The 71,449-nt window shown below is 51.2% G+C and overlaps 1 protein-coding gene across 1 annotated transcript; it reads right to left on the minus strand.

The window, feature by feature from the left end:
- Window positions 1-2,154: 2,154 nt before the first annotated feature.
- On the minus strand, window positions 2,155-57,741 carry LOC122374920 (discoidin domain-containing receptor tyrosine kinase B-like; the record flags this gene model as incomplete). Its single annotated transcript, XM_043353979.1, has 9 exons — window positions 57,528-57,741; window positions 31,031-31,134; window positions 25,503-25,608; window positions 21,836-22,067; window positions 21,192-21,339; window positions 18,587-18,763; window positions 13,578-13,708; window positions 13,160-13,364; window positions 2,155-2,247 (listed from the first exon to the last, which is right to left on the minus strand). Coding segments are annotated over exons 2-9 (1,168 nt in total), but the record flags the coding sequence as incomplete, so codon positions are not given.
- Between the last annotated feature and the right edge of the window lie 13,708 nt (window positions 57,742-71,449).

Raw genomic sequence — 71,449 nt, forward strand, 5'->3', positions numbered from 1 at the left:
AGAGAGAGAGAGAGAGAGAGAGAGAGAGAGAGAGAGAGAGAGAGAGAGAGAGAGAGAGAGAGAGAGAGAGAGAGAGAGAGAGAGAGAGAGAGAGAGAGAGAGAGAGAGAAAGGGGGGCACATGCTTGTCTGCAGGTGTTGTTCCACCGAGTTTTTGGTGTATGAATTCGCTCCAAAGTAAATGGCATGTGTTTGATAATCATTGCGATAAGATAAAGTAGCTTCGGAGGAGCTTCGGATGACCTTCGGAAGATTACTATTATATATCTTGCGCAAAGGGTAATACATTACCACTTCGCCTGTTTTCGTAAACCACTTCTTCGTAACCAACTTTGGTCTGCATCTACTTCTGGTCCTCATCTCTCTATCCGACACTGATCCGCAGTGACCTGTCCCGCTACCCTGTCCTCCTGACCGGCCCTCACGATACGATAGGCCCATGAGAGGGTGGGCGGGCCTCTCTCGGGGGTCGGTGGACGGTCTGGACATGTCCGTCCCTTTGACGGCCGTCTGATCGGGCCGTAGCTGACCCACCACTCAGTGTTGCCGACCCCGCCACTGACAGGGTGACGGGCCGACATCGGACAGGCAGGGCGGCCCGACACACACACGGGCTGACGGATTGACAGGCGGTCCGGGGACATGGGTGCAGCCTCACCGGACAAGGCCCGTCGCGCTGATACGAGGGCGTTGATGTTCGGTCAATCAGAATAGCAGAGTGGTATCGACTTGAAGGAGACAGCTACGGCTAAGTAGTCACAGTCGGTTATGCCTGATCACTATTGTTATGGCTGGGTCAATAAATCATTGTGGCCGGTCAAATCAGATTTCCAGATTTCCAGATGATAAAAGTTCCAATGAATCAACGTCAGGTCAAAACCAATATCACGTTATTATCGCTCATATGCCTAATCGTTGATATATGTTCCGGGAAACTTCAACATAACCACATTAGCAATCGCGATCGGTGTGAAATTACGTCATCAATTACAATAAGACAATTTGGGGCTGTGGATTTCACAATATTCCTAGCAAGGGTTTGTAAGTTCCCTCAAGGAACTCAGTGCAATCTACTATTAGTTGACAACAGGTATCCAATGCGTGCTTACATTAAAATCGTGTATACGCTAATGAATGGTCATGAAATTTCTATGCCACCTGACGCAACAATGTCCGTTCTCGAGGACGTTTCGGTCTTCACGGCTTGTCTACTGAGAACTGAAAGCTTGCAATGCCGTTATATGATTCACCCTAAGGTCAAGTCATGGGTTTGGTCTGGTCTGTTCTGGTTCAGTCCAGTCTGCTGTGGTTATACGCTGTTGTCTGGTCTGGTCGGGTTAGGTCAGGTCAGGTCGGGTCGGGTCGGGTCGGGTCGGGTCGGAAAAGGCCTCGACGAACTAGGCTGGAGTCTCGTCTGGGGTCGGATTGGGTCCAGTCAGGCAGCTCGGGCTGTCGGCTGGGGCCTGGCCGGGTCGAGTGAGGATTGGACTGTTCCTGCACGCCAAGATCTCGTCTCCGACCGTCCCGGCATATATTGGCGGCTCCAAGGCCATTCCATGAGAATGACGGGTATGTCACCCACGTAGAAATTCGTGTGGAATTTCACAGCTATTGTTGCTACGCTTTGACAACCAGTAAAACGTCCCGAAAATGAAATAGCTTGAAAGAAAAGGCAGTAAACCGACGATTCCTTTTCAATTCAGACGAAATCCACCTCAGGAAAGATTCATCTAATGGCTAATCCTGAAGGAATAATATCCACTATCCAGTGATTCTGACTTCAGAAGCGCCGTGGAATATCCCGGCACTTCGCCTTATCCCAGTTCGTGACGGTAGAACACTGGCAGTAACGCTACGAGGTGCTGTGATAGCATATCAGATCGCGTCAGACACCGTGACGTTCGTTCAAACGTCCGTGGTCGGACGTACGACTGCACCGTGACTTTTCGTGATCGACCGTGACTCGTGTCCAAAAACGAATCGTGACGGTGACAGTGACACTGGTCTGAGACAAATGTCTACCAAAAACTGTGACTGTGACTGAATGTGAGTGAGAGTCGAGCAGAGAGCTGTGACAGACTGTGACTGCACGTGTGGTATGATCGGCTGTGACTCGTGACCGTTGTGAAGGCCGTGATTGTGAGTTGTGACTGACCTATGCCGCTGCCCGCTCCTGCACTGTGACCTGCAGCTCCATTGTTCAGCAGCACTGGTCCAGTCTCGTCGGAAAAGTTGCCGATGGCAGGTTCTGCAAATAAACAACAATGATCAGGTTAGGTGGTAATACTATGTATCATGTTGCGTCACATACGATGAAATTAAAATCGCATGAGGTCAAGACAATTGTCGAGTATGTGGCGGCTCAGATTTACCCAAATTCATTTACCTGTCATGCTGCATTTCGCAAATTAGGACTATTTTATCAAGCAAAACCAATCATGCGTAATACCAAAAACATAATATTTCTTTTGGCACCGAAAACCCAAAAGTTATGTTTTTTTAGTCAGCAAAACGTGACTTCCTGGTGAGTTAGAACGTGATATCATTAGCGTTACTGAAGCCGACAGCTACATGACCTTCCCAAAACTCGCTGTCCATTGGTAATCTACACCACCACGGCACCCCGCCTGCGTCCGGCCGTCCGGCCCCGTCCGCGGAGCCCTCATACGACAGCATGTCAGATAACATCTGATAGCTCGACGGCGCTAAGTTCCCTGTTCGAACCACTTCCAACAGCCGAATCTGGCGACGGCCGATCGATCTCGCCTCTATCCTGGATTCCGGGCCGCGGACGAACGGACCGGTCGCCTGGGTCCAGCTGAGCGGTTGGTTGGTCCGGACCGGGACCGGTCCCCTGGCGACAGTGAAGGATGGTCCGCGGACCGCAGCTGCGTCTCTGGGCAGCTGAGCACCGCCGGGACAGGACGCATCCGACCAACGGTGCATAACCATCTCTGACCACCGCTACAGGCTAATGCTGACCAGATGGCAGGATTTGGGGCCGTACGCTGACATGTCACCTCAGCCAGTCCCATTGTATTCGTCTTAGACTAATATCGACAGCACGTGCCAGGGGAGCGAAGCAGGCGACCGGGCGTTCCGTCCCGCCGGTGTGAAGCCCCACGGCCGCCCGCCCCGCACGGCTCCGTTACCGCCAGGTAGTGCGGTGCATTGAGCAAGGAGCACTGTTGCGAAACGCCAGGGTGGAGATTTCAGGGGCGGGCAGGGTTTCGGTCGGATAAAACCAAGGAAGCCGGACATACGAGCCGAAGCCGCCCATTTACAACACCTCTGCAGCGAGACGGCTAGGGGACAACACCTTGGGCCTCGACGTTGCCTTCATGCAAGCCATGACGATTGATAATATTATGCTCATGAAGGTGGAGTATGTGCCAATTGTTTTAGCACACGAGACTCTTCTTGCACTGTAAAAAAATACAAAGTTATTCCGCTTTGAAGACTAGGGTCACCCATAGCTAATAAATTGCAATTACATTTCATAGCATCGCATTGTGATAGCAGGAATCGTTTAGTTCACACCCCGCCGTTACGCACAATGACACCTCGCGCACCGCCTTCAGTGGGCGACAGCTGATGGCACGACGTCAATCAATCGGGCACCCTGCAGGCCAGACGCGGAGACGCGTATCGACCTGCCACCACCGTCAACAAGACGTCGCCGTCGCCGGTCGGGGCTGTTGCCTCCGACTCGGCCCGCTCCGCTCCTCGCTTGTTAGTCCAGGAAATGAGCGGGTGGCCACGGAGAATAGAAATGAGCCGGTCCGAGCGGCGCGCGCCAGGATCGCGGAGTCAGCACGGAGGTGCTCCGGCCAGCAGGATTCTGGGAGGCCCGGAAAAGTTTAATAGCGATATAAAGTGTTTTCAGGGTAGGTGTGATGAATGTGAGAGTTGGAGGCCTGTGGACGCGACTGGACTGGGAAGGAAGGGACTTCATGGTTGGAGAAGAATGAGAAACAAATATTGTGTATTATTTTGATTATCTCTTTGCATCGCATCCTTATTTCCAGCCGTTTTCTTGTAAGATAATCGTCTCGGAGTGGCGCACAGCTCGGTAAGTCGTTCGGCGGATTTAGCGAGGAAATATGGCAGAGGGCATGGCTGTGGCAGGCTGCCCATTTGCCACGGCGACACGCCATAATTTTCCAGTCAGAATTCTTAAGAAGACAGCGAATTCGGCCGAAGGCGCTGTCAGAAAAAGTAGCACTCTTCCACCGAGCTGTGACATTTGATTAAACAAAAGGGGCGTACAACAAGTCGGAATTGGCAGAAACTCCTGTTGGACGATCAACAACAAGCACGATTCCAAGATTTGGCTTTCTGGCGTGCGCACGTCAAACCGCAACTGACGAATCACGCCCAAATCGATACGCTGCTGGCAATAACAGAAGCTCGACAAGCATGCGATTGCTTCGCATGCGGTGCGCCTGCAGCCGCTCATACGAAAACAAAGTGGACAGAATTGAATCGCTTAGCAATGGAGATTTTATACATCTAGCTTTATCGGTTATTTCATCGGCTGCTGCAGAAAAAAATGTATGCAGCATGCATTATTTGATCAGCCCTAATCGAAATCACATTCGTCTATCATTGATAGCGACAACTTTAATCATTGAATTAATTCAGGTTAATAAGTTTCAGTTTGACTTCAAATTTATTGGCTCAAACCAAAGTCCCTGGCCTCCTGTGGAGATAACCGAATGAGCCCGAGCGACAACGCCCGGCTCAGGCCCAGTGGCAGCTTCCGACGGCGTGTTTTCGACCGGCTGTGTGCGACCGATATCGGTTACAGCAAATCACCGTCCAGCTGGGGCATCTCAGTGGGCGGACGACACCCTGACGTGTTTATAGAGGACGCACGACCGAGACGACACCTTCGGGAGACCGGTCCGGCGGGGACTGAGACCGTCGCGCCCCGGGTGGGCTAACATTAGCGAACATTACTCAAGAATATGCAGAAAATGTTGAAATAAACACCGTGTGATGTAGATGGTACACTCGGGGGCAGATTGATGTTCCACAACTCTTTATCCACCGGGTTCCTATGGCTCAGCATTGGCAGCAGCCGCCTGGTACCGGTAGACTGTGCCGCTTCACTTACTTGTCAAGCGGCACAGCCTACCCACACCGTATGCCACCGGTCTGGGTCGGTGGCTGGAAGGCGATGTGGGCCGCCTGTGACGTCAGCGCAGCGGTGAGGGCCGAGCCCGGAGGCATGGCTCGGGTCGGCGCGGCGCGGCGGCTGGGGAGGGCTGGGGAGTGAGGTGGGGTGGGAGCACGGACCATCACGCGGCTGAGCGAGTGTAGTTAGGTAACTTTCGCGTCTCAAGGGGCCAATTATTCTACCTAACAATTGTGCTAAAGCAGTTGTTAAAATGTCCTATCCCCAAGACAGCGCCTATCATCATACTTGTCATGCACATTACGACACACTTAAACGTGGCATTGGGACAGCCGATAGAATTTATATCACACGTGCATCGAGTTGCGGAGCTACATTGTTTTTAACAGATAAGTATTAAGGCCTTGATTGAGCTCATTGGTGTCTATTATTTCGCAAAGCAATCGTCCAGAGAGGTGGGAACTGGGGTTTTTGGATAGCGCGGCGTCCCAACTTTAAAGGGACCCTCCCACCTTAACATTAGTTTTGAGTTGAGATAGCCAAGTTTGCGGCCAGGCTCAGAAACCACCATTTATCCTGGTCGCAACCCCCGCAGCTTTATGGTGTTCAAGAAATTTCTTCCCTTTACTTGCAGGGTGGGACCAGCGTGGTCCCTATCTCTTAACCATTACGGGAATCTGATGACGTCATCAGGCTTTCGAACGTCCGTTAAATGTTTGACTAAAACGTTTTGTAGCACGCGGTGGTATATCCTGCTTTGCGCGCAACAAATGCCGCACTTTCAAATAAAGTCGCTAGGAACAGCGGAGATCCCAAAAAGTAAACAAAAGTAAAAGTCAAATATCTTGAAAACCGGTGAATATTTTTCGATGAAATTTGGTAGATATTCGTTTTTGCTCTTTCTGAACCGAGCGACATCACTTTCATGCCAATTCATTAACTTTTTTGAAGGTGGGAGGGTCCCTTTAAGCAACTTTTACTATTCCTCTAATGTGTGGTCGCAGCCACCAATAGCAAACCGTTCCATCTAGGAACGAAAAAGTCGCGCACCTGGGACGGTTCGAACCGGGTTTCTCCAACCGGTCACCCTACGACGCTAGCGTGTATCCACTGAGCTGCCGAAACCAGCGACCACCCGCCGCGGTCAAACGCGATCAAATGTCACAATGCTGTCATTGGCGGTCAGCGGGTGAAAGTCATTTTGTTTTGTGCAGATGAGAACCATTCTCCGTAGCTCAGTGGATGAACGCTCGAGTCGTGAATTGGCCGGTGGGAGAAGCCCGGTTCGAACCCTTCTGAGTGGCCGACTTTTTGGCTCCTAGTTGGAACGGTTTGCTATTGGGGGCTGCGACCACATACATTATTATTATTATTATTATATTAGGTATTAGAGCAACAGTAATAATCGCTTTAAATTGGGCGTTGGCTGCAGCACTGCTCATAACCCCCAGTTCCCACGTCTCTGGACGATTACCGTGCGAAACAATAGACACCAATCTGCTCAATCAAGGCCTTAATACTAATATGTTATACAAAATATAGCTCCGCACCTCGATGCACGAGTGACATAAGTTCTATCGGCTGTCCCATTGCCACGCTTAAGTGTGTCGTAATGTGCATGACAAGTATGATGATAGGCGCTGTCTTGGGGATAGCACATTTTAACAACTGCTTTAGCACAATTGTTAGGTAGAATAATTGGCGCCTTGAGAGTGAGACACGAAAGTTAACTACACTCGCTTAGCCGCGCGATGTCCGTGCTCCCACCCAACCTCACTCCCCAGCCCTCGCCAGCCGCCGCGCCGCGCCGACCCGAGCCATGCCACCGGGCTCGGCCCTCACCGCTGCGCTGACGTCACAGGCGGCCCACATCACCTTCCAGCCACCGACCCAGACCGGTGTCATACGGGTGGGTAGGCTGTGCCGCTTGACAAGTAAGTGAAGCGGCACAGTCTACCGGTACCAGGCGGCTGCTGCCAATGCTGAGCCATAGGAACCTGGTGGATAAAGAGTTGTGGAACATCAATCTGCCCTCGAGTGTACTAACTACTAAGCGCATATGGTTAGTGGCGTTACTGTGAATCATACGATTGTCATATCGTTTCTGGGTCGACCTAACAGGATCCGTACCATCTCAAAAGACATTATATCTGCTGAATGCTGGTGCAAGCTACTATTGATACTTTCAAATGGACCAAAAGGTGGACACTCAATCCGCATACCTGCCCTGCCCACCTTCGTGCTTCCTCAGACAGGATATCTTGCGACTGGGATCATTCACCCGCCCGACGATCGCGGGGCGTTCCCTGTCCCGTTCTCCGCCACCCACTCGATGGATCGGTCCAATTACGCGTGGGCGGGACCGTGTGGTGACAGGGAACTTTCGAGCGCCGAGAGAGCGGTGTGAGTACGTATCCTGGCTCGTCAACATCATCTCTTGTCGAGTACTACCGGAGCACCGCACATAACAACTCGTCCACTTGAACTCAGCAGCGAGAGCTCTCCAAACGGCACCTGGCGAGTGGCCGGTCGCCGTCAGATCCACCAAATCTGATTAGCTGACCCTCACCGGACGCGCACAACATCCTGCAGCAAAGGGGAGCTGTGTCTGTCCTCCTGCCGTGTGCGTGTCCAAGAGGGCGGGTCCGTCGCCGCCGTCACCGGACCATCAGCGCAGCTCCATCAGCTCGCCGTACATCATTAATGGGTCACCGTCGGCTCACGTTGATAGCGTTCGCAAGTGCTCCGGCGAATCGATGACTCCCTGATGCGGAGGCGGCGTCCCGCGAGTGAAGGAGAGAGGCCTGGATGGGCGCGGAGGAGGCGTGATCTGGTGCAGGGTGGGTGTGGAGAGAGGCACAGTCCAGGTGAGAACGTCCCAGCTGCGGCGCGACGGTGACGGATCACACTGGCGGGCCATGATAGACCGGGATCTCAGGGGATATCTGGACGATCTACACGCAACGCACGGGGGGAGTGCTATTGATTGTGAGTTGTGACGATGACGCGAGTTGTGGACAACTCATGGAGGAAGTCGGCGAAATCGCGTGTTTTTATGCATGATGTTCAGTTTACGGTTTTTGGATTTATTTGACGTCCTGAAGGAAATACATTGAAAAGGAAACCGTGCTATTTTTGGAAGGCAGCAAGTGACTCAGGCCGGAGCTTTGCGCTAGCAAGCGGCCTTTTGTGACAGTCTTAGATACAGGATACGACTCCAGTGGGGATTCTTACCTATCGCGTGAGCTTCTACACAACAACAACGAAAACACCGCTGAGGCTCCTCCGCAAAGGTGCCGCCTCGGCAAGCAGTTGACTCGACATCACAGGCCTTTCTGATGATGCTCCGATGGCACCATCGCTACATCAGGATGCACTGAAGCTGCAAAAGACATCAGGAGGAGCGGCTGCAATCAACGGACGGGTCGAAGCGCCCGACGTTATCGGCGAAGGGTGCGAAGAGCCTCGGGCGTCGGCCGTGAGGCGACAGAATGACGTGGCGAAGAGAGGGCATCGAGCCGGCTTTGTTGGCCATTGACCCTCGCCCTGGCAGGGGGGGGGGGTCGATGCGACCCCCCCCTAAGGTTTTTCGAAGATAGCGTAAAAACGGCGGCGCGCAGCGCCGCCAAATTTGGCACAGCCTATGGGGCAACCTTTTTACATATGACCTGAAAATTTCAGGTCCGGGTGACCTTGGGTCAGGTCACCAGGTCAGAAAAACCGGTACAAGGTCATGGTCAAATTTCAATTTTCTTTTTGCACCTGTCCAACTCACAGTTTTTGACTGATTTCCTTCCAACTTTCAGGATGTGCTAAGTTCACCGAGTTGTATAACATATAGTTCGGTTTTTTTGAGGTCACTGACCTGAGGTCAGTTAGAGGTCATTACGTCGTAATGTTAAGCCTATGGGAAAATACTAAATTCGGAAAATACTGGAGATATCTGCTTCGTTCTATCACTTTTGTGCTTTGAAACCACAGTACTTAACAGCAGGTCACTTGGTGCTTCTTTGTTTGGTGTACTTTCCATGGGTCAGGTCAAACGAGGTCAACTGAGGTCAAATGACGTTTTTGCCAATAACTTGGCACATAATGACGCTAGAGCTTAAAAATTGGTATCATTGTGTTCCTGGTGATCAGCCGAATCGAATGATATGCGATATGATGCAATTTGGTTAACTTGAACTTAATTTATTAACTTAAGTTTGCTTAAAATTTAAGAAAAACTTTAAGTACACTTAAGCAAGCTTAAAAGTATATCATTCGACGCGCCTTGACGTGCTGAGTTCACTGGTGCTTTTCTTTTTGCTCTATCTTAAATAGATCAAAAGTTAGAAGCGAAAAACTTTTGACCTGTTTTTAGCGAAATTTTTACATTTATACCCCCAAAACCCCCCTAAATATTGACCTAGAGCAACCAAATTTGCACAGGGGCGAGAACTCCCGGGGGCCCACCTACCTACCAAATTTGGTGTTTCTAGGTGCCATAGGAGCCAATCGCGAGGGGGGGGGGTCGCATCGACCCCCCCCCCCCTGCCAGGCCGTGTTATGAAAAATGCCCTGCCAGGGCGAGGGTTGATATAGCTCCAGATACCAGCACTGCCGGGGGCGGCTCATCGTTACGCTGCAGGTCGGGAAGTGCGGAGCATGATGCGTAAAATGAGAAGACACCGGGAGCAGGTCGGCCGGAAACCGCGTGGAGTGTGCGACAGGAATCAGAGGTGCTCTCAAGAACCGGTTCCCACGGGATAGATACGATACCACTTATCAGCACCGATATCGGTCATTCTTTCGTTTTGAATTTTCGAGTCGCTTATAAGACTTGCGTTCCCAGGCAGGATTTGTAAATATCTTGTTGGCTCATGATATCGGGAAGGCACATTCCAAACCACAGGTGCTTAAATTAACCGCAGTGAGCGACCACAAATCGTTTCACCAGATCATTAGTTGAGGTGGTACACGTCAGCAGCGCAAACCAGCCAGGTGCCTAGGCCGTTTTTCCTTCCGCTGTTGGATACAAATAGAGGCTTGCTAAAGCACATGTCGGCGAAGGCAGTCAACTACAACAGGGAAAAAGTAAACAGATAACATCTGAAAGTCACGGTAAAAACGCGTCTAATACCGCCATCCGCATGGCGGAATGTCTTTATCCATCATGAGATGACATCAAAGTCGTGCCGACTACATAATGTCACTCGGACACGTAATGCCCACGTGACACATAACGTTCGTGTGACACCATCACGAGTGAGATCATGTCTATCAGCGCACCGAAAGCCTGCAACAGGCTGAATGACAAAGCACATGAGCTGCACATGGATACAGAAAGGCTTCAATGAGTGCAGATGAGGATATGTAATGCAAGCAGTGCACGCTTGGCTTCACTTTGACCGCAATGAGAAGTCGTACAGTTTTCTCCAGTCTAGGGCTCAGGCAGGTCCGTCAGCGTCGCCGTCTCCAGCAGGAGTCCGACAGGCGGCCTGTTTTTCTGCCCTTTCAGTGCAGGACAAAACGTGGCCATCGCTTGCAATCAATTCGTCGCCTCCAGTCGTCTGGAAATTGACTGCGGGACTCGCGCTGGACGACCCGGGTCGAATACCAAATCGAAGCCACCGAACAGTTTTTGCCGCCTGCTCATTGTGTCTGGCCGAGCGGGAATGCGCCGAGCGAAGGACGGAGAAGGAACGGAGCAAAAAGCCAGCTGTCGCCTCCGCTTCGTCAATGTGCACTGTGCACAGGTCGGTGTGCAAACACGGTACGCACAGACACGCAACTGTGCGGCAGACCAAGCGAGCTCCGGATAGACCAGGTGACGTCCAACGGCGACCAGTCGCACCAGGACCCGCTGAATAACGCAGGTCGGAACCGGTCACCGCTTAACCGTCCGGTCGCCGGCACTGAGCCCAGCAGTTTGATGATGTTCGCTGATGTTCGTCCTACCCGTTTTCCTCGCCGTTACTGCAGTCTTCCCCTTGAACCTGGTCTGTTCCCTACACGTGAGCGGTAACTGCGCCGGTATAGATGTTGGCAGTGCGCGGGTGTCACGGTCCGCTGCACCCACCAGCCGCACCTGGACGTCACGCTCACTGCACGCGTGAGGTGGGATCAGAACTGAGCGGACACGTGACGGACAGCGATCGCCTCCACCTCCGCCTCCGCTGGCTGCCGCAGCGCGGTGGCTCCAGCAGCCGTCCCAGCCGGGCGTGGTCGAGCACGGCCCTCTCGGCGCCGCAGGGTGTACGGCAGGCCGGCCGTGACGCTCCAGCGGCCGTGCCGACGCTGTCATCGCTTCATCGGTCGGCTGCAAGCTGAGCCCGGCGGCGGGGCGACACGGCGCCTGCAGCTCGTCAGGAGAGCGGTCGACCGGCCGACCGACACGGCCGGGCCGCTGCAGCCGGCGGAGACACGACGCCCACGGCGGGGGTCGGACGGCAACAGCACAGCAGCCACAGAAGCCAAACAGCCCGCGGCGCGGTGGCCGGCTTCCAGGCAGCAGCACCGGCGGCAGGCATGAGGGAGTTGAAAAGTGGCATGCAAAACTGAGCTCATCGTCGCAGGCTCGTGACCGCGGGGCTTCAAAGAGGTGGTGTTTATTTTCGTGTACGGCTTCATCGGTAGCATCGGAATACTTTCGCTCCTTATGGGTGCGTTGGTGAAGCGGTAGATGTGTGAACTCGGCTAAGCTCTAAGTTACACAAACTACCGTTGGCCATCACATTCCTCACCGTCCGAACCATTCCGTTGCTACACACTGTGCAAAGAATAACAAACCTTTCCCAACGCCACAGGGGCGTGCAATTAGCCTAACTAAGCGCGTTGTCTGAGGATCGTCAGACTCGGTGACAGGCCACCCGCTGGCCGAGAGTCCGCTCAGCGTTATCAGCGCCTCGTGAGCGCGCATTAGTGCAGAAGACACCCCGCAAGTGCCGCACCGGTCAGCGCCGAATGATGACGGCGTCGGCGTATAAATATACTCGCCAACCGGGCCCTGCTCCGCGGGCGGCGCAGGGTCGGAGCTTTTTGCGACGCCATATTTAACCGTCCCAGGGGGTGCTGTGGGGGATTTATTTGAACCGGGACACAATACCCTGCATGATACGTGTGCTGTTTACAAGGGTGGAGTGTGTTGCTCTTCAAATCGGCGCGACATCACGACGCCGGTGGTCTGAGGTGGCCGGCGCTGTACGACACGGTCACTCTCTAAATGCCATAGCATAGCGGAGCTCGGATGGGGTTACGAAATAAGTGCCGGTAAATTCGTTCCAAACAATACTTGCTCGCAACAGCCCAAAGCAGGGGCAACGAGCGCCAAAATTCCTTCTCGACTCAGAGCTCAAAAATATTTTTCAATGTCTCGATGCATGCAGTGCCACTGTGCAACTCATACCAAAGTTACAAACCTGAATCCCAGAATAGTGAAAACTCATCCTCAGTTTGTCTTTCCCGAAGTTTTCAGACTCGCTGCGCGACTAGTTTGATCAATACCAGAAAACACCGCCAAACCACGAACATCCCATTTTCCCGGTTCGTCGGACTCGCTCAGTCCCTGCGCCCCCAGCGCACCGTACATTCTGCCCGCTCTCTCGGTCTGTCTGGGCTCGGTATAGCGGCCTGCCACCCGCTGAGCGGACGCTGCGGGTCCACCGCGGCGGCGCCGCGCGTGCAGACTGTTTGCACACATCGGTCACGGTTGCCGGCGTGCGCGACAGCCCCGGGTGCGTGCGTGCCTCGACTGCGCCGGCTGGTGAGGAGAAGCGGCCAGCCTGGCACCAAGATGGAATCCAACCGCTCTGGTGTGGAAGATACGAACGAGGGAAGGCTGCTTCATAATGCGTTAATGTTTATGGCAAAATAAGTGTTGACATATCGAGAAAGTGGAATTAACTAGTTCAGAGGGATGCCCTGCTTTCCTTACAGGATTGAACACCACACTTTCTTTACCTTTAGTCCAAATTCCTGTCCTTTCTGAATCGCAGACTCATTGCTTTTAGACTTCCGGTTTCGTGACCCCTGAACTGACCTGAGATGAATGAGACCTCGCTGACCAGGATCCACTGCGCTGCAAACAGCAGCTCCACTTTAAGGAAGCGGACCGCCATCGGAGGCAGTTTGACGGACACGTTGCGCGCGCCATCCAGCCCTCCACCCAGTGTGTAGTGGAGCACGGGCTCGGTGTTGTAGTAGCGACCTCCGATAGAGCCGGTCACGATAGCCTGGGAGAACACCTGAGCACGGACCAGGAAACACGAGAGTTAAATGCATGCTCTGGAAAGAATTACGGGAGTTTATAAAAATGCAAGGAAATGAAGATATTTGTTTCGCGTGAAATGCACGGAGATAATTGACAATTCACATTAATGATATCCCGTATCAGTTGACATTTTCCCGATATTTCCACTGCAACCCCAACTGTTAATGAAGCAAGGCATATCACATACCTCAATTTCTTCTCGTCTGTTGTTATTTGTATGTATGATCACTTCGGAGAAATTTCTGACTTCGCTGAACTCGAACGTCATCTCCAGTGAGCCGTCCGTTGAAGTGTTCCGCCATCCGACCCACTCGAATCCTGAAAAGGCAAAAAGGCACCGTCAATCAGCGAAACCCAGCGTCAGCTCTGAGTGCCACTCGGACGGTCCCACTGCGCACAAATCAAATCGGCGCATCAAAGTGAGCATAAATGCAGGCAATATTGGCCACACAACGCTACGAGTCTGGATATTCCCCACCCAAACGACTGGCGCTTCGCCGAAAAGGATGCAACCGACTGGCGCCGAGGAAGCGTCATATCAGATTTTACATCACATCAGCCAGATGTTACTGGTCCCGTATCCGACACCCTGGATGGGATGCTTCCCTTGTCAAAAGCTCTAACTTGGAGCCAGACACCCGGCAGTGTTTTCGCACATCGCGGGACACCTCGGAGCTGTCGGTGTCACAGAGAGCTGTCGCCTATCACTTGTTTCCTCACCTCACCTCACCCCCGTCCAGCCACGTGCGTCTCTCACCCCCGTCCAGCCACCCTGCAGTGGGCCCGACACTCGCCGGGGTCAGTCGACGACCTCCCGCGGCGACCGGCGCCGACCGTGCCAGGTCACCCGTCAGTGCCCCGCGGCGATAGGAGCCAGGCCAGCTCGGTGGTCCTCGAGACCAGCAGACCAGCAGACCACGCGGACCACTGATCTGCACCGCGTTGCGGCGGGGAGCGCCGGCGGCTGACATTGGCAGGCTATTTTCCTGGTGGTATGGGAGCCAGGCGGCGCGGCACGGCGCGTCCCCGAGGGAGTAGGCGCGCGAGGAGACCCAGCTGGGCCAGGGACGCGGCGATCGACCAGCCGCAAACATTGGCTATATGTGGCACGGGGCCACACAGGCGGTATGTACTGGTGACCAGCTTCGGCAATGTCCACAGCAGACGAGAAAGGGTTTCCGCATGAGAGCAAATAGTATACTGGTAAGGATATCGGGATGCGCTGAGAGGAGCGCGGAAATAGACAGAGAAAGAAAGGCCGACGCTGAGCAGAGCTGGAACAGCCTTAGCCCGTGGTGTAAGGGGCTGCCAGCTCGGCGTCCTCGGCCGCTCCGATATCGACGCTCGTCAGTCGATGTGCCATTCTGCGCGGCTCTAAACTGTCGCCGGCCGCGGCCTTTTGAAGGCTGACTCAGCGCGCGTCGTCGTCTTGGACCCAGCTGTCCCCGGCAGCTGTCCACGTCACCGGCGGATCCTATTATCCGCCAGCCGAACGCAGCCGTGCTCGCATAGCCGATCAAAGTAATTAATTCAAAATAGCGAGCCCAATCTGGCCATCACCGCTGGAGCGCTGGTAAACGGTATGACAGCTCGGCAGGCGCTCTGGACGGCGCAAAAACGGCGCGCCGCTCGTCAAAGGCGGCTTATCTGGCGCGGCGTCGACAGTCTGCCTTTGTGCCGTTTGCAGCGGGGGTGAGCGGCGCCCTGGAGTTGGGATGGAGGGCCAGGGGAGCAGCTGCCCCCCCCCCCCCCCGGACACTGAGTCTGCCTCACAGGAGAGAGATGGGAGAGACGAGACTGGCTCGGGAAAGCAGCCGAGTGAATATTGATCTTAGATAAGATAAGAACAGCGGAGGGTGCACGACGCTCAAACATGAAAAAAGTTTGTTGACGGACATGAGATTATTTAAATTGTAAGGAAAGATATTTTGAGGTATGCTAAACGAGTGAGGTCGCTAACTACGAGTATGCAACATGCAAAGAAGACGTGTAACAGCAGTTGATGAGATTGGGTTGTCATTGTGTTGTACTTACCAGCACTTTGTGGAAGTAATGGTTGGAATGAATCTTACATTAAGTAAAACATAATTTAGTAGTACATCATATGAAATGGAATGATACTGAAGTAAAATACCTTCTTGTTAGCGAACGGGAAACAGGAACGGAACGGAAAAGCCAAAATTGTCTAAAAGGGGTGGTTCACTATGAGACGACATTCAGAAGACGGGAATAATGCCGGAAGATGTCCTCTGGGCCAGTGGACATTTCCCAGAAAACGCTGACTGGACCGGCACCGGACACCGAGGCGCGGCCTGGCAGTTTTCTGCACTGTTTGTCCGAACCATTTCTCTGAAATGCAAAATGCTCCAGAGCTCTGGCACTGCCGAGCGATGTGATATGCTGAATGGCCATTTCCTCTAGGAGCCTTTCCGACGCAAATTGAAATTAAATCCTTCTGCTTGTGACGTTCGCCGGAACCGTTACAAACAGCTCTGTGTAAATTAGCTGGCGAGGCGATAAACATGCAGCTGGCTGGCGCTCCGGCGCAGGTAAGCGTTGGTGATGGTGACGGCCGGTGCTATATCGCAGCCGGTCTCGATGCGGATGGCGATAGACCGATTTAGCACGTCGATTCAAGAACGATAGTGTGCTAGCTCCGCTGGTACGCGTTAGGTATACCAATTAAGCGGTACTCTACTGTGCACGGGCCTGTATCCAGAATGAACGGTCTGCTGAGAGTCATTTCTTCGCAAGGTGGAACGTCTTACTGAAATTCCTCCTGCGACTGTCGGCCAGCGGTATAATGGGATAGAAAGTATATTAGAACGGAAAGGGACTGATAAGTGCTGGCTTTTCAGAAGTGGCTTTTCACGCATTGCAGGCTCCAATAAAGATTCAGTACTGAAAAAAACTATTAAAGAAACATCAGGTCACAGTTGTTTTACCAAGCCCATTTATCACCTTTCCTCACAAAATATTCGCAGCTTGTGTCTCCAACTTTGGTCATCACCGCCCTACGCCCCGCGCTCTCGTCCATAAACCATCACCCCTGGAGGCTGAGCCAAGGCTCGCTGCAGCCGCTTGTTTCCTGTCTGGCTCCGACACTCAAAGTCGAGCTTGTGTCACGTGCCCTGGGCGGGGGCGTGTCCAGGCGGAACGGGAACACGGCAGGGGCGGGGGGGGGGGGTCACCAGCGTTTGAGCGCTAGCGTCGCAGGTCCTGTTGGGCACGACCGTCTCGCGGTGCTCATCGGTATAAGCCCCCGCATTCTGCGGTAACGGCGAGAAGGTTAAAAAGGGGAATCAGCCAAGAGTTACGAGAGAGATTTGCTTTCGGTTGCAAATACGCCTGCGCTTTCGGTGAATATCTAAGCGGATATCTGGAGAAGTTGTACAGAGAGGTTAAGTAGACAAGGCAATAGGATTATTTCCGTAAGGAGTTGAAAGAGCTCCCGAACTTGCTACTTACCCAAAATAACAAGGAAATCACAGAATATCATACAGTTATAAACCAAGCGACATAAGATATTGCTGAATAATTCCTGTTTCAAAGTTGGACCACACAACATCACACTTAACGACGCCAGTCACATGCAGACTGTCCACAGTCTCCTCTATTTGCGGCCAGTGTACGACGGCTGTCCCCATTCCTTCAGGTCGGACAAACGCCTCTGTCATCCATCCGTAATTGGCCATCAGTCATAATTGTCCGCGGTCTGGGGCGTTTGCCGCGGGGGTGCACGGGTGTGTGTGTGGGGGGGGGGAGGGGGGGTCACCGCCTCCCCGGTCAGCTGATTGTGTCGTCGGTGCCAATATCGTCCGAGGCGTATCGGGGCCGGCATCCAATCAGAGCGACGCACTCGATTACGCAGACACCGCGAGGCGCGAGTGCCGCGGCGCCTCCTCGGGCATACAGAGGCCGCTCCTCGACACCCTCCACCCTCCTCGACACCCCCTCCCCCGCAATAACGACCCGGCAGCCACCCATCGCTGTGCAATTGTGCATCGCCCCCGGGTCGCAAAAATCCCGACTGGACAGACCGACACTATACCGTACACGTTTACCGTCGCGCCGAACAGCCCTCGGCCAAAACGACACGGTGTGTGTTGGGCTGCTTTACTGCAGCGTCCTGCGTCTGTGTCAGAGGCAGCGAGGAAAAGCAACCAGGTGGGAGGATTTACCGCAGTGCCCACTGTCAGGCCCGCCAGCAAACGTACGATGGAGCTGTCACGGTCGATAGCCCACCGCTGGGCACTTGTGCGCCAATGACATGGCATGACACATATGGGGCATGGGAGTATATGAAATTATTAGGCCGGCCTCAAAAGTGGAGGGGCGGCGTGCATACCGTAGGGAAAGGCCCTAACACTGTAATAGTCCCGCATAACAATGGCCGCAAGGGGCCATTTGTATATATTATGCATGTGGAAAGTAGCTGATGGGATAGTGCGAGTGACTTGACCGATATCCGTCATCGCATTCGCATGGAATAACAATGCATGGAATAGTGCCGTACCGAAAATGGAACTATGTTCTTTATGACTCGTTTATGGTGTCCGGTACGCACACACAGTAAGAATAGTCCAGCAAGCCGTACAGTTAGCCATAGTTGTGCTGATTTTGCGAAAGCGTATACACACCGTCGATAAATAATTTGGTAAAAACGGGTCGTGATAAATGTTTACAAACACGACGTCGCTGTAGTGTCATGTTTGTTTTCGTCGTCGACAGCGTTCACTCGCACACCATTGGCCTTGGTTGGATCGGTGAGGCGTAAACAATTACGGCTGGCGAGCTGCAAGCCCGGGGACGCAGAGAATCCGGGGGAACACTGACGTGTTTGCGCACGAGCCGGGAAATGCTGACAGGATTTCTGCGAGGGATAAAAGGAGATTTTACCAGCTTAACGGACAGCCTAGGCAGATTATGCAAGCTTCCGCGTTGAATGGCGCCGTGGGTGGTAAATCGTGGGACATCTCTGAGCAGACAGGTTGCAGAGATGTTTGCCATCTGAAAACCACGTTCTCCGAGCAAGGTCTCACGTGACCTAGTCTGGCGGCAACCCACTTTTTCACCCTCTCTGGGCAGTCTCGGAGCCGCTCGACCACCTCGAGTGCTCTTGCTGGACTCAATTATGTGCATGCAGCCAAACGCACCGCGTCCCTCTGCCTCCTATGATCTGACAGTGTTACTCACCCCTGCCGTGTCCCAGGTTCTGTCGGAAGTTGTCGGTGCCGTAGGTCCCGTCGTTGAGCTGTCCGGTACCGCCGTACAGCTGACCCTGGCTGTGCAGTCCGTCGTACGTCTGGTCCTTCAGCTCGACGCCGGGCCAACGGCTCTGACCCTGCGGTGCCGAGTACGACACCAGGCCGTCTGGGGAGAGAGAGGACACACCGTCAGCCACACGGTGACGGCTCAGGGACGCGGAGGTGCTGGTACGGACGTCGGCAAATGTATAACAGCACCGCAACACGGTCACCATTTTTTATAACTACTTGGTCACGAGTTCATCCGCAATTGAGAAATATCAAGATAAACAAACTGGAATACCAAAACATTTCCGTCTATGGTTACATTAGATGCATGTAACATCAACATCGGGAGTTATGCTTATTTAAATCCCAACACCGTTATACGATGCTATTTTTCGGCAAGTTGGGTGGAAATTGTGTTTACCATCACCGAAAGACGTCCAACGTTCTTCATATCATATTCCTCTGCTTGAAACAACGATTTGGTTGGCTGTCAGCTAGTATCCCTATTCGGTATTTTCCGTATTCAATGACAATGCTAATGCACGAGTTGCCTACCGATGTTGTTAGAACTTAATCAATACCGCAGATCAAGTTCATCTCACCTGATAATTATGTTTACAATACACAGTTGCAATTACAGTGCCGTCATGTGATGACATGGTATCACCAAAGAGTCCTCTGAGCCGGGTGATATTAGCAAAAGTTCCACTAAATGGCCATGTGATGGGACTAGAGCGCATTTTATGCCCGATCAGCCGAACAAATGGCATGGCTCGGACCATTCAGCCCATCCAAATAACACTTATTACATAATCCAGCGTCTACGTAAGGCTCATGGAAATGGACATGGACATGACATTAGCCTCAAGATAACTGGGGAGTGTCGACATTCACCCAGTCTGGTCTTGAACAAGGACACGCCAGTGTTGCACGAAAAGGACATTAACGATAGTTTGATTTGAATAACGATCCAGAAATTGCATGACGCCACTCACGAAAATGAAGGTCTTTGTCAGATCACTTATACTTTGTCCGGCAAATATACGGCACAAAGTTCAATTATGTATGCTCGAGTGGGTAATAAAACACGACTTGCATTGTCAAAGTGCAGGAACAACCGGTGCAAGAGGCTGGTCGCCTTCGTTAATTGGGTCTATGCGAGCATTGTCGCATTGTTTGCGGGGTGCATGCTGGCACACAGGACTTGGCATTGTTGTTGATCTCATATCACGACCTGAAAAGTGTAGCCTAAGCCAGCGGAGGGCTGCCTGAATTAAAAGCAAACAATTACATTGTTCACAAACGTATACCAGTGATTTTCGTGCACGGCTTATGTTTCAATGTGTCCGGGTGAGCAGCATATAGGGGTGGTCGTTCACTTGAAAGCCAATGCCCGATAATGAAGTTGCATGAGGCATCCGCTAAAACACAATAGCACCATAGGGTCGAGCTTTTTGCTGGTACAGTTTACTTTTGGTATAATAATTTGATACATCTAACCAAACAGGCATAACCACGACATCACTCTATGCCTCGTCAGGCCAATGGACATCTTTGCATTAGCGCGTATAGAACAACAAGTGGCAATGCTGCAGCTGGTTCTAACAATGGACCTGCACCAATCCTTTTACAAAGAGAAGATTCCGATAGTTCTGGGGACCACAGGCCTCACCGTTCTAGCCAGGAACCCCAGTGAGAGGCGGGAACACGGGTCATGCCGCTCCCTCGATCGGTCATTGTCACCTGACATGGCCTCGTGTCACGGGCTGTGTCCGGTGTCAGTGTGTCACGCCGTGTGTCACGCGCCGGTGAGAGGCGGTACCCCGCAGCGAGCAGAGCACAAAAACAATACGCCTCTCGTGTCAGACAGCAGCAGCGATGCTATAATGGATTGGAATGTTTTTGCCTTTGGGTATAACTACATGAATTGCTCAACAGTTGAGTGTAGTCCATGCGCAACTAGATGTATTGTAAATGATGAGCCAATTGTCGAGCAGCAGCTTTAGACAAAAAAAAACTACCCTTACACTTCGTTACGAACTATTACAAACATCAGTCTCATTGAACAAATTAGTGACATTTTGTAAAGCACACGGTCTAACCGCATTACAATGCGCGATGCATTCATCAGCAAGGTCTTTTTTGTCTGCCGTCATGCCGACACCGGTTCATCGTACACAGACGAGCCGGTTCACCAGCAATCATCTGGTTAAGCCATCTGAGCTAATTTACCACCACAATAAATCTCCGAGGCCGGGCCGGACAGAGCCGAGTCAAATGGTCCAGCCGCCGACCTCTGCTGCCGTCACTGCAGCTGAGGGCTCCTTTTCAGACAGCTGGAACAACAGCTGATACGACCAACCCCTCCCCCTTCCCCCACTGGCACCAGAATAGAACGCCAACGCACCAGCCATTTTCTTTTTTTTATCAAAATCATCGTACTCAAATAATGCTAGGCATATACACCAACTATGAATACAGCTAAACAAGACGGATTTCAGAATCAAAAGTAAAAAACTATCGATACGCTAGCACGGCCCCCTTACCTGTTTTGTTGCAGCCGTGGATCTCTGCCCGAATGCAGACGGTGCGCGCGTAGATACTGTAGGGCAGCACACGCACTTTGGTGGCGAAAATCGGCGGCACCAGGTGCCTCTTCACGGCCAGGTAGTTGTTCTCATTGCCGGCCAGCACCTGTACACGATATGACGTCATCAGGGGGAGACAGTAAACACACAGGGCGTGGCTAATGATCCGTTTAATGAGCGGCAGATAACAGGTTCACCGTGAAACGATGGTACATTGATCACTGCTAAAGATATGTCATGTCACATTATCGCATGTATGCCTCGACATCGGAAAATGAGAGCAGCAATTAGGCAGTGAAGGTCGCAGAGTGATCAAAAGATCGTGTCAATCTGTTACTTGGGCTACCAGCGGGCAGTCATTTCATTCCTTACTTCGAATCATGTCAATAGCGTATACATAGCTTGCGTGCCAGGTGATCTTTGACGTTCAATTTCCATCCTAGTTATTCTGCACTCACTCGCCTTTTCATCATTTAGAACAAACACATTCTACGAATTGACTAACGTTTCCCATTCTCCAAGGAGTACCAGAATATGGAGCTTTAATTACCACTCCAGTCCACATCCCATGCATGTCCCACCCACAGCCCTAACTGACTAACCTGTGAACCATTCCAGGCCTTGTACGGCTTCCAGGCGGTCAGGCCGGGCCGCCAGTACTCGAGCGTGAACTGGTCGGCAAATTCTCTGCCTTGGCCGTTGCCGAAGCGACCCTGCAGGCTGACGGCGCTGATGACCCGCGGCCAGGCGAGGTTCACCTCCAGGTACTCGCGGGTGCCCTTGGTGATGTGTCGCTCCGGACACCACGCGCCGCCGTCCAGCTCCACGTTCAGTCTGAGAACGGGGTCAGGTCGGGTCAGAGTTAGGCTCAGTTTAGGGTTAAGTCAATTATGCAAAACCCGAGGCCAGAACAGCGGGACACTTTGAAAAGCCCCGGTCCAGGTATAAAGCTTGCTCAGGACATGATCAGGCATTGGTTATGGTCATTGGTCGGTATACGATATTTTGGCTCGATGAGCTCAGCATGGAGCATACCCGCATACGAGTAAGAGCCAGTTGCAGCACTAGGCAATGTGTGTTTTCCTTGGCATCACACCCAGGCATAATGATGCGTTGACCGCTGGGCATACGACACATTCAGGTTCCTAATGGCATCATAAAACGGAACTTGAGTGGCATTTCATTTGCAGAGCAGTCATTATTCAGCAGATGACTGTTTGAAAGCGACGAAGGCTTCCTGGCAGCTTGTCACCTTCTACCAAAATACAGTTTAATTAATCATAGCAGACTTTTCCGCCCTGCAAGGCGCATGAGCTATCCAATGAAATATCGCTTCGCTCTTGTTGCAAGTATCGACTTTCATAACAGACTGTCGAAGATCGGGTGGCTTTCGTGGCGCTCGCTATTATCCATTTATGGCAATTTCCTCGCTGTTTTCCTTTGTCCGATCCAATAACCGAGTGGAAGAGGGAGGGTGCGTCACAAAAGAGCGCGAAACTTCATTTCCTCTCAGCCAGTCGCTCAACAAAGCTGGGGTTCGCTTCGAGCCTCCATGGCGTCTGGATCGCCAGCTGAAATCGCAGCTTTTATATCACCAGCCAGAACCGGTCTATCGTGTATGAAATCCCAAAAGGTCGACTGACCTCAGGAGGCCGCTCAGCTGAAGGCCATGCCCGAAAAGAAACTGCATCAGCGCGCAGGCTATCCACCCATCCAGGTGCCCAAATGATCGTTTTTGGTGGCCAAATCGAGGGTGTTGCAGGGCACAAAAACGCTGCCTCGATCGCTCGCGGAGACCTCGCCAAGGATGGTGCAGCTGGGCTCTAAACCAAAAGAAAACTCTGATTGTATCAGCAGCACTCACGTCATGCTGCGTTCAAATCGCCCGCTTTCACTGTCAGGGAATCCGCGCGAGCGGTGGCGAAGAAAAACTATCAAAAGCCGCGATTTTTCGTGACGAATCGCCGTCCATTTTTACGCGTCTGCTGAGTGAGCACGCTAGGCGCCAGGCAGTCCGGTTTCGGCCGTGGGTGGATCGACAGACGACGCCAGGGTCGATAACGCTCCTCAGTCGCCCTTACCGGAACGGCCGGAAAGGAGACCCGTCAGACCGGCCCTAGCGGGGACTTATGGCGAGGTGAAATTCGAGCGGCCTGCTTAGGACACCGAGCACCTAGTGCAAATAATGCTGGAACACAATACGGAAATGTCGATGACGGCAGGACTACCAATCATTGTACGTGATCATATTAATCATGACACCGCGAAATGAAAATATAATAATTAGTTATTGTTATAGCAATGTTTAGAAGTGTCAAATGTACAAATTTGAAATTAAACATATATTCAACGGTTCATTTGTGTACCATGTAACACAATATTTCGTGATGTCATTCCATCATCAACACCTCCATATAGGGTTTGGATCTGTGACAGGTCGCGGAACCAATCGCACTGAGGTGGTGTGAGTGACAGCCAGTCCATGGCCGTGTTCCAGCGATAAACACTGACTCATCGGTCTGCCAGCCCGCCGGCCGTGGGCTGTATCCATAGACGACGAATGCGCTGAGCTCAGCTCCCTGTCAGCGCAGTGGTGGTCACGGAAGACAGCCAATCAGTGCAAACCGTATACCCGTCTGGCTCGTGTCCGTGTGCTGGGTGGCGCTGTTGCTATGGCCTTGTGTTAAGGATGCTGGACGCGAACCTTCACCGTCATTTATAATTTGTGAATGACTTCATTCCCCTAAATATATAAATCAAGTAAACCTAAATGGTATTCTAGCACCGTAAATTTAACCAATAACGCAACTTGGATCACATGAGCAAGAGCCTTACTTCAAATTTCGCATTATTACCGTGGTTTCATAAACAAAACTTATCCCATTAGTGAGCCGGCCACAGGTGGTGACTGCACCGATGCAGCCGACGGTACAAAACTCCGGCTACTTTGCTGAAACATCTGCAAATCTGTTCTCCAATTGGCGAAACGCCGCAGACCGTTTGCAGAGCCGGATCGATGACGGAATGGGTCAGACACGTCAGCGCGTTCCTCCGGCGTCATCCCACAGCTGACGGTCCCACGGGAAGAAACTCCGCGCTCCCCACGGAAATGATGACTGGCATGAACTCGTTCGCCGCTTCGTTGCCCTCTCTGCTCGCCAAAATTCCGCATTTCAAGTCCGCAAGTCGGTCGTGTGATTTTGACTGAAGGGAGTACAATATAGTCCCTGGCCCTGGCCTATTTTTGTCACCTATTTCCTCAGAGTTTGCGCAGGGACGCTCTGATATGGATGCTCATTGCAACGATTAACTGATATTGCCTTTGGCAAGTGCACACTGCACATCAGTTAGGTAAATCACGTGGTTTGAGGTACAGCGTTCTCATGTCTCTTTTATTCTGGATGTCCCGTGTGAAAGAGTGCAAAAAGCCATAACAAAGCTGGTGCTGCCTCGGCCGAGTGGCACAGTGATGCACTGCGCGAAGTAGCTTCTGCTGTGTCAGAACCTGAGTCGCCCTGTTGCGCACAACATTTTTCGGCAAAGTTGAGCCCATGCTGCCACACCTTGTGCAGCGGCTCACTAAAGTGACATGATGAGTCATGACACTGTACGTATTCATGCACCCGGCCACCAGCCAGAGATAGACTCTGAAGTCTGAAGGGTCACTTAGAAAAAAGAACTCTCCATTTAGGATTCGGAGGGAGACTCAAGCAAAACGAAAACACTGAAAGAAAATACGGCATATGGCAATGAAGAGCAAAGGCTCCTAAGTAGAATTGAATGGAAGCTGCGTCTCACAATCTTATTCCGTTTCCGTTTCAGGAAATATGCAATAAACAAGCTTAGCATATTCATATTGTTGGCAGCTATCAAGATCATCGCTAGGAACAGCGCGCCAAAACGGGGAGGCTGTCATGTCTGCTGAAGCAATGTCAGGCCCAGTCATCACAGCATGTAATATTCATTGGAATATGCAGCATTTAATCTAATTTATACAACTATATATTCAATTATAGTTCCACTGAAATAGCGCAGTAGCATGGACATCCTAAGTGGCAGGACGTTAGCAACGTTTCCGTCTAGTTATAACATGCATTTTGTTACGAGTATCTGAATTTATATAGCAAGACGCATGGTTATGGACAGACTAATATAAATAAAATTGCTGAATATCTTCGACGGGTCATGTGCATCGGGGAGTCAAGATTCATGGTATGTCAGTCAGTTAGTTATGACGTCATTATGACGTCAAACAGCTGGACTACTTACCGGGCTTGCTTGGCGCCGACGCGGGCCGGGTCGTGTGATGACGTCACGGTGATGGCCGAGTCCGGAATTTCGCCGGATTGCATTCCGAGCGCCGCATCACACTCCCCTGCGGACAAATGGGGTAGTGTCATTTTCATGAAGATCATAGGACGCACGACGTAGAGTATGCATGAAAATGATGGTAACATTAAGCATGATTCTTTCTGTATATTTAGATACCTATGAATCGTTACAGAATGAAACCCACTTCCATTCGAAACAAAAAAGCTACAATAGTCATGCCCCACTATGCCTACTCAATCTAGCACGAAACATGGGCGGTGCCGCAGTACTAGTCGGCATACCACAATTCCTCGCCTGATTGACTCTCTGACCGCGTGATTGAGTGGTTTCCCGCCATAAGGATACGCGATCTCACAGCCCTCAACTCGAGATAATCGCTGGATTCATATAGCCATCCTTTTTATCGTGCTCGCTTGCACAGCGTGACGCCCTCAGAGACAATGCAAACAGGGTCGTTATACAATTATCCACTTTACGCCAGATTGGCGCCGTTTTATGCCCGCGGCCTGAGAAGTGAGTGAATAATGTGAATCACTCGCGCGGCGTGGCACTCGCCACCTCGCGGCCATAAATTCAGCAAACAGCCAACAGCGAACGCCGGCCTCCAAACGCCGTATCACCGCCACAGACCTAACCGGGCCTAAGTGAGGCCGTCGGCCGTCCGATCCTCGGGTAATTACCCCCTGGGCTCCCAGATTACACCACTCGCAATGACGGATGAGGTGTAATACAGGAGCAGCGCCGCTCACACCTGTTCACACCGTACAGTCCGGCTCAATAGCGTCCGGCGGGCCGCGCGGTGAGGCTATCGCTGGGGACAGTCGAGTGTCCCCGACGCGCCCCTGGCCAGCGGCACGGACCAGCTCGCCAGTAATGATCCATTTCCTACCGGAGCGGCGAGCGTATCATGAGAGCCGATCAGTGCTCGTTACGGGACCGCAGCTGCTGCCATCTGTTGGCTGTGTAAAACATTGATGGAGCGGCCGCGTCGTCACCGACAGCGCGTCGACAGCGACGCGGTGACGTCATTGATAGATGTGACGTCACCGTGAAGGCAATGATATGAGTGGGGGATAATATGTCTAGGTATGGATCATAGAAAAAAGTAAAGAAAAGGAAAAAAGAAGAGAAAAGAAAAACATTGGTCAGGTAAGCTGTGATTTCATTGTAATACAGCACGGAAAGAAAGGGAATATTCTCTCAACGTTTCCAGAAATGCAAAAATAAAAAATACATCGATCGACAGAATGAAAAGCATGAACGAATAACGGCATTTGCAATGCATAATGAATAACAGGCTTTTGGTGGCGCAGATGCCATAGTCAAGATAAGGCTTTCTCTCATATGTGACCTACCCAGAATGTCAATTTAGGAGAGGTCAATTGTTAGAAACGAGTCCATTACAGAACTTCGGAGTCAAGTCATTGTCGAGTCTAACATGGGATCATCCAGGTAACTGGACCGCTACGAACGTCACCGGCCGATAATACACAGCAAGAGTAAACCGGAAGCGTCCGAGCAGAGATATCCCATCGCCGTTCCGAGTCCGTCGGCAGCGGCTGGCATACATCCAGGGACTCCGCACCTATCCGTGCGGCAGACGCGACAGCGTGTCACACGGGCGGTGCCAATATCCTCTACATCATCGGCCTGTCGGTGCGACACCACCTCCAGATCGATGGACCGCCCCGCCCCCGCCCCCGCCCCCGCCGCGGTCCGGCCGCGATACTGGGACAGGTCCCAGGGGGCGGAGGACGGACGCTGTTGTGGACACGCCATAGTGGTAACGAGAGACAATTGAGACGGTATTTACGGGTACTTGCCCCGCGCTGTGACAGTATTCAGATATTTCTCGCGAAACCAATCACAATATTGATACGACTGACACAGTGCTGCCTAAATCTTATGTTGTCTAGGAAGTATGCGAGGCATGCAGTATGCAGCAACGGTCACATACCGGAACTAGTTTTTTCAGCAGTCTCAGGCTACGCACATACAAAGTAGTAGGCATTTAGTTCGTCGTCGATACTATCAGGGCACAGAGTGCAAGAAGCAGACAATGCACTGGCATTGACAATCCGGTCCCAAACCGGTCCCCGACTCGCCAACCGTTTAAGATAATGAATCAAACACACATCGCCGTTTTCATAACATTGTCTCTAATTGACGCTGGCTATTTTGTAAGTTTAATTTGATTGACATATGAAACAATGATTCAATTGTCAGCAACATGTTTCGCTTTATATCAAAAATGACGAAGCACAATTATTTTCAAATTAGGAACAAGCAGTGCTTTTTTCAGCACCTGATTTAATTTACAGAAACCAAAGGGTTTGCTTACAACTGAACACCAAATAAGGTCAAATGGTAACCTTTCAGTGAAACCAGGTGAAATTCCGCAAAAAATACGTCACAAAATTTTGCTGACTGTCAAACCCCTATCATTTTCTCATCAAATACACTGCTAATTATCTTCCGTTCCCCATTTTAAGAGTAACTACCACGCCATAGTTGTGTGAGAAACTCTCCCAAACTGCCAAATTACCCACTGCGGAAGCGAAATGCGACCAAAGTCGGGCACGGAAGCGGTCTTACCATACGACGACACGCTTTATTTGCCTGGCATTACGCACCGCACCCCATGATCAGCAGTCCAAGCTTCCCACGGCGCCTCCCCGACAGCCGGTCGCGCCGTTTGGAGACACAAAAACGACCTCCGAGCATACCCAGCAGCGACGCGGGGCTCGGACCATCGGCGCCTGTCCGTCAGCCTGCCATCGCCTATCGCCTATCGCCCATCGCCACATCGCCATCGACGATCGCCCGTCCGCTGGGCCCGTCGCCGCCGAATGTGCCCGTCCGTCGGGGGCAGTCACGTCTGTCGACAGCTACTGCGTGACTCATTTTTAAATGGCACGCTTCCTGGTCTAAACCACATGGAGGAAGCCCGCCCAGCGGCCGTCTGCTTGCCTTAGCGTGGGATATCAGACTGTCCCGCAAAATAACGCACACAGCCGTGTGTGCTAAAGATAGAAGGATAAAAAAGAATTTGTTCGGATCGAGCCTAAAGACAAATCATTTCAGCGCCAGAGTATACTGGACAATTTGCAAAAGCAGCTCATTCTGTGATACCCCGTAGCAACTATAGGTGATGCTCACCAAGGTACGTACAGTTCAGCTCGATACAGCTCTGTCGGTGCTGTTCAGTGACGTCATTGACACTACTGATCTATCAAGACACGACCCGAGATCAGCAGCCGGACGGGCACGCCCATCTAGCGAAATTAGCATTGGCTGGGGAGGACAGCTATCAGTGGGCGGACAGTGGAGAAGACAGCTGACATTACGAGCTGTCTGTATGTCTGTTTGAGACTGTCTACTGCAATTGACAGGACCATATCCTCCCCTCCCTTGGAGGAATAGTCGCCCGACATTGAGACCGCTCCGCAAGGAGCACTGGCACCCGGAGAGGGGGAGGGCGAGCACCGGAGAGGGGAGGGCGACTCGCCGGGGCAGGGAGAGCGGAAGGCACGCGCGCGGAATCGGGAACGAGACATCGACAGGGCGGCGCGGCGGCGGTGGGCGCCGGACGGGACAGGCAGACCGTGGCCTGCCCTCCGCGAGCAGATCACAGAGGACGGAGATGGATGGCTGGACACTGGGGCAGATGACAGAGGGAATTCATCATACGGTCCAGTCGGATTATGGGCGGTGTAAAAACAGGGAACTCGCCTAGATGACAACGAATGAATGCTAGAACGATGGATGCAAAATGAATCAAAGGCATGCTCAAGTCAGAGGTGACTCGCTGCGTTGAGGAGCGCAGTCGTGCATACCAAAGCCACACGTAGGTATTTACACTCATAGGTGCCCGCCTCCATACAGATGACGCTGAAGTGCGATAGTTTCATCGGGGGAGGAAATACAACATTTTGAAATCAAGTAATCCGTTTTATGAAAACCAAACATGCCGCTTCCTCTTCTGACCAAAGAGCGAATCATATCGGCACAGCTGTCATACCAGATAGTGCTGAGCGACCCCGGACATACCGGCTGTCCGTTGTATATCACGCAGAATGGAGATTGGAGACCGCTAGTCCCCGACGTCAAAACGACTGGACATGTGTCGCAGTGCCTCATAACACGACCATAAATCTGCCGCCTTCTGTTGACTCTACCTGTCAGACTTACGGACCTGGTGTCATTGCTTTCGCTATCAACTGTGCGTCAATAGCTTGATTTGGGGCTCGAATAGAGGGAGCGGAGGATGGCCAGCACGAGGAGGGAGGGAGGAGCAGAGGGGTGGGAGGAGACCCGAGTCGTGGCGCGGTTGACGACCCGGGTCCAGGGGGAGGGGACCGGGCTTCGGCCGAGGCGAGAAAGACACGCACAGTACACAGGCCGCAAAACAGGTCGGGCAGTCCAAGGCGCGCGCTCAGAGGCGGCGGACAGTGCGGAAGTGTGGAAACGAAGCGACTGGCTGTGGAAAACGATCCCCTCCCACCCTCCCCAATAACAACTTTCAATCCAAAAATACCGTCCTATAGACACACTCGTCGTCGGCCTAAGTCTTGTTATCGATCATGATATGAACGATAACGCGATTTGGGTGCAGACGGCCATCAACAGCCAATACTGGACAACAGATCTGGGGAGCGTACGGTATGAGACACCCTATTCAGTAATAGGGCCCGCCTATTGCTGTTTTTAGGTCGAATCACGAGTATAGTCCGCCTGTCGCAATGTTCACTACATAGCACTGAGTACAGATGGTGTCAAAGCCGGTCCTGACTTAGTCGCCGGCGTTTTGGCGAATTCACCTCGGGTAAACAGCCGCGGGCGCGCAGCGGGCTCAACAAACAGACCGGGTCGCGGCCCGACTGCAGCACAAATACACACGGGCGCGGCTCGCCGGCGGCGACGATAAAGACGGGAGCGCGTTTATTTACCGCGCGACGCGCTATCGACGCCGGCACTGATTGGTCATCCGGCCGGCCACGTCACAGCGCAACGCCCGCCATGTTGATTCGCGGCCCAGACGGCTGTTTTGGCAGCGGACCGCCACGCACGCCGTCCTAATTAGACACGGTGATTTCAGACGGGGCGCCGATAAATCAGCTGCGACTGGCCAGTGGTTAGCGCCACGGCCGTGCACCTGATGGCCTGTCGTTCCGGTGATGGGTTAGTCATGCACCGGCCATGGAGGGCCGCCACGTTCTGTGGCCCACTGCAAAGGCGAGCACCGACAAATAGGGCACGTCGTTATGCTTTGCTGCAATGGCGTGCAATTTCTCCTAATTGGTCACAGGGTGAAAACACGAGCTGGTTTAATTTTGTTGCCGAGCCTGGCACTGCAAACATTGACGAGTGATTGGAGAAAGTGAACTATAAACGATATAATCGGTGAACGTGGACCGCCATCGACGTTCGCGGCTATATTTGCAGCGGGGCGCGGCTGTACTCACTGATGTCGAACTGGTGTGACGTCACTGCACAGAAGACGATGACCAGCAGTGGACTGTGCAGCAGGCGGGCCATCATCCGCTTCACATGTCCACCCAGCGACCAGCTGTGGGGAAGAGGAGAGAGAGGGTCAATACAAGCATTGACCATTAGAAAGCGAAGCGCCAGTCACACGAGTGGCGGCTAATATGAGTAATTAACCCTCGCCGGACCTATTGGTTTTCTACATACGCGCCGGCCGAGGGGGGAGGGCGGGTACGACCCCCCCCCCCCTCGCCGTTTCGCCTCTGGTGGAGCTAGCGCGTCGCGGAAAAAACGAGCGTGTGCGCCGTTACGAGACGCAGAGATTGGTACCCGATTTTAAGGTCCTAGGTTAACCGGTAACCTCTGAGGTCAGGTCAAGTGCCCCAGGGTACGGTTCAGTTTTTGGTGAATAACTTCGCAAAAAAAGGCCGCAGAGCCGCGATTTTGGCAGCATCGTGTTCGCCTCGCTCAGGCGCGTCGAATGATATACTTTTTGTTCGGGTCAGGTCAACTTAGGGTGTTGACCTCAGGTCAAGGTCCGATCAGCACCCCCAGGTCACGAAGTTGGTCGAAAGAGGTCATGTTGCATATCATTCGATTCGGCAGGTCTTCCTGAGTCCATTGGTGGCTTTCTCGACTGGCTAGCTCATTTTGATCGGGAGTTATTGACGAAAAACGAATATGACCTTGATGACGTCATAAATGACGTCACAGAAGGTCAACATTGCAAAAGTGATGCATCTTACCTTGCAAGGAGTGCATCAAATCACGATTCTGTGTGCTTGAGATAGTTGGAGATCGTTCCCGGCGCCAGAATAGCAGTTTTCATTTTTCCCCATTGACTTATAATGGTGAGGTCACGAAAATGACCTGACCTCATATGACCTTTAGGAAAAATCCGAGATATACAAGTTGTGAGACTCATAATGGATACTAGATCCTGCAAGTTTCATTTCCCTGTGACATCTCCTCTGGCAGTGAGGGCGTTGCGAAGTTGCGACATCTGAAGACCGTGCAGAGGTTCACTTATGACGTCATAGGTCAGTGACCTGACCTGACCCAAAAATGCGGTTGGTTTCAAAAGATGCGGCTTGGATCAAAGGTTAGGTATGCCAAGTTTCAGCTCTCTATCGCCAGCGTGTTCGGAGCTATCGCGAAAAAACCCTATGGGGGGGCGGCACCCGTCCCCCCCCCCCTCGGCCGGCGAGGGTTAACAATGCTCATTGACTATCAGTCGCGGGCGAGAAAAAAGGGGTCTTCGCACAGAGACAGGGATATTTGGATGTGATTTGAGACGGCCAGCCTCGAACAGAGTCTGGACGAGAAAAACAAAAGACAGTTCGTCGAGCTAAAGGAACGAAATGAACAAAGTGAAAGGTAATTATCGTCAACAGTGCTGAAGACAGATGACGTACAAATTTCAATAAAATGTAGGAGTTGGTGGAGAAAAGAAAATGAGAGGCAGAGCCTTCACAAAATGAGTCAGGACAACCACCCGGAAGACAAATAAAAGGCAAAGGCAAAACAACAGATATCATAGGATGGGATATGGACAACCAATGTAAGGACGACACTCGGCTGCAAGCACTGACACGACGAGAGACATAACACAGACGTTTGTCTTCATCAGCCGCCGCACCAGCCGCAATGTCCGGCCTTCCATCAAACCCTTATCACAACGGCACAGGCTAAGCTTAATGATCACCACCTCACAAATCACAATCAGCCAGACGGATTGAAACTAAGCACCTCAGCCGATGTATGTAACTCGCGCCTTCCGTGGTCACTGACGCCCACGAGAGCTTTCATGCACTTCTGTCATGCAACATCTCGCCGGGTCTCGCAATCCAGCCGCCCGCTGTTCGTCCATTCATCGAAGCTCAAATCGTGACTCAGTCGATGGCCTCGGACGAATTGTGTTCGTGGTACGTGCAGGAATGTGGAAAAGTGTCAGCCGACCGGCCTGCAGCCTCGTGCTGTGTCCCCAGGCCGCTATTTACAGCCAAGGCCAAATACATTTTGCAACACAAGGATTCAGCATCACGCCTTGTAACCATGCGGCAAGATAACTAATGCCGCCTCCATTCAGTCTGAAGTCACCAACTCGGCGGGAGCCCATCAGCGATCGGCGCCCCAGAAATAGCCGAGCCAGTTCACCGGTTTACTCGCGCTCGGTCGGTAAACACAGCACGGGCGGCACCAGTGCGGCGCCGTGGTGCTCGGGAAGTGGACATCCGGGGCGCCGCGTGTCCCCAGCACCTTACAGCGGCACCCCGGCGGCTTCCCACACACGCGCCTCCCAGCACGGCCGCCGTGCGCTCTACAACCGGCACGCCCCCGCGCCAGGCGCACAACACGCGCCGCGCGCCGACGGCGAAGGAATGAGGCGCGATGATGTGCTTAATGAAGTGATCGTTTCCGCCAGCTTCCTCGGCGCAGCAGGAATCTGCTCTGGTCGCGCACTGGCGCCCAAAGACAGGGCGAAGTGACGATGAGGTGATGTTTACCCATTATTACCAAAAGTCCTTCGATTGCTGAGAGGCTACGCGAGGGCATTAGACACCACCAAGGTTTCCGGCTTAGAGGCCTAAAACTCATTGTCTTGCTTAAAGACATCCCACTGATATGATTTCGAAATACGGCATTAAGCCTGGCAACTCCGAAAAGCAAATAAAAATGAATACATAAATAAAATGTGAGATACGTCTCCTACGCACATTGCGTTGTGATTCCGCTGTGTGCCCATCCGTTCCACATCGGCAGTGCTATTCGCGTCTCTTCAAAATCCCATTTACCAAGGCATCATAGGATTGCATCGCATCTGGTCTGGCAACTTCTTGTATGCGACACAGCAATAACACAATGCTGGTACCGTTAGGAACAGGGCCGCGGATACAACTGCGAGGAAGAGTCACGGCTCCAATCGACCAAACGGCCGATGATTTCAGGAAGATATCGTGTCTGGTGGCCGTCCTGCACTCAAAACTTTTTTACTTCCTCCTGGAGGGTTCATTTTCATCAAACCAGCAAGATACGAGTATATTGAAAGGGTAACTCTTTGCTACCATTATGTGCATAGTAACGGTACGTGGTTAATGTGACCTTATTCGCCAGCGAAGAGTATTATTACCATGTAAATATCAATATTACTCTCGCGATCCAGAACATCACGAAAACTCTTTCCTTCTGGGTATCGTGACTCGTGTACAGATAGTCGTTTCATGCGTGGATCTTGTTTACCCTCGTGAAGATGATATTTGAAATGGAATCACTCAGCCAATCAGAAACGAGATCGGCCGTTTGCGGTTTGAAGGCCGCGCGCATCTGTCAGTTTTCGGCCGTTGGTCTCCGAGAGAGGATGTGAGCAGTGTCGGTGCCGAGCGGCGTGGCCGTTGGTGATTGTGCTTGCGTGTTGTTCATCGCCTATAGAGCCTCTGTGGACATTTTATTGTAAGTACCGATGTGCTAGAGCATTGCATGCCGTTGAGTGGTGCTAATTTGACCTGGTTAACAGGACCCCGTGCACGGCCACGTGGCCTAGGTTGTGAGTACGTACATTAATTTTGTTGTGATGCTACAAGTTTATGCATTTTGTTGGTGACTTTGAAAAAGCCTTGCACTGTAGTGATCCAGTCTCATTATCTCACGCAGACGGGCGACCACCCAGGAACGCCGTCGCTCTCTTCAAATATTGTGCGCTGTGCCTTATCCAATATGAGGGCGCTGAATGTCTTGTATTCACATTCAAAGTGCATTCAAGTTGTATCGTGGTGTTTATCTACCGCTTGTGCATTGCTGAACGCTTCGTATAAATTCGTATGCATAAGTGAAGAGTCTCACAATGTTCATGGCTGGTGTGCCCCTCGTATTGTTTGTACGGAAGCCAAATATACATTGTTGCTCTGAAGCAAGCGTCTGTGAGTCTGTTACCATCCTCTGGGGGGTTTACACTAAAGGAAAGAGTAAACATTACCATGTGACAAAGGGTGGCCAGAAGAATATACTCTCTGTAGGAGGGTAAAGCACAGAGCAGATGATGCGTTACTCCCTAGAAAAGGGTTCCGTTTAAGATTTACCCTTTCAAAGAGTGTAACCCAAAAAATGTTACACTCTAGACAAGAGTAAATCAAAAGAGTTTACCATTCAGAAGATGGTAAAAAACGTCTGTGTGTCATGTTACCCCTCCCTGGCGAGTTCACTCTTCATGAAAGAGTAAAATTGACCATCTGGAAGGTGGTAAAAAACGTCTGTGTGTCAAGCTACCATGCTATGGCGGGCTTACCCTTCAGGAAATGGTAAAAAAGTTTTCAGTGTGTGACGTTGTTAGGGCGTCTGCTGACGACTCCGGGCCAATGCCTGGGTGTTTGCGCCCGTGGCAAAGCGATTCATCCCGGATTCGGGCCGCTCGGGGGATCGCTTTCACCCCACCGTTGACAGACACGTTTCTGACAGGGGCGGAAGGCATGAATGCATCGGCGACGAAGTCTGACAATAGATCGGTCTGTTTTTCAGTGCCCGTCCAGCGACTCGGATAAACATTGCTGACAGTCTGATGTGCGGCAGCCGGCGGGGCTGGGGAGGACATGTAATTCAGATCCTCGTCAAGGGACGCCCCGAACGGCCTCAGTGCCTGACACCAGACGGCTGGTCGCCACGCCGAGGCTCAGTCTTCGACCTCTTCACCCCGTATTTACTGCGTCCACCCTCCTGCGCCATGTTATCTCTGGCTGAAATGGAGAACGGAGGGAGATCGCTCGCAGGGTGAGCAGGTCACTAAGAAAGGCGGCAGTCCCCATCTCACCTCTGACCCGCTAGTTTGTTCTTGGTTGACCCGAGCCTGAGTCCTGACTTCCATGGGCACCAGCCAGGAGGGTGGAAGGCTAGGACGCCGGACTCCCATCTGCCCACTATGGTGTGGGGCCGTGACCTTTTGACCTGGTCCCTGTCCTTCACACGCGCGACACGGTCTCTGACTGGGACCGGCGAGGGGCCGAGCGCGCAGGAAGGGTGAAAGGGGAGCGCCGGCCGCCCGCGGCGCCGGCAGCGGGTGCAGATGGCTGTCGGACCACGCGTGGCATCCGGTGGGGGCCGCCGCGACGCACACGTGCGCTACTAATGAGACGGCAGCGCGCTCGACGCCAAATATAACACCACGGGCCATGCGCAATTATCGCGCAGTCACTTACGGCCGCAAACGTAACCCCACCACCGGCAGTCCGGATGTGTTCTCACGGGCTACAAACAGCGCTGCTTAGGTCACTTAGGAGGCTCGCAAGCTGAAGGATGACATTTCGCGTTATTTTGAGTTCTGACAACAATGTCTTCTGCCCAAGTCACTTGGACTGGCGTCTCGACGCACAACATGCAATCGCTTACTCCGAAATGTAGGCTCCAAAGCATCAAGTCACAACACCACCGTAACCTGACCTATACTGCCTCTCATATAGGGCCCATCTCTTGGCAAGCCGTTCCACCACCCAGTCCCTCTATGTTCCGATGGAACAGGGCGCTGTGGCGTTCGTTGCAGAATCGGTGATCTGTGGTAATCAGCCCCAGTGGCCCGTCCATTGCCAGCCTGTCCTATCTGGGGACAGAGAGTGAGTGCCGGACATCCGCGCCCGGACCGCAGCCGAGCCGGGTAATTAGCTTAATTCCAGCGGCGCGGTGGCAATTAGAATCGGCCGAGGCGCAGAGGGTGTATCCGCGGTCAGCTAACCCGACCCAGCAATGACCATACATCACTGGGCGCGTACGGGTTGTCGAGGCTCACAAAAGAAATTACCTCTGGGAGGATCCAATTATCTGGAGACTCAGGCTGGGTCAATAGACGAGTCGGTTGTGAGGAATGGTCTTCGTCCTTATACTGAGAACAATGACTGCTGGGTTTCCGTAAAAATAGCACCGAGTGTCCGTGGCTCAAGAACTTTTCTGTTTTCTCGGATTGTTACCTACGTTTTTCTTGTTATTAATGGCCCCGATAAAACAAGCGTAGTTACTTATTTTGTTAAAGTTAATTAACTAAATTTGTCACAGCAACGATTCCATGCAGGACAGAAAACCTGAACAATATTGGTCATCCTCTTTCTCTCAATGCGATAAACAAAGCACTTCCAACCGAACACATTCGCGACGTCCCCAAAGCATTCCAGGCGGCTTCAGCTGGAGTAATTAGAAGCCACAGCGAACAGTGACCAGTGTCCTAGCCGATGATATCCGCAGAAGAGCGGGTGAAAGCCTGTACTGGGTGCGCCTGCTTGCGCTCAGCACGCGCTCCGCAGTTTCACGTCTGCGCCGAGATCGGCGCGAGCGAGTCGTTTTTGCCGTCGGTTGCAGCGGCGGGTCGGCGCGGCGCTGGCTCGGCTGCGGCTGTTGTTTGTCTTCAAAAATCGTTATTTCTCCCGACAGGCGGCAGCGACGCTGATTTTAATTGGGCTGCCGCAGACCAGAAAGGATTGGCTCTGCGCGTCGTCTTGCCGCTGTCGCCGTGCCCGAGGCGCTCTCGGGACGAGGTCAATAGAGGCGGCGCGGGCCGGCCAGATTGGCCTCTCGGCGGCGGACCGTGCCGGACGGTCAGCAAACGCGGCTCAGCGTGCAGCAACGAGGCCGACAGTGTGCCCAGGGGGGCGGGTCGACCGACTGTATACACCGCCGGCGATCGGAGCAAACAGCGACCGATGGAGGCGGCGACGGTCCCGGCGCCTCGGCGACGCGGGGAGGGGCGGCGGAGGTGCCTGCTCGGTGCCAGGGCCGGGTGGGATGTTTACGCTACCCGAAATCAGGAACGGCACCGGTCGAGGCGACAGCGCCACCCGCGGGTCCGGTGTCCACACCATCCCGACCCACTGCTGGCATGGCGAACGAGTTTCGTGATCGTCCAAAACCCCAGCGAGAGCAGAGGATGGAGCACTCGTGAGTCATTCAACAGACGGCGGTGCATGTCACCAGCTCTGCAGCGCTCTGCAGGCGCCCGCTGAGAGACGGGAAGTGGTGTCATGGTGCCCGCTGGTCAGCGGGCAGCGCCGCGGAAGGGCGAGTCGTCATGGAGGACATTAGCACGCTAACGCGATAGGGGTTCGTGGTGGCCGATGGAAGGGTGGCTTTGTCGGGATTCTTGGAGGCACGCTGTTGAAGAGGCGATTAAGTGTGACTTATCCGTTCGCATGGTAGCGACTAAATGAAGAGGGTCGTTATCGGATAAAATATTGTCATGTTCGCAGTCATCGCGATTTATAGGGCGCATCCTTATGAGTCAAGCCGGGTTCGCTCGAGGCGTGACGCAAGGTAAAGTACATGAAAATGTGAGGCACCATTCACGATATGTTCATAATAGAAAGCATAGTAGAAAGATAAAATATAAACCTCTTACATGAATCATGATTTTATGAGACACCGTACATAACGGAATAAAACATCTTCCACATGTCAAGCAGGAGACACCTCATTCAAATAGAGCTCAGCTTTTTGAAACAACAGCAGCTGTTGCACTCTCGTAGAACTATTTTCTGATGAACTTTAATTGCCGCCTTATTCGTATCTACCAGACTTCATCCGTAACCCATCTGTATAAAGTTTCTCCTGAACTCCAAATGTTAAATCTGAAGTGAAGCAATCTACTCTTGCACTCATCAGTCCCACTTCAGATGCCTCCCCTCTCGCACTATTCATCCACTTCACCCTCCCGTGAATCAGTGATCGCCCTCCAGCCCTCTCATCCGCGGTCCTCTGTCGCTGCGCCTCCTCACTATCCCTTCATTCGCCGCTCTGCCCCAGACCAAAGCCGATTTCCACTCAGCGCGGCCGCCGCCGTTTTGTTCGCTAATGGTATTATCTCACCGGCCGAATAAGTGGCTGACCGGCACGCTGCGGCGAGCGCGGCGCGCGAGCGGGTTTCCGCGGCGGAAAAGGCGCGCTCGTGTCCCGCCGCGCGCCGCGATCGTATCGCTGGCCGGTTGGAGAGCGGCGGACGGGGTCTGGGCTGCAGAGACAGCAGCGGGGACGGCTGAGCGGCGACAGAAGACGGCTGGGGCGGCAGCGGACACGGCTGGGGCGGCGGCGGACACAGCTGGGGTGGCAGAGGACAGAACTGGGGCAGCAAAGGACACGGCTGGAGCCGCGGCGGCGGACACGGCTGATGTGGCTGGTGACAGCAGCGAGAGGACTTGGGTGAGAAAAGTGTAGAGACCGCAACGGAAACGACTGCGCAACGGAACGGAAGCGAGAGAGGCGGTGACGTGCTGGACGGAAGTCGGCGAAACTGCTCGAGCCCCTGGGCGGAACAAGAGACATGTTCCGGCTGTCATAAAGCACCATGAATCCTGCGGATCACTCAGTCTCCCCAGATACACAAACCAACTGTCACGCCGGCTTCTGTTTGGCATCTCTTCACACCACGCAAAGGCCCACGCTCAGCCGAACATTCCTCCCCCACACCCGTTCAGCTGAGGTCGGCGTCCGGAGTACCCACTGCACCCGGGCCTCTTCTTATCTACCACACTCCAGCTGAGGTGCGGGGTCTGGGCCCGTTCGAATCGCCATAGTTTATTTCCCAGATCGATAACCAGACCGGAGATGCTGGTCAGCCATCCCGGCGAGATAACGTAATGAATGCCGCATCAATGCGGTCGTGGTTCGCTCATGGTGGCTGACCAAGAACGACTCTGGAACGTGTCCGTGGTGATTATCCTAGGCATCCCCTTGGCATGATTACTGACAGATGATAGCTCTTCGTTACGTCATCAAATGGAAATGTTTTCCTATTGAGTTTGGTGACTGGTAAGGTAGGGTTTCGTGTCGCATGCTACCGCGTTTCGATGTTACCGGAAGTCTTAGCGGAAAATACAACAAAAAGGGCAGAAAAAGTGTCCATAATGCTGCAGCAGGAAGTCACTAATCCTTCGATAACGACCAGATTGCTGTACCACATTCAGCTGTAACGACCAGATTGGACGACAGACGTTTTAAAACGATTAAATCACCCAAAATCTATCTTGAACAAAGACCAGAATCTGTACAGAAGCTCAGTATTTGCGTGTTGACAGAAGCGTCGTGTATTCGAGTTCTACGGATCCAATAAACGTGCTAAATCCTTGCTTGCAAGGTGTTCTACGAGTTGTTATAATACCAATAATCCCGACAATATCTTGCTAACAGAGAGAAGCAGACCTTTCACCATGTCGGTATTTAGATTGCAGAAAAATCAAATATCTTCAATTAAACTTTTCAGCCAGCTGACCCGCAACTCACCCACCCATCCACAAACTAAAGGCCACCCAGGACTCAGCTCATTAACCAAACACGACGTCATCAACTTCCAAGAACAACGTCATCAGGTTTTGAGGACGACGTCATCATCGGTAGCCGATCGGGATCTCACAATCTCTGCGCAGCGAGCGCCATGAGTCACCGATTCAAGAAAGGCCATCTGATGAACACCCGGGCCCGCGGTGGCACGATTCTTCTGTCTGACAGCCGGCAGCGCGGCAGTCGCAGCTCGTCAAAAATAGCGCTTTGTTTTCGGATGACATCATCGTGAGGGGTGACATCACGACTTCGCACGGAAGGTGGCCGGGCAAATCGTGCAGTCACGTTCGGTGACATCCGGTGTTCAGCAGCCATCGATTCGGGCCGGCCCGCCGCGCTGGCCGGAGAGGTCACGCGCTGGCCCATCACGCCACACTCCCCGGAGTCGTGTCTTTAGGTCACGGAGGTCAAGGAGGTCACAGCGGTCGCCGTCGGCACGACATCTAGTGACTGGCGATCACCAGACGGTTAACAGCCACGAAGAGCTGCTATTACATGTTTATTGAACCGAGTTGGTGATCTGACCTCTCCCGGTGCAGGTTACTCCGTGACCTGGTGACCTCTCCGCGTGACCGGTGACCTCGAGCAGCAGGGGTCAGCAGCTCGTCGGTAGGTTTCGTGTCAGGGAGCGGCCAGGTAATGGGCCTGTTCCGGCCGGCCCGTCGAGCTCCGGGAGCCGGACAGTGGCGTGCAGCTCGGTACCGACAGTGGCAGCATGACCAGCCTAGTTCACGTCCAATTTCACAGGCTTGGTGACACAAAAAGTCTCAAGAACACAGCTCGGGCGTCAAGGCCTACCTATAGCTGGGTCTTAGTGACATCATTAATGTCATGCATGTTTGTGCACAAGCAAATAACTACATGTGACTGCGTTTGAGTTATGAAAATCCCTAATGCTTCGCCAAGAACATTGGAGCATTCATCCATACTGGGCCCCGGTCTTCAGCTCCAACACCCACACATTCACGTCGGCACCAGGTAAAAACTGTACCGCCGCGAGGCGCTCGCGGCGCGCGAGCGGCGATTGAAGCAGCGCCACGACTGCCACCAGACGCCGCGACGTTAACGGCGCTTTTTGCGCGTCAAGCTCGGCGCAAAACCCTTTTCGGGCCGCGGCGGTGGCGACGACAGACGGCGGCGGGGGTGGGCCGGGTGTACGGGAGCGCCTGGTTAGCTCTGCACAGGCCGTGCGCCAGAGCTGAAGCACGAGAGACGAGAGGGCCGCCGGCGCGGCGCCGCAGAAAGCTAGTGATCAGTTCACGCTTCACTGGCTCAGAGAGTGAACCAGTACTACATAGTGGGATGTGTTGGGAAAGGGCTAAATTACGTCACCTCTCACCGTTCAACGGCAGCTTGGCGCAGCAGCACAGCCTTTGCAGAGTTCTGTTCACAGCCTTCGTCCTTCGATGCTTCTCCATAACCGTGCAGATTGTCACTTCGCGCACCATATGAGGTGACAACCTCTCAGCATACAAACCACCACAGGCCGTTCGAACCTTGTCGAGGAGTTCCACTCCGGCATAGTGAGCGACCACAACTCGACCCGCACACGGAAGCACCATACCCTCGGCCACCTTTCACACGCCTCGTCGCCTGACAACGGGGCGATATGTCTCCCATCCGATCGCCGGCGCCGCCCACCGGTGTCGATGAACCGCGACTGCACGCGATGGCGGGGACACTGATGGCCCTCCCGGTCCCTCCCGGTCCAGGAACGGGACACAGACGGCGTTCCCACGGCGGCGGAGGAACCCTTCCGGGGAGGGTGGGGGACAAAGCCGGTCATTACTAAAACTGGACAATGGCGGCGGGTTGGGGAGGGTGGCCACGGCGACGGTGATGGTGGCTGTGACGATGACGGCGACGGTGACTGTGATGCTATGAAAAATATCAATATTTTAATGGGAACAATTGAAATCCCGAAGCACTCGATCTATATCTAATAGCGTAATTGATTGCAATCAATTCTCCCAAATATTTCTCTGTACAGCTACGACCTCAGCTACGACACTATCAAATGTTCGTTCTCGCAGTCCTGAACAAAGACTGAAAGTCATTTCACTCTCCCAGAGTCGCAGCTCTCAGCGCCGCAATCACTCTCTGCAGGTCCTTGATGACGTCGCCATGATTCTGCAGGCCGATCAATGATCAGTTAAGGATCAGGCGAGGATAGAGAAATGCTGATGAGATCAGACACTTCAGAGCCGCCCGGTTCTTAATTAAGAAGACTGGCGGCGGGGCTTCCTGGGCGCCCAGCAGCTGAAAAGCTCGACTCCTTATAAACAATCGAGCGCTGGAGAAAGTTGGGACAACTCTGTTAGCAGGAGAGGGTGAGGGACGGTCACATGGGACGGGGTAGGGTGGCGGGTCAGGTAAATTGGAGAGTGTAAACAAACAGATAACCGTGTGGACAGACACAACGGTAAACACGCACGGCTCCTGACAACGATACACAAACGCAGACGGAAAGAAATGTGAAAGGCGCCGGGAGTAGCCGAGTGCGGACTGGTGTCAGCCAGCTGTCATCAGCGCGGCATGAGAACATTTCCGTTGAGCCAATCGATCAAATATTTTCGTACCGGGACAGTACCATATAAACCAATGAATAACCCAGGGGGAAAAGTATGATATTTTCCAACTGACCAAAAGCAAGAACGTACGGTTTCAATGAAGTTATAAACTACAATTTCAATCCGGAAATCACACCAACGTGGCCAGACTTTCAGTAATGACAGTTCGTCATTCTGGTGCGGTCAACCGATGCGAAATTCGTCGCTGATTAATTACCCAGGTCGGCGCCGTGATAGGCTTCCAGTGAACCTCATTATGCCTCCAGATTGTTCGACTAATGTGCCGCGAAACCAATGCAGCCCAATCAATGATCGGCCGTCGTCCGGCCGCTGCCAGTAGGAGGTCGGCCACGCGAGCTCGGTCGGAACGGCTGAGTTCATGCCAGGCACGTAGCTAGGATTTGGCCAAGGGAGGGGCGGAGGAATCCCGGGGGCCTCCTTTCTACAGAGGGCCTCCTCCCTAAAGGGGCCTCCTTTCTACAGAGGGTCTCATGCCTACATACAACATAATGCAGACTTTTGTTCAGCTTTCAGGCCAGCGCACTGGTATGTTTCTTTATTCTTCCCGCTGCAGCGGTAAGAAACATACGCATACCACAAGTCTCCGAGGGGCATGGTAACTGGCAAAAAAAAAAACTCGGGCGCCGGCGCACTGTAGGCCGCAGCCTGAAAAAGCGCTAGAAATTCCCCCAAACTGACTGTCCGCAATATGAACAAAATAGGTATCATTTAATCCCAAATTGATCGAAGAATACGATTCCGATGCTAGTTTTGCCCTAAAGTCAAAATTGAGGTCGTCAGTTGTCACCAAACACAAGACAATTTAGACTCTCTATAGGGCACCACATTTACCGATTTTAATGATGAACTTAAGTGGTAATTTATTAGTTGACCAATCGTCGTTTTGAACGAAATTTCCTGTCAGACTAGTTCAGGGCACTGTTGTTCACTGTGCCAACATCATTCTGACATATTGCATTGCTTTTCTGCAAGATAAGCTAGCTGTTTGCAAGCAGCTGCAAGACGTAATTTAAAATCATATCCAATTTTTTGATTAGACTTTTATAAAAACGTTATTTCGAGCGGCTAAAAATGAACATTTTATACTAGCCTCTGATTACTCATCTTTTGTTCCATATAGGTGCTTTGCTGCTTTTCCCTGCTACTTTTCGAGATATGCGCCAGTAAACCACATGATGTAGGGGCAATTGTCACCTCGCCGCTCTACTGAAGGCCCGACGCTCTTTAAAACGCTGGAAGTTGTGAAAAACAAACGCTTATAATCTAAATAAAATATATGTCCCTGAGCTCAGAATTGATCAACGCACACAATGCTGTCAACATTTCTGGGCCAAACTAAAAAATTCAGTCATTATTAACCCCTAAACACAAGTCAGTGATAATTAACAACAACTTGCTCTTTAGTTAGCCTTTTTGAGAAATGTTATTTCGAGCCGCTAAAAATGGCCATGCCATACAAACCACCAATCATCTTTCTGTCATGCCCTACTCGCAATTTTTGCTAATGCCTGCTACTCTTCGAGGTCACGTGACCTCACCATTAAAAGTGAATGGGGCAATAAGGAAACTGTTGTTTTTGCGCATGGAATGATTTCAAACTATCTAAAGCACACGGAATCGTGATTTCGTACACTCCTTGCAAGATCCGATGCTTTACTTTTGCATTTTTGACCTTCCGTGACGTCATTTATGACGTCACACCGGTCATAGGAGTTTCTCGTCAATAACTCATGATCAAATTGAGCCAGCGACTCGGGAAAGCCACCAATGGACTCGGGAAGACCTCCCGAATCGAATGATATGCGATACGACCTCCTTCGATTAAGTTCGTGGCCTGATGGGCTCTGAACTGACCTTGACTCGAGGTCAATACCTTAAGTTGACCTCACCCGAACAAAAAGTATACCATTTGACGCGCCTAAGCCAGGCAAACACGATGGTGCCAAAATCGCTGCTCTGCGGCCATTTTTTGCGAAATTATTTGCCAAAAACCAAACCCTACCTTGGACTTTTTGACTTCACCTCAGAGGTTACCGGTTGACCTGGGACCTTAAAATCGGGTATCAATCGTTCCGCCTTGAAACGGCGCACACGCTTGTTTTTTCCGCGAGGCTCTAGCTCCATTAGGGGCGAAACGGCAAAAAGGGGTCGTACCAACCCTCCCCCCCTCGGCCGGCCGAGGGGGTGGGGGGTCCGACAATAGGTCCGGCGAGGGTTAAGCAGCCCCACTTCGTTTTTAGCATGTTTGCTTGTCACTGAGATCAACAACTCAATCACAAATAATTTCTAGCACTTTTCCGGACCCCCGGCCCAGTGTGCGGCGGCGGCGGCGGCGGCGGCCGGACCGCAGCAGGAGGGGGAGGATCTGCGAGGAATGGGTAGATACTGGATGACGGTCAGAGTAACACTTCGTGTATTATCATATATCGTTCAAGCGCTTAACCGTATTCCGGGCGGGCTCTGAAAGACTTCTTGGAGGTAAGCTATGGTATTTCTGAGCATGATTAATAATGTAAATAGAGTGAATAACCTTATGCTCATGTTATACGTTGCAAATTGATATAATTAAAACTAAATTGATATATTTCGATATTGCACCGTCATCAGAATAGGAATAGCAATTAAGCAGCGAAACAAAGCCGATTCAAACGGAATACAAAACGCGCGACCTTATCGTTGGATCGACCTTATCCAACGAGAACCATATCAAAAGATGCGCGTTTTGTATTCCGTTTGAATCGGCTTTGTTTCGCTGCTTAATTGCTATTCTTATTCTGATGACGGGGCTCTGAAAGACTCTGAATCGGGCGGGGACCTTTTTGGCCCCCATCAGAACTCGAAAAGCACGAATCGTAGCGACAAACGGCAACGGCGTTTGATAGTTCGTTGAACGACTTACAACTTTTGTAAACAACTTTTTTTGGGTCAGGTCAATATTGAGGTCGCCAGAGGTCATAACAAATAGCATGGTTTATAACGACCTACATAGATAGGTCAACTTCAAAATCTGCCCTAGGAAGGTCACGCTGGGTACCAATCGGCGCGTCATGACCAGGCGAACGGTTTGGTACACTAACAACTATGTCTTGGAATTTTGATATCGATGACATAAGGTCAGGTCAATTTTGCGACCTTAACCCTCGCCGGCCGAGGGGGGGGGGCGGGTGCCGCCCCCCATAGGGTTTTTTTTCGCGATAGCTCCGAACACGCTGGCGATAGAGAGCTGAAACTTGGCATACCTGACCTTTGATTCAAGCCGGATCTTTTGACACCAACCGCATTTTTGGGTCAGGTCAGGTCACTGACTTATGACGTCATAAGTGAACCTCTGCACTGTCTTCAGATGTCGCAACTTCGCAACGCCCTCACTGCCAGAGGAGATGTCACAGGGAAATGAAACTTGCAGGATCTAGTATCCATTATGAGTCTCACATCTTGTATATCTCGGATTTTTCCTAAAGGTCATATGAGGTCAGGTCATTTTCGTGACCTCACCATTATAGGTCTATGGGGGAAAATTCAAACTGCTATTCTGGCGCCGGGAACGATCTCCAACTATCTCAAGCACACAGAATCGTGATTTGATGCACTCCTTGCAAGGTTAGATACGTCACTTTTGCAATGTTGACCTTGCGTGACGTCATTTATGACGTCATCAATGTCATATTAGTTTTTCGTCAATAACTCTTGATCAAATTGAGCTAGCGAGTCGGGGAAGCCACCAATGGACTCAGGAAGACCTGCCGAATCGAATGATATGCGACATGACCTCTTTTGACCAACTTCAAGACCTTAGGGTGCTGACCTGACCTTGACCTGAGGTCAACACCCCAAGTTGACCTGACCCGAACAAAAATTATATCATTCGACGCGCCTGAGCGAGGCGAACACGATGCTGTCAAAATCGCGGCTCTGCGGCCGTTTTTTGCGAAGTTATTCACCAAAAACTGAACCGTACCCTGCGGCACTTGACCTGACCTCAGAGGTCACCGGTTGACCTAGGACCTTAAAATCGGGTACCAATCTCTGCGTCTCGTAACGGCGCACACGCTCGTTTTTTTCGCGACGCGCTAGCTCCACCAGGGGCGAAACGGCGAGGGGGGGGTCGTAACCGCCCCCCCCCCCCCTCGGCCGGCGCGTATGTAGAAAACCAATAGGTCCGGCGAGGGTTAAATTGAAAGTCACCCTTTTAGACGGAAGTCATTATAAACACTCTTAAACACTGAATTACTTGTATCTTTGACACACTGAACATGACAATGGCACCCGTGACCCCTTTTTATAACCCTGAGGTCATCTCAGGTCACCAATGGTATCTGACTTTTTCGCGAATAACTTTTGATAGAGGCATGCTAGAGCGATGAATACACCTTAGTTGTGTTTGGCTCGACGATACGGATGGACTGATATGGAACTTAGCCCTTATCGGTCAGGTCATGACCTTGACCTAAGGCCAAATTTTCAAGTTGACCTTTCAAGGCCAATTGATAGTTCATTCCACACGTCTTGACGAGAGGAACAAGATGCTGGTAAAGGGAAGTTCGTGCAAATTTTGAGACGAAAGTTATTGCCGAAAACTGGTTTCCGAAAATATCGGCTATTTTGGCAGTTTTTGCGGCCACTGCAGGTAAAACCGTTGACGGCAAAACCGTTGACGGCACCCGGCATGATTTCTTTGAGCGCATTTATACAAATAATTTGTCTACATAGGATAGGGCCTTCTGTTTACAGAGGACCTCCTCCCCTGTTCCTTCCTACAGTGGGCGGCGACGCGGTTTGGGAGTCTGTTCTGTAAGTACAGTTTCCTGAGTTCTCAGTTCTCACTATAGTGAGATCTGAGAACGAGAGTAGCAGGGAACAGAAGCCAGAAGGTAATTTGCTTACAGTGGGCCTCCACTCTATGTACTTAATATACGACGCTGTCTTTGACTACCTCCTGCCTAAAGAGGGCCTAAAAGGAGGTCCTCCTGCCCACAGAGGGCCTCTTATCTACAGAGGGCTTCCTCTCTACAGATTGCCTCTTATCTACAGAGGGCCTCCTCTCTGCTGAGGGTGTCTTTCTCTCCAGAGGGCCTCCTTTACAGAGGGCATCCACTCTACAGAGGGCCTCCTCTCTAGTCTCTACAGGGACCTCCTCTCTTCAGAGGGCTTCCTATCTATGTAGGGCCTCCTCTCTTCAGAGTCTCGTCTCTACACAGGACCTCCTCTATACAGAGGACCTCATCTCTGCGAAGGGCCTCCTCTCTTCAGAGGGCCTTCACTCTACAGAGAGCCTCCTACCTACAGAGGACCTCCTTTCTACTGAGGGAGTCCTCCTCTACAGAGGGCCTCCTCTCTTCAGACGATCTCCTCTCTACAGAGGGCCTCCTCTCTTCAAAGGGCCTTCTGATTTCAGACGGTTTCCTCTTTACAGAAGGCTTGCTCTCTACAGAGGGCCTCCTTTTTACAGAGGGCCTCTTTGTTTACAGAGGGCCTCTTTTTACAGAGGGCCTCCTTTTTGCAGAGGGCCTCCTCTCTACAGGGGGTCTCCTCTCTACAGGGGGTCTCCTCTCTAAGGGGGCCTCCTCTCTACACAGGGCCTCCTACCCACAGAGGGCCTCCTCTCTACTGAGGAGTCAGAGGGCCCTAACGGTCAGACACAGACACTAGTGAGGAGATGAGAAGGGCCCTAGCTGTCACTTGTCAGGCTGATCAGAGGGCCCTGATTGTTCTGACGTCATTTTTTAGATTCCCGCGTGAATTTCGTTCGCCTCCGACGTGATTTTGGCCAGTTGGATTCAGGCCGAAAGGATTCAGGCCAACGTGGGCCTTCGGCCCACGTTGGCCTGAATCCTTTCAGGGGGGCCTCCTGAAAACCCCAAGGGAGGGGCGGGCGCCCCCTCCGCCCCCCCCCCCTTGGCTACGTCCCTGGTTCATGCGGGGCGGTATCCGTGTCCTGCGGACTACCAGGAGGAGCCCTATAAAGCATGAAGGCTTTTCCGCTTAGCGTCGCTCTTTGCATGACATATGTGACAGGGCCGGACATGCAATCAGTATTAGACGGTGAATAATTATCCGGACTGGGACCAACTTTCCGCCCCGACCAAATGAAGAGCGGAGAGGGACAGCGACCTGGCTGGTCCTCCCACACAAATTCGTCGGAGGCCCTCGACACATCATCTCAGAAAACTAAGGCATCTTTCGGACACATACATGATTGATAGTTTCTGTCACAGTTGGAAGAAATTCACGCAATTAAATCCACCAATTTCCATTTCTTTCTTTACTTTTTTCCTCTCTCTCTCCCCCCTCTCTCTCTCTCTCTCTCTCTCTCTCTCTCTCTCTCTCTCTCTCTCTCTCTCTCTCTCTCTCTCTCTCTCTCTCTGAAACCGTCCAGCAGACAGGTCCCTCCTCAGTCTTCCTATGAAGCCGCGCGGCGTGTGTTCGCCAAGACTGCACACCCGCACGCCTCGCGAGTCGGTCCTCCTTTCACCAGCACCTCCCGCGCCGGAGCCTTATTAATGGCGGCAATGAATATCTCTTGGCGCGTTTATTTAGCGCCTTTCGAGTCGGCTGTTTACCGGCCACACGGAGCTGCTGACTGAAGGAACCTCCCTGCCGGCGACGGCGGAGAAGAATGGGTGTCCACGGCTCCCGAGGAAAGGCAAAACTGCGAGCAATAGCCCCACAAGAGGGTCTGGAATAATGAAGAAGAGCATAGGCCTCTGTAAACGGTATGCAGAGGTCTATGAAAAGCAACATGCGGATCTGCATATAAAAGGTTAATTTTCGGAGCCATTAATATTTGTCCTTGTAACAAAGCCAAAAGAGAGTAATTTGTAGCGTAACTTTGTTTTAGACAAGCCCATTGCTGTGCTGAGCTCCAAACCGGGCAAGATGATGAGCTCTGCTGCGGTGGAGAGCTGGTTGAGTTATTGGTTAATAAAGCTAAAAACGTCCTTTGTTAGCTTCCACCAGGTAGTTTTGCAACTGTTTCAAGCTGTCGATGAGCTCTGCTACACCCATTGGCCTCCCCCTATCCCCCGCAGTCTCTATGACCTGGCGCCGTGTCAGGCCGGCGGGGAGGGACTCCCGCCCCGGCGGAGCCGTCCCCCGTGTTGGCACGGTGGCGGTTGGTGGGACGTCTCGCCAATTTACCGCAGCACACGGCTGGCATCAATGGCTCAAGATAAGCAAATAACGGCGGTTTGACGGCACACGGTGGCGGCGGACCACCGTGCTCCTGCCATTGGTGGTCGGCCGCGGGCGCCGCCACGACGGGACGGCCCGGACGCTTCGGGTCAGACCATCGCGTCGTCAACCAGTCTCACGGGGCCATTTTACGGTGGGAACATCGGTGACATAGGGACGCGAGATCATAAAAGAAAAGGACACGATTGTTACGGAGCGAGCGAAGCGAGCGGAGTCTTACGTAGAATAACGGAAATTTCTGAGTATGAGCGGCCGGCCGGCCGGCCGGCCGGCCGGCCGGCCGGCCGTGCGGACGCTTTTGCGAGGCTTATATCTCAGCAACCACTTGACCGATTTACACGCGGTAATTTTTATAGGGTAGCTTCATTCCTTCTACCAAGTATTGGACTATTCCCGATGCATGTGGGTGACCCCTTATGCACGTGCCACGTGCAAAACGAAGAGGTGTCAGTTTTGCAATTGTTGCAATATTTCGGTAACTACTTGGCCGATTGCGCTGAAAGTTGGCATGTAGGTAGGCACCCACTAGGCACTGCATATCCATGTGCCAGAGTTGGGGTGCTGCTGCACGTGCGCACGTGCAGGGGTCGTTTCCAGATCTCGAGAACGGCTGGACCGATTGCGCTCAAATTTGGTACACAGTTAGGGACCGGTTAGTAGGGTGCCGTGCAAAAGCCAGTCGGGACCCATTTTGCACGTGCGCACGTGCAGGGTGCCGCTCCCAGATCTCGAGAACGGCTGGGCCGATTGTGCTCAAATTTGGCACATCGCTAGAAACCGGTCAGTAGGGTGCCGTGCACAAGTCAGTTGGAGGTACCCCCTCGAAATTTCGCACGTGCAAGGCTCACCCTCTCGCTCGCTCCGTTAGTCGCCCCAAAAGGCGCTATACTGGTATAGATCCTCGAGCCTTGAAAGTTGTTACGGAGCGAGCGAAGCGAGCGTAGTCTTTCCTTAGATTAACGGAAATTTCTGTGTATGAGCGGCCGGCCGGCCGGCCGGCCGTGCGGACGCTTTTGCGAGGCTTATATCTCAGCAACCACTTGACCGATTTACATGCGGTAATTTTTGTAGGATAGCTTCATTCCTTCTACCAAGTATTGGACTATTCCCGAAGCGTGTGGGTGACCCCTTATGCACGTGCCACGTGCAAAACGAAGAGGTGTCAGTTTTGTAATTGTTGCAATATCTTGGTTACTACTTGGCCGATTGCGCTGAAAGTTGGCATGTAGGTAGGTACCCACTAGGCACTGCATATCCATGTGCCAGAGTTGGGGTGCTGCTGCACGTGCGCACGTGCAGGGGTCGTTTCCAGATCTCGAGAACGGCTCGACCGATTGCGCTCAAATTTGGTACACAGTTAGGGACCGGTTAGTAGGGTGCCGTGCACAAGTCAGTTGGGACCTATTTTGCACGTGCGCACGTGCAGGGTGCCGCTTCCAGATCTCGAGAACGGCTGGGCCGATTGTATCCAAATTTGGCACATCGCTAGAGACCGGTTAGTAGGGTGCCGTGCACAAGTCAGTTGGACGTACCCATCGCAATTTCGCACGTGCAAGGCCCATCCTCTCGCTCGCTCCGTTAGTCGCCCCAAAAGGCGTTATACTGGTTAGTATAGTGATTGGTTTTCGCTTTACAAGCTGTCAGACCCTGAGCTGTCAGAGCTGGAATGTCGTATTGGGTGATTTTCAAGTCAAAATTATAAAACATCTTTATCGTTGATCATTGCGAATCGAGCAACGTTCACCGATTACATCGTGGGGTAAGGATGAGGTCAGGACAGAATCTCAGCCAAGTTCAATAGACTGGTCGTATTCGGTTAGAGCCAAAGCAAAGCTTCAGACCAAGCCAGCCGAAACCAAATGAACCTCCAAACTAAGACAAATAAATGGCCATCGCAGGCGGGCGGTCAAAGTGCTGTCAATTATCTCAGCTGGTAGGAACTTAATACAAATAGCGTGCCTTATATCGGGCAGATCAGAGGTCGTGATGGATGATATCGGCACAACCAGATCATTGATTAAACAAATTGTATGGTAATGGGAATCCGGTTTACTTAATCATCGCGTCAGCTTGCACATTTTTGCATTGGTCCGTGTTGAATGAGCAACACCAGGCTATATGTGACGTGTCCAGCGGGATCTGGCCACACACGAGACGTCGCGCGGGTGTGAATAATGCATACCTGTGCACGATTGTGTGAGCGAAAAGCGAGAGGGTGACTGCACCAGTGAGCGCGCAAGTCTCCACCACTAAACAAGTCCATGCACTCGGGGCATGAGGTGGTCACATTTGAAATGTTGTGCGAGGTTGGGGAGGAGCTAAAGAGCAGCATACCACGCCAGTAAAAATACGAAAAAAGTTCCAATCAAAGAACGACATCAATGAAAATATAGGTCACAATTAGCAGATCCATATTCTGCTTCTCTTCTTGGAGGAGTCTTGGCTCCGTGTCCACCACCTGTAGTCTCTAGAAGCCTAGCACTGCCCCTGACGACAGGTACGCTTGGTAGGTGCGCTCGGCCATGTCAGAAACAATGACAATCTGAGTGTCGTGATCGGCGGAACGGCCACAAAGGCCGCCGCCGTCACGGCACCGACAGACAGCAATTGCCTCGGATCCCTCGGAACCGGCCAATTTTACAGCGGAATGGACGCGACGCCCCCTAATGAGCTGACGATGAGAAGAAATGGTCTGCGACGGAGGCTGCTGGCCTCACCGGGGCCAATCCGGGGCCAGGTCGGCGGCCTGAGCCATGAGCTGGGAGAGGAAGTGAAAGTTTCTTCATCACTAGATGAAGTAAGGACTAACCAGGACAGGGCCACTGCGACCTGGACCATAAGTCTCCCTTCACATCCATCGGTCATAGTACGGTCTGAGACTCCGCCTTGCCGATTTTAGTCTGTCTGCTGCCCAGGAGGGGCATCCCTCACCTGGTGCGTCCCCGGCCGTCGGTGCCGGCCCGGACGGCCTTCGTTCATGTTCCGTTTGTCACGATAGAGCCCGATCAATACGGCTAGCGTGGCTCCACGGACAATAACGGCCAGTCCTAAATTATGCTGGCCAGTGCAGCTGGCGCCCCACACAGACCCAGCTCTGACGTATGGACGTGCGACGATGGATCCGAACCTGCACACGGCACACGCGGCTCCTGCAAGATGGTGTGAAAGAAACGCACGCAACATCCTTCTGAGGTGAAAAATAAATATAAAATGAAATAAATGTGAGACCAGGTGGTATAAGTTCTTCAGATTGATCTTTCGAAGACACTGGGTGTTGTTATGTTTTGTGTCAGCTCTACAAAACTACAGCTTGAGCCGGATGACTACATTGCCTATTTTAATCACAACGTCTCCCAATAAAAGTGCGGCGCTCAGTGCCGACTCTGAACTCTGACCTCAGAGCTCTCCTCTGGTGCCCGTCACTGGGCCGTTTCGCGCAGCCGGCGCTGTCGCAGCTCCTTCCTCTCCTCTCCTCCGCGTCTCGGCGGGACGTGGGAGCGGCGCCGGTGCGTGTCAGACGCCGACGTAATTACTGAAGCCGCAGAGCGGACGTGCAATCAATCTCTGCTGCACTCCCCGGGGCAGCGCTGGCTCACAGTTTCTATAGGGAAGCGAACAATATGGATTAATGCCCACGCCCCCCTCGGGCCCGAGGCGTTCCCCCAGCCAACTTAATCTCGAAGTGACAGAGGGTAGCACGCGCACTGCATGGGCTGCGATTGAAGCTCGCACACGCTGCCGCCGTCTGTTCTATTGTCGAGTGAAGGTAATCGGCCCATGCTACAATAATTAAAACAGTTAAATGCATTTCAGCATTCTGCTTGCCTAATGCTAATCTCCAAGCTTGAGTCTATAGAGAAGAGGCAGGTGTGTCCGTAACGGCGATTGAGCAGAATGCTTAGTAGCTTGAAGTGAATATTACATTGGCGTGCTGTGTACACTGATACTTATTCATTTCTATGCACTTTGTAGTTTGTACACATTTTTTGCTTACCCTAGACGCCATCCAATGAGTAGCATACATAAGCATCGTTCGATTCGTTTCAGTTGTAGGAGCCCTTCCCCAGGCCGTCCCAATCTATATAAGCGCTGCACTTTCGTTTCGGCTGTCCGGCAGTTGAGCCTTCGTTTGCGCTGGTCGTTAGGAGGGCATCGACCGCCGCAGCAAATAGCCCCGCACACCCGGACACGGCCGTGAATTTGTGAACCGGTGACAGAGTGCCGACAGGCATGGGCCGTATACTGGTGCAATTTTATATTGCAGTTTATTGCCGAACACGATTGTGGAGCTGCGCAAAAGTAACGACCGATTTCGTGCCCGAAAAATCAATGGTTCACCATCGAGAGAAAAGTTTTGCGGTGCCGCATCCGGACAGGTAATCTCATGAAAACATGAGCTACCTGTGCGGACGTTCCGATTTTTCGGAGCGAGATGTCCGGAGCGGATTCATGGACCCGTTCCGAACAATGTGTTTATGACGTCACGGCCTCTGCGCCGAGGAGCCATAAACCACAGAGACGTGGCACGGCTCGAAATCCGGACACACCGGCCTTACGGATGGCTCCGGAGAGAGCAGCGGCCACACCGTAACATCAGAGTGTTCGACAAGGCTCAGACAATCTCCTGAGAGCTCTCCGTGAACAGCAACAGACAACGGGAAGGTCGGCTTCACAGGAATTAATTCATCACGACAAAAATATTCACCCAACGTCTCTGGCGCGCGGTCTCGCAATGAGCCCAAATACCGCAAATGAAACTCACCAGAGCTCATTCGCTTCCTTCCTCAGCCAACGGGCGTGTAATTTGCATTCAGTTTCACGTCACAGTGGGCGCCGGGCGACGGGCAGGGGAGGGGAGGGTGTGGGAGAGCAGGGGAGGGCGCTCCTCTCGGCCCGGCCCTCGCGCCTCGCGACAAAAACGTCGCGTCGCTGCGCGTCGGGACCGCCGCGGGCGACCGTCAGCGGTCTGAAGTGGTGATAAATGACACGCTGATGACGCCATACAGGGGCACCACACATTTTCCACCGGGGAAACGGGGGAGAGCTCGGTGTCGCGTCAGCTTCTGTGTGGCCCGCACATATGGAGGGCGCCTGTTGAATATCCAAACGGGAAACATGGATCATCAATATAAAGTCCTGCCGCCTTACATCCTTGTTATGTGAGAGCAATTACGGATGATTTATTATAAAATTAACAATGTTTTACTTTTAAGAAAAATAAATGAAATCGTTGTGAACACAAATACCTTCCTACATACTCATTATGCCTTATCGGACCAAAACAGAAACCAATATTTGTCCCACATCTAGAATACCTCTGACCTTAATCCAATAGACGAAACCCTTCCGAATTTCGCGTCAGTCTTAGACTCGAGCCGCTTTGGGGATAAAATAAATCGTCACGAAAAGAAGAAATGGGACAGCAGGGCGGCGCAGAATCTGTCGTCCAACAAACCCGTTAATGGCCACTCCAAATCAGATTAAGTGCTCTGACGAGGCAAGAACTGAGGGCGCCCGGTGACGGTGCGAAGTGGGGACAGCCCAAGTGCTGCGGGGCCGCGGTCGGCTCTTGAAAAGCACTTTTCATCAGTCTTATTCCAGCTTGACACCTTGCTCTCAGTCTCCTTACAAGGTGAGACTGCCGCTCTCACGCTGTTCAGAGGCTAAGTCCCTGGTCGTACAGTTTGTTTTGTCGCCAAATCGGTTCGCAGCAGGAGCGGATTGGTGAGCCAGCAGGCTGCATTATTCACAGCCGAGCGACATGCAATATTGGCTCGAGGATTAGGTGACCGCGCCGTCGACAGTCGCCAGGCCCCGGCCACGGACCGGGTCACGACGCCGGTAGATCAAACAGCCCCGCGGTGAGCCCCTTCCCCTCAGGGACGGCCTGCTGGCCATCGCGTGACAACGGATGTCCTCGAATGGGCTACCGTTGGAGCCTCCAGCCCTGGGGACACACTGGCTCCATCGAACGACCGTAGAAACATGCACAACAGCTTTTCCCGAGTGAGTGCATGGTTCAATACGAACAATGTCATATGAGTAACGAGTGGAACAATTGTTTTTTTTTATCAAGCAAAGCAGGGTTCAAACTAAACGAATAGATAGGCATTGGTATAGGAACGGCCCATATAGGGCTTATAGGCATATTCATAGCTCAATAATGCCGAATGCAGCACAGAAGATACAAATTTATATGTAACGATTAGTGCCTTTTTTCTCCAATTTGTATTCCTCTTCAATAAGGACCAGGAATGAGCGGCTACCCAGCCTATCACTGCTGTAATGACGTCATATATGTGCGTGGTGACGTCACGTGTACCCGCACAGGACGATCCGGAGCAGGGCTCCAATATATCGTCCCGCTGTCAGATAGTGCCAGCTCCACAAGCCGTGGACAAACACGCACGACACGGAGTATGAGCGATATTACCGGTCCAGCCGAGCCGCTTGCCGATATACCTGCGAACGCTGTGTATCGGGACTCAGATAGGTACCGGTACAACGCAGGTGGTACGCGGCGGTACCTACATGGGTACACGTGGTGTGGAACGGTATGGGGGTCAGCAGCGGACCATTGACCGGGCGGGTCAGCTCAGAGGGGGCGTTGGGAGCTCAGCAGCTAAGATCAGGAAGGCCTGCAGCTCAGGAGTTATGCTTCGCTCGATGCACATTGAAGCAGCTGACCGAGCATTTTGGTGAAATTTATACGACCCCACTGACAGAGCTAGAAATGAAGCGAACGGTTTAGGCTTTGAAGCATATTGGATCACCTAACCTATGCTATCGGCTCCATGTGCACATATTTTTTATAATGGACACGAGGGTGGCAATGTAAGTAAGGTAGCTTACATTTGATGCTCATGTGACACCAGCCTCATTTTCATGTCAAGACAGGTCACTGGCACGTTATAAGTGAGCCTCCGAACAAAATACGCGCTACGGTCATTGACGAAGGCTGGCTGTTCTGAGGAGGAGATATCCGCGAAGTAAAATCATAAAAAAACGGTGATTCCAAGATCCGCTTATTCGGAAAAGAATGCGTTTTTAGCGATGAATTATATCAAGTCATTGTTACACTCGCCGATTTCCCTCATGTTCCCGTTCAATGATGTTTACCCACGTGAAGCACATCTTCCTCAAGGAAACTTGTGCCCGCACGACAACAGGGATTGTAAATACGAACACGCGCCACTTCTCTTTACTGATATTGTAGAGAGGTCAACGAGACCAATGTATTAGTTGATAGTTTTTTTTTTTAATCCCATCCCGACAATCAATCCAACGAGCAGGACATCCGCATGAACACCATGCTACGAAACAACGCCATCCTATAGCCAAATAACGCCAATCTGTACACGTGTATAGCCATGCACGATAATGGGTTACTTACAGTGAAGAAAGCTGCCGGAGATTCCTGAGCAGCTCCTGTGAACACTTCGCGACCACTCAAACCGCGGCTGCCCGGCAGTGTCCTGCACCAGTCACTAGCTCCTTCTGAGGAGGTCACACCGGTCACCGGGCTCGGCCCGAGGGAGGTCACTGCGATGAACCGGCACGCACGATGCGTCCCCGTTCGCAGCTGCCACACACCCCCACACACTCGCCCCGCAACACCGACTGGCGCGCGGGGCCGGCGGCCGAGCCGCCAACGACTGCACTGCCACCTAGCGGCGACGAGATAAAACAAACAGCAACCGAGCAGCACGCATAGCTTGCGGGCAGCGCAGTGAAAAATAATGCTTATAACAATAGGCGAACGTCTGTTTATATGCATTTGAAATTGATGAGGTTCTCATTTAAAACGGATTTATGGAATTAAATTTTCCCGAAGTGCCTTTCGATCGATTTTTATCCAGAGGTGAAAAGCTACGAACAAATTTCGATGATTCCTTAGCTTCGGGCGATTCAATTGCCAATAATCCTCAGAGTTTAACCCTACCTGATAACGACCTAGTGTAGATGGAGAGACGAGGCTCTCTATATATAACATATGCATTGAAACACGCGCTCCCGGAAGGCTTGGAAAATCCGAGATAAAATAGTTGTGTCCCCAAATCGCGCCAGTGCAGTGCTCCAGATGAGCCAGGAGCGCGTTTTCTCAGTACGAGTCGCGGTTCCCGGCTGATGACAGCGATTGCGGCGGCAGTTGACACAGACCGGGCCACTCCTCCCTGGAGCGTCTGGGGTGCTGGTATGCTCCCGACGTGCTAAAAGCAGATAATTCCGTCTGAAACGGAGTGCTATGCGACTGGCAGAGATAGCGCGATGGCGGCGGTCTGCACACGTCGCGTCGGTTGCTAGAAGATTGTCCGATGAGTTTGCCGACGCGGGAGACACAAACGACCCAGGCGACACCGCACACCGGGCAACAGGGCTCACAGATATGGCATACCTACACAATGACATTGCGATGTAGTCTCAGAGTTGCTTATATGAGCCAAAATGTATAGGTACTACTGGTACACATAATCTGTCCCGAATTTCCTACTTTATTTTGGTACTTTAATTCGGAACTTGAATTTGGAAAAGAGTTGACATGAGCCGATGTTGTTTACCCGTGTGCGAACACAATTACTCCTTTACCCTCACCTCTAAGACCTGCTTTGAGCGCGTAAATAATACGTGTGGCGCATCGACGGCGTTGGCGGCGCACGATTGGATGGCGCAGCTGCGGCGCCGACGCACCGCGGCAATTAATAACGCGCCACGATGGAACCATTTGGGCGCACTGGCGCGCGGATAGAGTCGGATCAATGGATCCGCGAGACGGCACAGCGGTCACACGTGCCCGATCAGGGGACGCCGTGGGGAAAGGATGGAAGAGGTCCTGAGATAGTGGAGAGGCCGCGCGGTCGGCGATAAGGTGTTCTGGTTTGCTGGTCTGAGTTATGAAAATAAGAAAATATCCGTCAGTGCAATGACTCAATCCAACTTAGCAATCCCTCTGAATTGTAACAATTATCACTTTGCCAGACGTCAGACAATCTCACATCTTGTACGACGCATTGTGCAGCATAGGACAAGCATACACTTGTAATTTCATTATAATCTCTTATCTTATATTCTTCTAATCCCATGCATTGTGTGTAAACCTTGCTAGTTTCAGCAATACAAGTAGGTACGCCAATCCCTGCGCCAATCCCCATTTTTCTCCCTAACCTATGACCAAACTAGCCAGGAATGTGCTCAGGTTTGTTCACTGTGTTTCTATATGAGCTAGCGCTCGTGATATTCATTCAATGGCATCTATGTTTACGATGAGTGCCGCTTTTTATGTTGTAGTCACGTTGCTTGCAACTGACATCTGAAGTCACAAGCTCTGTCGGCCTCAGCCGACCGAGGCGCAGGAAAGGTCTGTTGACAAGGTGGAGCCACTGAGGCTCGCGATCGGAATCTCAGCATAATAGTTTGCGGCCAGATTCAGGGAATGCCATTCGGCGTAGATAGGTTAAATAGGCAGATATCTAAGCCTACCACTACTATAAACAATAGTCAAGCATTCCCGCCATCAAACACCTGATTGACATACGCCTGATGGTCAGATCATGTTTGATTGGGGAGATGATGGCCGGCGTAATGTCCTGATCGTGTGGTCACCATCGGTATTGGAATGCTAATTTGTGTCGTTCGTGTAGGAAGCTAACCGATCCCAAATCCCATGAAATTCAAGTGCGCCAATACTTATAAGGAGAGGGAAACGGTCCATCGACCACTGATGTGTAGTTAAATCCTTGTTTTGTGGACGAATAAGTCACAGACTTCTCTATATATAGAGAAGTCTGTGAATAAGTATAAAATGAAGATAATGGGGACAGCGTTAAGAAAATGGCGCCTCATGGAGAACATTAGTGAATAAGTCATGGCAAGTGTATCAACAAGGACGAGAAGAACAGACACGAAACGGTCCAGCATCGACTCGCACAGGTGTAGTAATTTGAATCAGCAACCGATCAGGGATAACCCATGACTGAAGGAACTTGGAAGGGCCCCTTTACGACCAGACTCATACACAACGATGCAGTTCACTGGAGAGCCTTCGTACCGCTTCCTTGCTGGCTTCCTGAAGAGATAAACCACTCTGCCAAAACCCACCATGTGGGCCCGGTGTGCAATACGCCGTTTCACGCCGTCGAGCAGCTCACTGCAGCTCACTGCATTCAGGCTCAGCCGGGAAGACTCAGCGGGTCTGCCGGTAAAATGACGGCATCTTGTCTTACTCACTCGTCAACTGCCCCAATAGTCATAAAGCATTCCCTGACAGACATAGGGAGCATGGGAGCACCGATATCGCAACGTTCGTTAAATATGACAGCGGATTTAGATAGGCTGACATATTTGTGGCCGTTTGAGATGGTGGTCGGCTCTGCTCCGGTGGATTTAGCGGACAGACCATGTCGATGTAAAACACGTGTGTGGTTTGGCTGGCATGGCCCTTGTCACTTCTGGTTACGCAGCTGAATAAACAGGAGAAAGAGAGAGATAGAGAGAGAGAGAGAGAGAGAGAGAGAGAGAGAGAGAGAGAGAGAGAGAGAGAGAGAGAGAGGGGGGAGAAAGAGGATAGACTTGGAAGTCTCATGATTTGCAACGGAAGAAAACAAGAGATGCGGGCACATTTGCCCTACGAGTCTCGTAACCCCTGATTCAAAACAAAAATTATAGTTTCTGATATGGTGTGTCGTGTGAGATTCGTTTGGTTTTATTTAGCGACGGAAAATACTGCATTTATTCATGCTGAAATGGTGCAACACAATCACATGCCACTGGCCTCAGCTCATGTACAGCGCCGTTGGCGCCGTAATATAATTAGTCTGCGTTTTGTTCGCACTGTCCGCAGGAACTGGCCGTCGTCCATGGAGCTCTGGTACACGGTGACTTCGTGATCTCGTGTGGCGGTGACCGGCTGAAGGGACAGTTTTTGCGTGTCCGCCTATCGTGCTACCGCGGGGCTTTGTCTGGGTACCTCACCAAACGCACTAGGGGTTAATGGGCTTTGAGTGTCATGAGCAGGACTGGTTATGGGAGCCCATCCCGAGCGTGGAGGTCGAGCTTCGGACAAGACGCCATATGGACTCTGTATAGAAGTGTGTGTGTGTGTTGGGGGGGGGGGGGGGGCGGTAGTATGTTGTGCTGTTCGAGTTGTGCTTTTGTACAGCTAGAGCCGATGTTCAACGAATTGGAAGCGACATTGGACGGAGCATTGGACTGGTTTTCGACCAGGGGACGGTCACAGGTCACAAGGCATCATGGGTCAGCGTTTCGCATTGGTAAGTGAAATGAAAATAAGACACATTCTATAACTACCTCAGCCTACACTACACTTCGTATGCAGCTTTTCGCCATATGTTTTGCTGATGTCATTTTACATACTCGTGGTTCTTAGATAACCTGGCTTATAGCTGACTTGCCGCGGTCATGACGAAACTGATCTTATTGCTATGACATACCATATGAATGTCAGTATTTGTAGCATAGATTATCACATAAATATTTGGTGCGATTCCATTTAGCCAAATTCGGATGAATGATGAAGGAGATATACAGAAATTCAATTTAATTCAGCGTTCTTCGTTTTATCAATATTGGACGGATACCTAGGCAGGAGTCTCGAATTCCTTGAAATATTCAATAACTTCCGGTAGATTTAGGGGTTCGGATATTGGATGTCATAAAATGTGAGCCGGACGAGCCATTCCAAACCTTTTTACGGTGACTGAAGTACGTCATTGCGCGCCCACTTTTGATGTATTTCATTGTCTTAATTTTGCAATATCACATGCATGACTTTTGCCAAATTTTAGAAAAAATGCAAAACAAGTTTATAACATTGTGCTTGTCGCATTTAACCATGTCCAATTGATTACCTTTGCATGAAAAGGTCATCATGAAACATGCACGTGAAAAGATTTGTACGCGGGGCCGCGGGGCCTCAAAGAATGCATGGATTTAGCTATATTTGGTTGTGTGGTGCCTGCTGAATGATGATGACTGTGGTAGCATATGTGTGAGCTGCGTCACTGTACGCCGTCTAGCATTATTCATTGGTTATTGGTTATATGGTCTCTGCCGGTGCCCGCATAGGCGGCTGACTTTAGGCCATCCCTCGTCGTGACCGATAGTCTACCGATCCTGGTTTTGGCAGAACTGCGGGATTCTAACTTCGTTACTGGTGCGCAGAGCTCAACTCTGACCTGTATTATTCAAGGGTTCGCCAGCAGAGGCGCCTCGCAGAGACAGCGCCACCCATCACCCGACCGTGCTCTATACGCCGAGAGTGGGAGGCACCCGCCCGAAACTCTGCGATACCATCAATTTACCGGACATCTCTGAAGAACGGCCGGCTGCTCACCAGACTTGAAGAGAAAACACATACATAGAATGGAAAAATTGTTTTCAACTAATCAGGTCCTCGTATGTAGTCGGAGTCACAGTCGCTGACGGAGTCGGAGTTGGTCGAGTCGACACTTCTTCCGGAGTCGGAGCTGAAGTTAGAGTCGGAGTCGGAGACGGTTTTTGAAGCTTGAGTTGGAAATGGAGTAGGAATCACAAAAAATCAACTCGGCAGCCTTGCTTCGAATCAATTGAACCTCACCTGAGCTATCGGTTCATTACCCTATTCATTAGGGAATACCCTATTCATTACCCTTCCCTATTCATTAGGGAAGACACCTATGTTCCAACGGGGATAGGGGGTACAGGGGTACAACGGGGAACAGCCACCTCGGAGTTGTGCCATTTTGCCAATGGTTGAGGTTGGGCTTACCGACAGAGAAGGATCGTGTGCGCCGTTACAAGATGCAGTATCTGGTAGGCTCCCACTGGCGCTAACCCCCGCCCGCACATGGGGGGGGGGGTGGAGTTGCCACCCCCAGGTAGTTTTTCTGTTCTGCACTCAACATTTTTAAAGCTAGAAGCCTGATTTGTCGTATAGCTGCTCCTCTATCCTTTCTCAGCGTCCAATGAAAATTTCAAGTATCTGTATTTTTTTTTGGTTTTGAAGATATGAGCTTGTTTTTCAGGTCATGTCATGACCCAAATGACCAAAACTCAATATCTTGCGTTAGCTATGGGTCTTGTGAGCTTTTGACACCTTGATTTCGGTATGTTTTTGCTAGCCTTGCCTCCTACCTATCATGGAACATGTTATTCGACGATGTGCAGATGTCAGGGTCAGGGTCAAGGTCAACCTAGGTCATCTAAAAACATTGCATTTTAGGCTTGCTAAATTTACTTTTCGTGAAGTTTTTAGACTGAATTTTTGGTAAACACTTTTCAGATCATGATCTAATGTAATTGGGACACAAAACCAACCAGTGCACACATCAGTATACACGCAAACACACACAGACATACAAACACATATTATTGACATTGACCTAGCTCGTTAGGCGGCACGGGCGGACATCGATAGCAGTGCCTCTATCGGTCACTAGGGAAAGCTGGGCTGTAGGCGACGAAATACCGGCTGAGTTGTCAACATGTTGAATAGGTTTTTTATAGACATCCGTTCTGTGAAAAAGTTGAACTTTTGCCTTCAATATTTCTACAGGCAATTTTAGAAGTGTCTTCACATAGAATACAAAACCGTTTAGATTATTGTATTCACTTCAAGTCTTCCCTATTGTTCTTGACGATGATGCGGGAACTATTTCTAAATAGTGTTTCTAGCTTAGTAAAACAACATATTGTGCAAACGATGAAAAAAGCATAAACGGAAGATTTTAAATGCAATTTTCTCTAGCAATTAATGGTAATTCTCTACAGATCAAGGAAAATGTGCATGCTAACTGATAATTTAAAGTTCTTGGGGCCAGTTGTTTTCTTCTTTTCTTACGTCGCCCCAATGGCCGCGGATACACTTGTGATAACGCCTATCGTTGACCTGAAATGACCACAGCCGGTAAAAACCCAGTAGGATAGTGTGTCAAAGAGCCGTTCTAGCTGGCCTGACACCACAAAGGGCAGCGCCATCAGCATATGATGGGCACCGCACGTGATACTCCAACGGTGGCCCCAAACAGCAACATTTTTTTAGTTTGGGCTGACCTGGAAGGTCAATGATTGACCTAATGAGGTAAAATTGCGTACCATCGATTCGTCTCTTCCCAAAGAATCTGTTGGTCTTTGTCGCGAAGCTCTAGGTATCTCTAGAAGGAACGAACTGGCGCGGGGAGGGGGGGTGGCATGACCACCCACCCCCATGTGCGTTCTAGGATGGGAAAATGGCATGTGCGGGCAAGGGCTGTGTTTCTAGTTGAACTATAAACTCTAAGCGAAAGACTTAAGGATCGGGCTCTCGTTTTCGGCTATTATTCTGACAAAAAAAAAGTATAAAAACGACGACTTTGGTAGTTGGTACCATTGCGCTTGATAAATCCGTCAAGAGTAGAATAATTGGCACTTTTACCTGTAGGTTATACCTCTAGGCACGGGTGGAGAATGTTTGAAAAAGTTACCCCGGCCGGCGACCGAAAGTCAGAAAGACGATGATGCTCAAATATTTGTCAACGGTTATCAACAAACCCCTATTCTGTGGCATAGAAATGTCTGCGTACGTTTTTAGGGAAAACTGGTGCACGCAGGTGCGGAAGATTTCGTAATTGTAACAACAATTTTGCAACACGCCTTAAAATTTCGGACGCATGTCACCTAGTGCTAGGTCAGGTCATCAGGTCAAATTTGCTGGATGATCGTTCTAAAAATGCCATCATGCCCTTTGCAAAGCTTATTCGGTGGAAGTTGCAATCTTCCCACTCAAAACAAAATGTCAAATTTGACCGTTTTGACCCTCTTAATGATTTGAGCTCGCACCTGAAATATTATTCGCGACCGAGCCTTAAACGAGTAATCGAATGTTTTGTTTGCAGTGTTTAAAGGTAGTGTGCCACCTTTGAAAGATTTCCCATTTTATTTTTCCTAGGATAAGAAGCTTCTGTTTTTACCTAATATCGCAAAAAAAATCAAAAATGGGCCTGGAATAGTGCCTTTTTCGCCTAAAAGTTTATCGGTTTTTAGATATGTATAACAACTGTAGTGGGCTCACCTGCAAACAGGCGTCGGGCAACAATCGCGAATGCGGCGCACTTGTGACAATAAGCAAAGGTCATTATAGTGTTACGACCATACGACGTACGGGAATGAGTTATCAGCTGTCTAATCGTAGACAACACAATGTCGAGCCTTAAACTGTAAGCCCGTATTGGTATTGTTTCTTTTATTTGGCTGTCGAACATTATTTATGGTTTGAAATATGATTTCATGTAAAATAATTGATATGAAAAAGCCGTCTTATAAGTTATGACCCCATTTCACCACACGCAAGTGGCAGAAATGACAATGATCAGCTGACGCATTTTTCTTGGCCGAAGTCAGAGCGCGCAGCCCGACGCACCACCACCGCACCACAAAGTATGAGCAGAAGCCGCGCCCAAAGCCAGGGCCCCGGTAACGTGAGGTAGCCGAGTCGGGGCAGCGTGCGCTGACCCAAGCCGGGGCCGCAGCTTTGGGCGCGGTCTACCGCATCCCCGCGGGCAGCCCCGGGCTATCACATGACACCGGGAGGACGCGGTGCTCCGGCTTGGGTCAGCGCACGCTGCCCTGACTCGGCTACCTCACGTTACCGGGGCCCTGGCTTTGGGCGTGGTCTACCGCACCACCTAACAGGCGTGTTCGAAACCGCAGGAGCTGATGATGAACGGGTTTATCGAAACTTGATTGGATGAGCATATCGGTAGGGGAGAGTGGGGAAAGATGCCCAGGGTTTGACTATGTCATATATTATTCGAAAGTGACGATCGGAAAGCCAAAACTTGGAGTTTCAACGGAAGCCGACATCATTTTTCTCCAAAAATATCACACTTTCGTGCCTGAAATATGATAACTTTTTTGCTATTAAGCATTTTCCTGAAGAAGTGAAAGGGGGCATCTTACCCCACAGGGTGGAAAAGACGCCCCCTGGCGTTGGGTAAGATGCCCCCCTGCACTATAAGTGACATTAATAGGCACGTGAATCGCCTGAACGAATCAGTAGTCCCTTCGAGCCTGCAGTAGACACCAAACGTCATCGTAAGGGCTCTCAAAAGTAGTCGTAAGGGGCTTCAGAGGTCATCGTTAGGGCCAACATAGTCCAGCGTGGCCAAACAAGCCTCCGTGGTGGCGTTCGGAGACCACTGTGGGGCCCTTATAGGTCTTCATGATGCTTGAGGGCCCTCAAGCCCATCGTGGGGACCTCAGATGCCAGCGCGGCCCGTGGAGCCAGCGTGGGAGCCCTCAAAGGATGTCGTGAGGGGCCCTGGAACCAATAATGGGGCCCACAGAGGTCGTCGTGAGGGCTCTCAGAGTCAGATGCCGCCCAAAAAGTCGCTGTGTGGGCCGAGAGACCGGCATGGGGAGCACTCGACCGTACCGGACTCTCAATAGTCCCAGATCGGCTTTTGTCTCTCATCACAAGTATGTAATAAATGATTTGACGGGCTGCTTGAAGGACAGCCTACGGATTTAGGGGGCGTCTTTCCCCATCAGGACAGGGGGCATCTTACCCCAAGGTACCGAAGTAACATTAAATCAGCACAATTCGTTAGCCATAAAACTACACCCTGAAACAAACTGTTTGGGACACAGTGCACGCATGTTAATGTATCACGACTTTAGCAAGGGACGCAAAAATTATCTACCTTCTTTGATATTTACAATGTTTTGACGCCAAAATATTTTTTGAAAGCAGCAAATAAAAAACATGCAATCACCAGCCAGCCGTTGCCCAACTGAGCTTCGCAAATTTTTGTGCGGTTAACAAGGCAGGCTTCCGCTTTACGCTAAGAACATTAATTTCCAGGTTCGATTCTTTGTTTCCCCGCTAGAGGGGGTGGGGCGTCTTTCCCACCCTGGGCATCTTACCCCACTCTCCCCTAATAGCGATTTCAGTGTGTGCATTTATTGTTCATAGTGGTGTGAAATGTGGTTGGGGTACGACCGACAACCCGTCGGGGCGAATTTCGCACTGGGGTACTCAAAATTTGACGAATTTAAGACGTTTCCATGAGTTTTGAAGGTATGGATAAGTTCTAAAAATCCGGTTCTCCTTATCTGGGCCATTAACTCCATACAGTCCAGGAAAGCTGGCACACTACCTTTAACCCGCGCCCTGCTGGGGGGGGGGGTGTTTGAACACCCCCCTTGTGGTTTTTCGCAAATATCTCAAAAACGGCGGCGCGGAGCGCCGCCGTTTTTGGTACACCTTATCATACATCAATTCTACACATGTTGTGAAAATTTCAGACTAAGGTCATTCAAGGTCAGGTCACCAGGTCACTTGAAGTGACCTCACCTCATAAAAACTTTCAATGTCTGTCATAGCTACACCGAGTGACCGATCGCTTTGAAACTTTCAGCGATTGCTAAGAGCAATAGCATGTACAAAATGTATATCTCAGAATTTTGATATCGATGACCTAAGGTCAGGTCAATTTTGCGACCTCCCCATTATAAGTCAATGGGAGAAAATTGAAATGCGCCTCTTTTGGATGAAAGACATTATAAACACTCCCAAACACCGAATTACAAGTGGTTTAGACACACTGAACTTGAAAATGGTGTCCGTGACCCTTGTTAATGCCCTGAGGTCATCTTAGGTCACGAATGGTATCTAACAGTTTTTCGCAAATAACTTTTGATAGAGGCATGCTAGAGCGATGAAAACGCCTTAGATGTGTTCAGCTCGACGATACGGATCGACTGATATGCAACATGGCCCTTTCCGGTCAGGTCATGACCTTGACCTGAGGTCAAATTTTCAAGTTGACCTTTCAAGGTCAAGTTATAGTTCATTCGATGCGTCTTGACGAGAGGAACACGATGCCGGTAAAAGTAAGCTCGTATAAGGCTTGGGTCAAAAGTTATTGCAGAAAAACTTTTCCAAAAAATCGGCTATTTTTGCAGTTTTTGCCCCCTGCAGGCAAAACCGTTGACGTTAGGTCAAATCTGAGAGAATTACTCAGAAAGGGCGTTAACAGGGCTATCGAATGCGCTTTTCCGCGGCGCTGTAGCTCTATTGGTTCCCGAGTTATGCGTTGGCTTCTTGGAAATTTTCGACATTCGACCTGGAAATCGGCGAAATTTTGCCTTCAATGACCTCTGGTGACCTGACCTTTGACCTGACCAAAAAATTGACCGAAGTGATTTCGTCATTATTTTTTACGCTCTTTCGAACGCCGCCTTCCGCGTATCGCTACGTGGCCCAGGAGCCGAGTTACAAGGGGGGGTGTTCAAACACCCCCCCCCCCCAGCAGGGCGTGGAAATCCAGGACCCCCAGCAGGGCGCGGGTTAAGCTCCGTTATGTTCATGAACTGTGAGAAAAGTTGTCGGAGAACGCTAAAATCAGAGAAATTTGGCTTTTGATGATCTATGATGATTGTATAATTGAGCTTGCCTAAAACATGACCAGATTTCTCTGGTCACGTTTGTCGCCCTTTCAAACGTCGTTCCGCTTCTCGCCTCGTAGCCCAGTAGCCGAGTTAGAAGGAGTGTGAAAAGCCCACCTCTCGACTCAACGTGTTGCGATTAGGCCACCACCCTGGCGCGGGCTAAGTTGGGGGAGCCTTGAGCCCCAGCAGCTCGTCCTTCTATCTCACTGATATTACCCTCGTCCTGTCTTGTGATGTTATTACAGTGCCATCTTACGATAACGGCCCTTAAATATGATTTACTTCTGTTTGATGAAACATGTCGGGCTCCGCGATGAAAAGACTTTAAAACATAGAAGCTCCAAAATGAAAATAAGTAAATTTTCAAGAACTTTTCAAGGTAGATAAGAATAATGAGAGACACTTTTATAGATGGCAGTTTTTTCGTATGGAGACAGCTTTTAGGATTTACAAAAGTGGAAAAAGTTACCCCGGCCGCGCCGGGGTCGGCTGAAAGTTACCCCGGCCACGGCCGGGGTGGCCGGGGTAGGTTCTCCACCCATGCCTCTAGGTATGTACGTTTCTTTGTGAAATGCGTCCCCTTAGGCCTTAGATATTGATCTTAGGTCAAGTTCAAGTCAAATTAAATCACATTATGCTGGCATTGCAGATAAAGAAGCATGTCATCAAGCTCTATTGAGTTCGGTTGAATATTTTCCCGATATTTCTAGCTGCTAAATTGTCCAAAATACATTTCCCAAAAGTCCCAACTCTGTGTCTCTCGTCTACGTTATGGTGCTGGCAGGAGGCGATGGGCCTCAAAGGGCATCCTCCGCCAGCTGCGCCACCTACCCAAAGGCCTGCCGCGCCACCTTCTGTCAGTCGGGCGGAGCGCCTATGCTTGCGGCACGGAGCATTGGCAGCCGGCAGGCTTTACCTACAGTAACGTGTCTACTATCTGCCCACCCAACTATCTGTTGCGCGATGGATGAGAGACACGACACATGAGAAAAAAAATCACAAGGGGAGGAGTGGCTTCCTTCGTTTTCTAAAGACAACGCAAGCGATGACGGTCAGAATATTGGTCCCACGGGGGATGGCGCACGGAGCCGGAGGGAAACGGTCTCTCATCCCATGCCGTGGTGATTGGATCCTTCATCCTAAAGAGCCAAGAGGAAACGTTCAATGTTGAGGCAATATTGAATCTGATGCTCAGCTTATTTTTATGAACGGCTTTACAACACACCTAAGCTGTCACTATCTAAAGCTTGGTCGATTCAACTATTTCAGAAATGTTCCAAAGGAGGAACATTTCTGATCAGTCTTCAGTCTTCATTTGGTAGACAGTCTTCATTTGGTATACCATGTGACCGCACTGGAAGCTACATGTGTCATGAGTTTGACAATTGTCAGTTGTCAGTTGTCAGCTGTATAGCCGCGATCTTTAACCCTCGTCAGCCGAGGGGGGGGGGGGGCGGGTGCCCCCCCCCCCACATAGGGTTTTTTCGCGATAGCTCCGAACACGCTGGCGATAGAGAGCTGAACCTTGGCATACCTGACCTTTGATTCAAGCCGGATCTGTTGACACCAACCGCATTTTTGGGTCAGGTCAGGTCACTGACCCTGCACTAAGCTTCCTGAAATCGGCCGCTGATGGAGGCCTCCGCTAACTTTGCCATTGCGGGGCGGTGGGATGTTTGGCCGCATCCGATCAGGTATTTCAAAAAGTAATAAAGTTAAGGAGGCGCAGGAAAAACTGGATAGCTCGCTACAAGATCTTTCAGAACTGTCAAGGTATTTTTTTTCGTCAGGTCTCTTCTAAGTTCACTAGAGGTCAACAAAAGTAAAATCATCACGAAAGAGTTAGCGATTATTTTGACAATTTTCACGAACTAGCGCCTATCCCTAATTCGTGAATTGAAAGAGCGCGAAAGTCGAGGAAACGCGCATTGGACAGCTCTTTCAAAGCTTTTTCGCTAGTTCGTCCTCAGATTTGGCTTCAAGTCGATGGTTTGGTCATTGGTGCACATAAGGCAAAAACAATCAACATAGATGAATTATGCCGAAACAATTGTTCCCAACTATTGTTTTCCGATGACTTTGGCGCCAACAATTGAACGACATTTCTTTTGCCACCATCGTGTTACTATCGTCGACATGTACCTATTGAACAAGTTATAATTACCTTGACCTGAAAAGATCAGCTTCAAAATTTGATCCCAGGTCAAGATCCGACCGGGAATGGTGGTTTGTATGTGAATCGATCTATGTTGAAGTCCTGAACACATTCCAGGTAATTTCACCGCTCTACCATGTTTCCAATAAAAGTTTTTGTCGAAAAACTGCCCTAACATGGCCCTTCGTGAATATTTTGTGGTTTTGACGGGTTTGTTCATGAGGCAGGAGGCATTTGTGCCTAAATTTCCCCATTGCCTTACAATAATGAAGTCACAAATCTGACCTTAACCCATGTCAGAGATATCAAAAACCCGAGATATACGAATTGTATGTGTTTATAATATTCACAGAGCTCCAATCTTCCAGACGATAACCTGCAGGATTGACAGGGTCGCAAAGTTAGTAAGTGGCAGGCTTCTGGAGAGGGACCGGCGTAAAGGTGACTTTTTGTAGCGGTATAAAAGTCGTCTATTTTGTCGTCGTTTCGTCGTCGTTAAAAGTCCATTTTCCCTTTTTTCCTCCCTTTTCGTCATTAGAAAAGCAGAAAAAGCATTTTTCCTATCGACTTGTAATAATGGGTCTAGGTACGTGGCCTTAGGTGACCCATATTTATTATAATGAAATGAATACGAGTCTCATAAGCACCTTGGTTTTTAGCAAACCTTCAGAAACTTTCGACATCATAAGTCTACTTTACATCATAAGTAAGCTAATGAACTGAGCATATTTGAGGAA

Source organism: Amphibalanus amphitrite, unplaced genomic scaffold (genome assembly GCF_019059575.1).
Source record: "Amphibalanus amphitrite isolate SeventyFive unplaced genomic scaffold, NRLGWU_Aamphi_draft 001738F_arrow, whole genome shotgun sequence".
NCBI classification, from domain to species: domain Eukaryota; kingdom Metazoa; phylum Arthropoda; class Thecostraca; order Balanomorpha; family Balanidae; genus Amphibalanus; species Amphibalanus amphitrite.